Genomic DNA, 70,975 nt, shown 5'->3' with positions numbered 1-70,975 from the left:
AGCTAAATATGTTATTAAAAACATATATGCGTTGATATTAAAAACATTTTAGGTTTTAACACATAGAAGCCGTTGAATATTTAAGCTGCAAAGTTTTCAGAGAGGGAAGACAAACCATTCAAGGAACATTCACAAGAATTGCTCCATCGAGTTTGCAAAAGGTTAAAACAACCCCACAATGAGGAAGGAGACAAGACCATAGTATAAGCTTAGATTTTTCGGTGATGGAGTTCATTTTCTATGAATCAAAGAACTGCCTTAAAGAGTGTGAAAGCATTTGTGGACACTAAAATTTTGAATAGACCGAAGTGAGTAGTAGTATCAAACGACGGTTACTCTTGGGCCATTGGTTGGGCCTGGACCTAGATCGTGCTATAAATGGATATGTTTCTTCATTTTTTCCAACACTTTAGTTAGGGTTGGGAGATGGATTTTTTTTTTTTTTTTTAGTGTTAAATTTGAGTACAGTTTATTGATTGGTTTTAAGAATTTCTATGAATTTTCTAAATTTGTCAACGATTATTTTCAGATATTTTTGTAGATTATCACTGATTGTCATGGATTTGTATTAACCTTTTTTCATCTAAATTTTTCTCTATACAATATATATGTTTTTCTAGAAATTTTTTAAATATTATAGATTCCAACTTTAAAGTACGTTAATGTGATAAAAACGAAAAAAAAATAGCAGATAACTTTTTTTATAAGCAGCGATTTTTTTACGATGAAGACGTTTTACTACTAGTATCTTGCTATTTTGTTTTTATAGTTATTGCTTCAGGTTTTTTTTTGTAGAATTATGAATGTTATGAGAATAATTAGTTGAAACTTGAAAGATAACTTTTTTTGGGAATTTGTTTGCTTATAAAATTGGGTATGACATGATTTGTATTATGAATCTTATTGCACATTGTTTTTTGTTCAAAATAAAATAAGGTTATTGTGTGTGTTCGTTTGGTTTTTGTGTAAGTGGGATATATATATATATATATATATATATATATATATATATACACACTTTCGAGCTATAAAAAACTGATAATACTCGAGATGGCCGTCGCGAGAATGTGAAACATAGATGCTTTGAAGCCCACGGGAACAGTCGATATATTAACTTAGACCATGTGCTCACAGTTTTCTTTTGATATCTTGCGAGAGCAACATGCAGCTCGATATATCTTTACCAGCAGCTTGATTTCTTTAGGTTAAATTATCTATATAGTTTAACAAAAAATCAATTTCTTTTTATGTAAGTCCGATTCCTATGTATTTGTAGGCTGTGGGCATAAAAAATAAGGTGTCATGCCAACACGTTGCAACTATTAGGAAGAAGATACTATATGAACATATCCCTTTATGACGATAAAATAGTATTTGGTTCATTAGAAAAAAAAAATCGTGGTTTATATTATATAGGCTAAATAAGTGTGTCGGGCGTCATATTCGCTGGCACATATTAAAATTCACAACGAGGATGTCTTCAATCAAGTTCTTCGCTAATTCTCGAAATGATCACAATTGGCTGCAATCGTTAACGTATAAAATATGATATTCGGGTGGACGGCTATAACAGTTAAACCTTGAAAAACAAAACCAGAAGAATAAAACCCGTAATTTAACTAGATGATATACTTTTTCCAATCTCAACTCTTACCCAAATTAATATAATTTATATTCACAATATGGTTACTTATACATATGCTTCCTTGATCATGTTTACAGCTTTTTCTGAATTACAAGAATCTTAATTACGTACCAACGACCTCTCTACAACTTTCTTTTCTTGAAATCAAGTGAAAGAATGTTGCTATAAGCATATCAAACGGCACAAAATCAGGTTCTTGCAACTCAAAAAGACTTGTTTGTAAACAATATTTTTTCGATATGTAAATGTTATGAATTCGGATGAACAGAAACAGAATAAGAAAGACTTTGAAAAGAAAAACAGAGTGTTCTTGAGGCGAATACCCTTTGTCTAGGGTTTATATTATTAATCTGATATTCAACCTTACAAACCCCTAGTCTTTTTATATATGCCTCAAAAAACCCGATACAACAGGAAATAAAAGATCTTGTGAATCTTCTAGAATCTATTACACCGTACAGGCGATTGCACCGCCTACACCCCTAAAACCTAACCCTAAGTTGCCTTGAGTCGGTCTCTACAAAAGCCCAGTAAAAGCCCAGTAAAAGCCTTGTACGCCTTACACAGTCTTTTATATCTTTGTAGACATCTTCAGAGATTTCAAGTCACTTTAACAACAAACTCCACCTTGACGACAAAATCTCATTGACTTCAACTTCAACTCCTTGTTAGCTTTTGGGGGAACCTTTTGTCTTCATATAGCAATGAAAGAACTGGAGCAAATCCAAATAGTGCTTGAACTTCTCCATGGTGACTGGCTAGGTAAACATATCAACTACATTCTCAGACGTGTGTACTTTCTGCAGTAAAATCACACCAGAAACTGATAATTCTGTGATCTTGTGATATCTTACCTCAATGTGCTTTATCCTACCATGATACACTTGATTCTTTGCCAGATATAAAGCACTCTGACTATCACAGTGTAGCTGAACTCCACCTTGCTCAACACCCAATTCCATTACAAGTCCTCTAACCCATAATGCCTCCTTAGCTGCCTTTCCCATTGCCAAGTACTCGGCTTCAGTGGTTAACATTGCAACTACAGACTGCAACACAGACCCCCAACTTATAGGTGCTCCAGCAAGAGTAAATACATACCCGGTTGTAGACCTCCTGTTATCAAGATCACCTGCATAATCTGAATCAACGAAACCCACGACTTCTGCCTTGCCCTCATGTCCTCCAAACATGAGACCACGATTTGTATTACCCTTCAAATACCTGAGAATCCATTTCACTGCATTCCAGTGCTCTCTCCAGGTTCAGGCATGTACTTACTGATTTGACTAACAGCTTGAGCCAAATCTGGTCTTGTGCAAGCCATCGCATACATAAGACATCCAACTGCACTAGCATAAGGAAATTGTGCCATGTTTCTGATCTCCTTATCAGAAATAGGGCACTGACGTGCTGAGAGTTTGCAGTGATTCGCCAGAGGAGTAGACACAGTTTTTGCATTCATCATGTCAAACCTTTCAAGTATCTTATATATGTAGCTTCTTTGAGATAACCACAATCTCTTAGAACTCGTATCCTTGCGAATCTCCATCCCAAGAATCTTCTTTGCAACACCAAGATCCTTCATCTCAAACTCTTCTCCTAGTAACCCTTTCAACTCAACAATATCATCCATATTGCTTCCAGCAATGAGCATATCATCAACATACAACAACAGAAATATGGGAGAATTGTTACCAACGTTCTTCACATAAACACAACAGTCATACTCACATCTCTGGTACTCTATCTGCAACATGTAAGAATCAAAACGTTTGTACCACTGTCTAGGAGCCTGCTTCAGCCCGTATAAAGATCTTTTCAGTCTGCATACAAGCTTCTCCTCTCCAAACTTGACAAACCCTTCAGGTTGCTCCATATAGATCTCTTCCTCCAAATTCCCATGGAGAAACGCTGTCTTCACATCCATCTGCTCAAGATGCAAATCCAGCAAGCTACCAGTCCCAACACAACACGGATGGATGTGTGTCGAACTACAGGGGAGAAATCTCGTCATAATCAACCCTTGTCCTCTGTGAGTACCCTTTCGCTACTAGTCTCGCCTTGAAAGTTACAACTTCCTTCTCAAAGACTCATGTTTTCCTCTTGAAGACCCACTTGCAACCAATTGCTTTCTTCCCCTTTGGAAGTGTTGTAAGCTCCCATGTCTGATTCTTATTCAGACTAACTATCTCCTCTGTCATAGCAGCAATCCATTCTTCCTTTTCAGGACTGTTAATAGCTTCACGAAAACTTGATGGATCATATGTACCAATCATCAGAGCATAGCTAGCCATATATTCATACCCATATTTGACAGGTGCGTTCACCCTACACGCTTTTCCTTGGTTGCAGCCAAACTCTCCTTTGTACGTATTTGATTACCCTTCTTTCCCACCTTATGAGACTGCTCCACCTCAAGGGTTTGCTCATCTGCTTCCGCTGCTGGTCTAGCTTCACTAGACTCCTCTTCATCCTCCGCTATATCTGAACCAGTATCAGCCTCAATGGTTACAGGAACTCGTTCTGAACTCGCCTGCAGCAGCATGTACTGCTCATGAAACACCACATCTCGGCTGATCACTCTTTTCGTAGCCTCAGGATCCCATAACTTGAAACCTTTCTCGCCTTTCTCAAATCCCAGAAAAACGCACTTCTTGGACTTCGAATCCAGCTTTGACTTTCGTCGTTGGGAACTAACACATAAGCTGGACATCCAAAGATTCTCAAGTTTGATAGATCAATGTCTACCCCAGTCCATACCTCTTCAGCAACCTTTCCTTCTAAAGAATCCCTTGGCGATCTATTGATGAGGTAGACCTCCGTGTATACTGTTTCAGCCCAGAAAATCTTTGGGAGTCCTGCATTCAACCGCAAACACCTTGCTTTCTCTGCAATAAAACGATTCATCCTTTCTCTTACACCGTTCTGTAGTGGTTTTTTCCGCACTGTAAAGTGCCTCTAAATACCATGCTCCTCACACAGCTTCTGAAACTCTCCATTAGTATACTCTGTACCATTATCAGACCTCAGATACGTCATCTTTCTCCCTATTTGGTTTTCCACTTCAGCCTTCCAAATCTTAAATTTCTCAAAAACTTCAGATTTCTGTCTCATGAAGTACACCCAAACCTTCTTAGAAAAATCATCTATAAAGATGACATAGTATCTGCTTCCTCCTAATGAATGTTCTTGTGTAGGCCCCCACACATCAGAATGCACATAGTTTAAAACACTCTTTGTAGTGTATAGACCTGTCTTGAAAGATGCCTTGGACTGCTTCCCCATCACGCAGAACCTACAAAACTCCATCTTACAATTCTTCAAACCATCCAGAAGACCCCTCTTGTGAAGTTCAGACAAACCATGCTCTCCAATATACCCCAACCGCATATGCCATAGAGCTGTGTTATCTGATTCAGTTACCACGGCTGCAGCTCCACCTACAGCCACGTTTCCAAGTAAACGATACACACTCCCTACTGTGAGCTGACCCTTCATCAACACCATATCTCCTTTGCGCACATTCACACAGTTATCATCATCAGTTTCGAACCTGAATCCGTCCCTGTGAAGTGTACCATGAGATATCAGATTCTTCTTCACCGTTGGAAGATGCCTCACTTCAGTTAAAATTCTGAAAGTGCCATCATGCATCCGAAATTTGATCTGTCCAATACCAACAACGCTGCAGCTTTTATTGTCAGCCATTTGAACAGTTCCAAAATTTCCAGCCTGATACGTGTCAAACCAATGCTTGTTTGAAGTCATGTGGAATGAACAGCCTGTATCCAGTATTCAAGAATCTCTGTGATTGCTTGTAGTCACTGCAAGCAAATCGAACTCGACCTTCACTGTGTCTTCTGCCTGAACCACGTTCACAAAATTAGATGAACCTTCCCTCTTGTTCTGCTCCTTGTTCAGAGGACAATCTCTCTTATAGTGTCCTGGTTTCTGACACTTATAACAGATTATCTTCTTCATCTCGCCACCTTCTTGCTTTCCCTTGTTCTTATGTACTTCGCTACCCTGACTTATACTCACATATAGTCCATCACCTTGAGGGTTGTCACTGCTACCACCACCGTGTTGTTGGCGTCGGTTATGATGCACAAGCAGCGAGTCTGTAGCCGACTGCAGACTTATCGTCTCTTTCTCAGCCAATAGTGCAGTCACCAACGTCTCATATACATGAGTCAAAGAACACAACAGCAGCATGGCCTTATCCTCATCCTCAACTATAACACCCACACGCCCTAGATCTCCAGTGATCTGGTTGAATTGGTTAATATGTTGGACCAGATTTGCTCCTTCAGCCATCTTAAACCAATACAGCCTCTGTTTCAGGTACAACTTGCTAGCTGGGGAATTCGACATGTACATCTTTTCTAGCTTATCCCAGATCTCTTTTGAAGATATGAGCTCTAGAACTTGATGCACAACTTCATCTTCAAGACATGTTCGTATCATTGAACCCGCCTTCTCCCTCATCTCATCCCAGTCATCCTGCGAGATCGCTTCTGGCTTTGTGTCTAACAAAGCTTTCTTTATCCCTTGCTGATTCAGCATGTCCTTCACCCGGGTCTGCCAGAGACAAAAGTTTCTTGTTCCATTGAAACGTGGAATTTCAAACTTCACGGAACTCGTCATTGAACCTGGCGCTCTGATACCAGTTGTTGTGAATTCGGATGAACAGAAACAAAATAAGAAAGACTTTGAAAAGAGAAACAGAGTGTTCTTGAGGCGAATATCCTATTGTATCGGGTTTTTTGAAGCCTATATAAGGAGACAAGAGGTTTGTAAGATTGAGTATCGGATTAGTAATATAAACTCTAGAAAAAGGGTATTCGCCTCAAGAACACTCTGTTTCTCTTTTCAAAGTCTTTCTTATTTTGTTTCTGTTCATCCGAATTCACAACAGTAAAGTACTGGAACCTTTCAAAAAATTATTTTTTGTGTGATTGATATCTATCTTTATTAATAAAATTATCAAATTAAAATATAAAATTATATATTATATTTTTATTACGTATAGCTGTATATCGTTGTTAAGTTATGTAGTTGTAACAAATGATATATTAAAAAGTTAAATAAAAATCTACTGGCCTAACTGTGTGATATATATTATCTTGAAGTTTGATTCCATAAAACTTGGCTAAAGCATAAGGCTAAAGGTCAGATTAAACATCAAAAGAACGAGTATACTAAATAGTAAATAGTCTTTTTCAAGAAAAAAAAAAAGTATACTAAATAGTAAATACTACCTCTAAAGAAACCATGAAGGAGACAAAACCTAAGGATTGAACTCGAACCTAGACATGAGTAAGGCTAAATACATTTTATCCGACATGACGCCATCTTTTCAGAGATTCTAGGACCCACGTTTCACAACTTCATTGGTTCAGAATCTTATGGTAATAGCGGAAGTAAGTATACTATATAATAAATTGTTAAGTCAAACTCTATTTTATGTTGCCAATGCATAAGTTTTTTTCAAGTGTATGCAAGGTCTTACAAACAAAAAGTATATATTGTTGGTAAAAATTTCTATAATTTTAAAACTTTGTCAAATATGAATGTTTAAAGGAAGGAACTTGAGAAAACAAAAAATTGGAATGACGTAAAAATTGCATACATTCACATATTTTCTAATGAATCGCCTATTCTAACATATGTAGTATGATAATTGTTACTTCAAACTCTTTTTTATACATAAGTTAGTTTGGACTTGGAGTATCGTTTTGTTAGATATTTCTGTTATTTCAAATTATATTAAAAAAAATATCCTATAGATATAGTAAATCACCATAAATTAATGATGTGGGACTGAAAAAATTTATTAATTTATAAAACATACCTAATTTGATATTTTTCTAAAAGTATATTTATTTCAAAATAAGATATAAACTTTATAAACAATATGTTTTAGAATCAGTTACAAGGGAAACAATAATTCTCATCAAGAAGTTTTGTTACCATAACACAAGAATCATATTTCAGTAAATTCTTTTACATGTATATGTATATATAGATAAATTATATATAATCATTGTTTTATAGTATTGATGGGACAAAATATTTACACAGAACTTTTAAAAAATAATATTATTTTATTATATTATCGAATTGTGTTCAAAATTATACTCGTCCAACTAATGAATCGCCTATTCTAACATATGTAGTATGATAATTGTTACTTCAAACTATTTTTTATACATAAGTTAGTTTGGACTTGGAGTATCGTTTTGTTAGATATTTCTGTTATTTCAAATTATATTAAAAAAATTATCCCATAGATATAGTAAATCACCATAAATTAATGATGTGGGACTGAAAAAATTTATTAATTTATAAAACATACCTAATTTGATATTTTTCTAAAAGTATATTTATTTCAAAATAAGATATAAACTTTATAAACAATATGTTTTAGAATCAGTTACAAGGGAAACAATAATTCTCATCAAGAAGTTTTGTTACCATAACACAAGAATCATATTTCAGTAAATTCTTTTACATGTATATGTATATATAGATAAATTATATATAATCATTGTTTTATAGTATTGATGGGACAAAATATTTACACAGAACTTTTAAAAAATAATATTATTTTATTATATTATCGAATCGTGTTCAAAATTACACTCGTCCAACTTAAGACCAATTTTTTTTTATATATTAATTTATAGAAACTATTAATTTTTTATATTAATTTATAGAAACTATTAATTTTTTGAATATTAATTTATAAAAGTTTTACTGCAGAAACATATAAGGATATATATGTGATGTGAAAAATGCATACAATTTCTTCAATTATCAAAGAAACAATAAAATAAATAATTACATGATTTAGCAAAAATCATATCATTGAGAGATACATGATTGTACATTGTACAACTGCAAAATAACAAACTCTACTAAGAGAATATGATCAAAATATTAAACAACTAGATTATGTCAGAACATAGCATATATAATAATTTTGTTTTAGTTTAGAGCTAAAAAAGTATGTATATATTAAGAAATTGTATCTGATTTGATGTTAAATATATATATATATATAATTTAAATCATCATGGGTTTCCATTTATTTTGTTTGGAGTGACTATTGCTAATTGTTTCTTAAAACTGAAATATAGTCTACTAAAAACTACTAATTAAAATCAAGAGAAAACAATAAAATAGAAGTATATATTAGATATTTAACTCTTAAATATATCTGAAAGTCAGGATAAAATTAAAACACTATAAAAACTGTCAATTTAATTCCTTCTTACAACTAGCGTTCAAGCATCTCCTCCAGCAAAAAATAAACTTCATGTTTTAAAAAATCAAAAATCAAAAATGTCAAAATAACAGATTGATCATTTTTGGTTGTTTAGATATTTAGAAATTTTCAAATTAGCCTTGGAACTTTTCTAGTTTTCATTTTGGTGTGAGTGGTTGTTTAATTGCACATATAGAGATTTAAATTTCTGGAATAAAGAGATGAAAATTTAAGCAAAACATAAGGAAACAAAAATGTGATAAATATTTTAAAAAACTGTTTTTGTCAAATTATATTAGTAATGAGTTTTAACACTAATTATCATTTCATGTATTAACGATAAATTTTGTATATATTTTTAGGAAATACAGTACAATGTTATAGAATATATGAACAACACATCAAAAATATCTGAAACACAAGTTAAAATTAACATGTGACATCCAAAGATAAAATAAGTCGGCGAATTTAGCTTCCTCCAAGTTTGGCTTTCTCGGGACATGAACACTATAGAGGCCGGTTGGCAGGTTAGTTTCTATTAATTAAACAAGTACATTTTTTTTTTCAGCAATTAAACAAGTACTATTTACAAAATATTTCTAGTATTTGTTATGTAATTTTTATTTATACTAAACACTTAATGCGTGGAAGATGACTAAACCCATAAATATCCAATTATTAGTTAACTCTGTAAAACTGTAACAAGATTTCACTCAGGAGGACTCTTAATCATTCATAACCAGTTGACCACTAAAACTTATTTAGAACTCCTCTTATATTGTAAATTATATTTTAGAAAAAGAAGATTGGTAGATAGATTATGGACTTATAGGTTGTGAAACCAAATAATTTGTATTAAAAGTAATTTAAACTAAAATCAATAGTTTTTCTGATCCTATCCAAGTGATACAATCGTTTGTTCAAAAAAAAAAAACTAAGTGATACAATTACAATCTAACTCTTTTTCTTGTAGTGAATTATCTAAGAATAAAACTTGAAGAATATAAGAACACCTTTTTTATTAGATTTAGAAAACTTTCTTTCTCTCAAGTCTTATGGAACACCTCTTCATGGACTCTTATATTTATAGGTTTACACTTTTCCTAAACCTATTAGAATTACCATTACACAACTTAATGATAATAGGAACTTTTCCTTTTCCTAATCTATCTCTTTTGGCAACTTTCTAGGAGATAGCTTCTTCCTCAAGTTGGAATTATCCAACATTCTCCCCCTTAATTCCAACATGAACTCCGGGAAGCTTGATATCTTCAACTCCGAGTAAACTCCTCATTTCCTTGAATTTAACTCGTCCTAGTGGCTTCGTCAGTATGTCGACTTTCTGCTCCTCTCCTGGCACATGTTCGACCTCAATCTGCTCATTCTCTACACACTCTCGAATGAAGTGGTACTTAGCAAGCATATGCTTCATTCTCCCATGAAATATTGGATTCTTGGTTAGAGCTATAGCTGATTCATTATCGATTCTAAGCAGGATCTTCTCTCCTTTCACGCTTAGTATCTCGATCAACAACTCTTTGAGCCATATAGCCTGTTTGGCAGCTTCCGTAGCAGCCATGAACTCTGATTCGCATGATGATAATGCCACAGTCGCCTGTTTCTGTGTTGTCCACGTGATAGGCGATGAACCATAATATAAAACATGACTTGTGGTGCTTTTTCCATCGCCGATGTCAATGTTGTGGCTGCTGTCACTGTATCCGGTGATCCTTCTTGATCCATCCTTCTTGAAAAACAAACTGTAACCAGTAGTTCCTCTTAAGTACCTTAGTACATGTTTGATAGCTTGCCCATGAGACACCCTCGGACTCTGCGTATAGTGGCTAAGGACTCCAACTGCAAAAGACAAATCTGGTCTCGTGTGGAGAAGATATCTTAAGCAACCTATGGTTCTTCTATACCTTGTAGCATCGATTTCCTTTTCCTTTTCCGCTTTTGATAAACTCAGACCAGGCTCCATCGGTTCATGAGTTGGATTACAGGACCCCATTCCTGCATCAACAAGTATTCCTTGAGCATATGCTTTCTGTTTGATCTTGATTCCATCTGCTCCTTGAATAACTTCTATGCCAAGAAAATAAGTTAATTTCCCAAGATCCGACATCTCGAACCTCCTTGACATGTCCTCTTTAAAAACCTTGATGATCTTGAGTGATGTCCCTGTTACAAACAGATCATCAACATAGATAGCCACAATTAAGAACTCATTCTCCTCCTTCTTACAGTACATTGTCGGTTCCTTCACACACTTCTTGAAGTTCATTTCTTTTAGAACTTGATCCAGCTTTGTATTCCAAGCTCTAGGAGCTTGACGGAGACCATACAAGGCCTTATAAAGCCTATAAACTCGATCCTCTTCTCCTTTCTTCTCAAAGCCTTCAGGTTGAGTAACATAGACTAGTTCTTTTAGTTCGCCATTGAGAAAAGCTGTCTTCACGTCTAAGTGGTGGATCTCCCAACCTCTTGTTGCTGCGAGTGCTATTAGAAGCCGTATAGTTTCGATTCTAGCTACCGGAGCAAACACTTCATCGAAATCTATACCTTGTTGTTGCACATATCCTTTTGCAACTAACCTCGCCTTATACTTATTCACCGAATCATCAGCTTTTCTTTTAAGTTTGTAGACCCACCTAACTCCTATAGGTTTAACACCAACTGGTTTGTCTACAAGCTCCCAGGTGTTGTTCCTTGTGATCGAATCCAGTTCAGCCTTCATAGCATCGATCAACTCTTTTATCTTCCCAGCTTCGAAATAATTTTCTGGTTCCCCATCTAGTGTTAGAAACAACCTGCAACTTACTTCTTCTGCAAATAAGACGTAATCATTAAGATAACGTGGCTTTGTTATCACACGACCAGATCTAGTGACCAGAGGTTGAACTCCGACTTGTTGCTCCTCAATATGATTCCCATCACTCATATCATTCTCATTATCTTCTTCATCTTCGTGGTTATCATGATTTACATCTTCTGGGTCTGCATCTTGTTGATCGTTGCCTTGTTCATTACCGTGTCCACCACCATCTTCGATAAAGCCTTCTTGAAAGAGCCTAAACATACCAGGTTCACCATCTGATTTGTTTGTCATAGATGACCAGTCCCAAGCCTTACCTTTGTCAAATATGACGTCTCTGCTAACAACTACTTTCTCTACAACAGGGTCGTAGAGTCTATAAGCTTTAGAACCAGGTTCTGTTCCAAGATTGATCACTTTCTTTAATCTATCATCTAGCTTTTTCAACTGTGGTCCATTGATCTTTGCATAGGCAACACAACCGAACACTCTCAAGTGCTCAATGTTCGGTTTCTTGGACATAAAACACTCATACGGAGTCTGACCATACAGTGCTTTTGTGGGCACTCGATTGATGAGGTAAGTCGAGTGGCGTACAACTTCTCCCCACATATCATTCGGAACCGACATCGCTTTCATCAAGCTTCTTGTCATCTCCATCAAAGTACGGTTTCTTCTCTCTACCACACCGTTTTGTTGTGGTGTATACGGCACAGTTAGATGTCTAGTAACGCCGTTCTGCTCACAGAACCGATTGAACTCAGCTGAGGGAAACTCTCCTCCTCTATAGGTTCTAAACGTCTTCATGGAGAGCCCACTCTATTTTTCAACAAAGTCTTTAAACCGTTTAAAGCGATCAAACACTTCACTTTTTTCTCTTAGTAGCATTGTCCACATGTACCTAGAGAAATCATCAATTAGCACAAAAACATATCGGTTATTAGCTGGTGTCGGTGGTGAAATCGGACCACACAAGTCTCCATGTACCAATTCCAAGGCATGTGATGCACGAAAACTTGCTTTAACCGGGAATGAACCTCTTGTTTGCTTCCCAACTAAGCACACCTCACACATACCCCTATCATGGATCTTGTGTGGCATTCCTACAACCATATCCTTTCGAACCATGTTATTCATAACATAAAAGCTTACATGCCCCAGCCGAGCATGCCAACGCCATGTAGTATCATCACTCTCGAGCTGCAAACACATTGGAGGACTTGTTTCCATTGGTGTCTTGTAAAGTCTGTTTGAAGACCTAGTAACTCTCACAAGTAATCTTCCACACGGATCTAGAAGTGTCAAAAACTCTCCTTTCATGTTCGCCTCACAACCTCCCTCTGTTGTTTGGCCAAGGCTTAAAATGTTGTGTTTAAGGTCGGGTATAAAATAAATTTCTTTGAGTGCTCTTATTTCTCCAGTCTTGCACACAAAGTTAATGATCCCCTTTCCAACAATATCAACATAAGAGCCATCCCCAAACCTGACTTTACCTTTAATCCTTTCATCCAAACTGCAGAAAAACTCCTTATTTCCTGACATGTGATTGCTTGCTCCATTATCCAAATACCAAACACTTGCATTGCCTTTGTTGGTATCGGAGTTCTTCGGAATTACCTTGTCTTCGTTTAAAAACACTACTTCATGCATATATAGTGCATCGGCTTCATATGTCTCATTCAGGTTTGATTCTTGATTCTGATTGTGGTTTTGAATCGGTTTGTTTGTACACGTTGTGGCATAGTGCCCTTGCTTATCGCATCTCCAACATATCACTTTCGATAAGTCTTTCTTCGGTTCGTTTTGGTTGTCTTATGTGGCTTTTCCTCCTTGGTTTTGGCCATTGAATCTCCCTCGACCCCTGCCTCTACCGAAACCACCTATACCAAAACTACCTCTGTCGTAGCCGCTTCTACCGAAGCTGCCTCTACCTCTGGATCCTCCTCGGAAACCACCGTAACCTCCACGATTATTAGAGGTATTGGTAAACATCAACTTGCCTTGATCTTCGACTGAACTTACTTCTCCAATTCGTTCCTCATAAGCTTTTAACCTTCCTACTATGTGCATAAACGTTGTTGTGTTTAAGTCGAGGACTTGCTCTAGAGAAGCTACCATATGGATAAATTTTTCTCTAGGTAATCTTGTAAGAAACTTCTTTACCAACTTTGGTTCTTCAATGGTCGCTCCTAAAGAAGCCGATTGCGATGCAAGCCCTGAAATCTTGCCTGCAAAGTCATCTACCGAATCTGAATCATTCATCTTCAACCGCTCTATTTCTGCTAACAAAGTCTGAAGTCTAGCTTTCTTTACACGTTTTGCGCCTTGGTGACGTGATCGGATAGCATTCCACAGTGTTTTAGCTGAATCTTGCTCTCCTATTTGCAAGATAAGTGACTCGGGGACAGATTGGAACAGAAAAGCTGTCGCAATATCATTCTTCTTTTCATCTTTAGATCCCGGTTCGATTGTATCCCATACTTCGCTAACTCGGAGTATGATCTTCATCCTCATCGACCAAACTGTGTAGTTTGTTGATGTTAGTAATGGACACTGGATTGATGGTGCTCCAAGGTCCTTCGTTCGTGACGGTGAATTCTGTTCGTCCCCCATGCTTGGTTTCGAAAAGTTTTCTCCAGCGTTTTTTGATCGGAAACACAACCTTGCTCTGATACCAAATCTAAGGACAAAACTTGAAGAATATAAGAACACATTTCTTATTAGATTTAGAAAACTCTCTCAAAAACTAAATCTCTCTTTCTCTCAAGTCTTATGGAACACCTTTCTATGAACTCTTATATTTATAGGTTTACACTTTTCCTAAACCTATTAGAATTACCATTACACAACTTAATGATAATATGAACTTTTCATTTTCCTAATCTATCTCTTTGTGCAATTTCGTAGGAGATAGCTTTTTCCTCAAATTGGAATTATCCAACAAATTATCAAAATCTTATCTTTATTTCTTTCATTTTCTAATTAATAGTGACATGATGGTAGGCATTTTTTAATTTTTAGATATACTTCAGGACTTGTCACCGCGAATGCTACGAATTGGTAAAACAGAAAAAAATTCAATCTTTTTATTTTCGTCGAAATACTGATTTAAAATGAAGATCAGCTAGCTCTTAAATACAGTATAGTTTATATAGCTGTTTGTTAATACTAAATATACTTAGTTGAATGTGTTTTATGTTCCTAGAATACTAAATATACATAGTTGAATTTGTTTTATGTTCCTAGAATTGACACACAATGAACCTGGACGCAGTGAGAGAGAAACAAATCTATGAGCACCACTTGTGTTTTGTACATTTAATGGGATGACAGCAGTAGAAGACAAAACAGTTGTAATTGTACTACTCATGTTTGTCCAAAAAAGAAAGTACTACTCCTTTGACTTTCTATTTTTCATGTCCAAAGTTTTTTTTTTTTTTTTTCATGTCCAAAGTTCATCTAAATGATTCAGATTATTATTAACACTTAATGTGGGTGGGGGTAGATTTATCCTATATTCACAAAGTATGGTTATTTAACACGTTTTAACATTTAAAAAAATTATGTGGCCCCTTTAAAATAGTTAAGGTTTTAAAACAAGTAATCTATTGTTATAAACTTATAATGATGATGTAATATTAATTTACATGATTGCATGTTGTATTTTATATGATACTACTATGTATAATACTCCATTTGTTCCATTACATAAAAGTTTTTGACTAAAAGTAAAAAGGTTAGGAAATAATAAATATTGTATCATTTAATCAAATTCAACTAATAAAAAAATACTGCAGAATTTAAATAATCAAAAAATTATTAAATTTTTTTTTTTCAGCTTTATTATTAAATTAATTTAAAAAGTACATTAAAACTTGAAAAAAATTCTTATAAAATAGAACAAAGAAACAAACCTAAAACCATCATTAGTGGTCATCCTCCTTGAGATCTTTATTACTCTTTAAAATAAATCAATAATAAATGTTGAAGACATCATACACAAAAATTGACTATTCAAAGATACTCCCCTCTTTTTACTCAAATTTTATTAAATTTATATTTAAAGACACTCAATCATTTTAACCGATTGAGGTGCTCTAAGAGATCTTACATATTAGAACAGAGGGAGTATTTATTATTTACTGATCAAGTGTTATATTATCACATCATCACATACCACACTATTTTATTCCATTAACTTTCAGCCTTACAACAATTTTTGTATACATTATCATATATAATTTATATATTTTGGTTTATTTGTGACATCAAAAATTTGAAAATGGATCTTCGATAACATTTTTGTCCAATCAACTTTTTTTACCAAGTTATTTATTACAATAACTAGGACTCGTATCCCCTTTATTTAGCATATATTTAAATTTCTAAACATAAAATTATATATTATAAATTATTTGAAAGTAATAAATTTTTTTACAAATATATGCTAAAACTAAAATTAAAAATTATCTCAAAAGAATAAAAATAATAAGTAGCTCTAAAAACTAAATAAATATTGAATATATATATGCTGTGATTTAAAAAAAATACAACCATAAAAATGAAAATTTATAATAAAAAATATTCTGGCAAAAATACTCAACTCTAAGTTAAAAATTATTAAATGAAAAGACATAATAAATCGAGACAACATTGTATTTATTTGTATGTAACTATGTATTATAAGTATAAGATATTTTATAAAAAATTATAGTAAAATATTAACCAGCATTATAACATTTATTGATATTCATATTACTAATAAACAAATATTATGACGAAGTGATCTTAACTAGTAAGTGAGAATATCAAACGAAAGATTATAATAACTAAATGCAACTTTCTGATAAAATAATTTTAAAAATAACAAAAAAATATCATCTTGAGTGAAAATTTATCAACCAATAATTATAATAAAATACATAACTTCTAAAAGTAAAAGATTAATTAGTTAAATGTTTAAAATACATATTTTATGAAATGTTAAGATAAATAAACGCAATTGTAAGTTACATAACTAAAGTTGATTAAATTTCTCTATTACTCATTTCTAAAATCTTTAATGAGATTATAGAATAATGTTGGATATTGGATATTAAAGTTCATATTATTGAGGTTCAACATGAAATAGAAAATTTGTATCAGCCAACAATGATTTGTTAGTTATCTAAAGAAGAGTCAAATATATATATATATATATATATAGAGAGAGAGAGAGAGAGAGTTCAAAAGACAAAAATATATACATAAACATATTTATTGAAACGAAAAGTTGTGATTATCTTCAGCTAGATCATAGAATAATGTTGGATATTGGATATTAAAATTCATATTATTAGATTCAACATGAAACAGAAAATTTGTGTTAGCAAACAATGATTTTTTAGTTATCTAAGATGAGCAAACATATATATATATATTAAGTTCAAAAGATATAAACATTTAGTTAAACATAAGTATTGGAACGGAAAATTGTAAATAAGATATGCTGAAAAGACACAACTGTACAATAAACATAATTAATCGTTTGATTTTTTAAATGATAAAAGACAAAACTCTATAATGAACACATGCAACCGTATAATTTTAATAAAACAAATATATAAAAGAAATTAATGAAAAGGTACGATTAAAAATCGTAACAGTGTTGGCATTTATTCAAATTGTTATTATTATATAGATTTATAGATTTATACCATTGTCACCGATGTGTCACAATTTCTGGTTAAAAGGTATACGTCTAGTATTCGAGTGTTTGTGTTAGTAATATTTTTTCCTCAAAATGTTGGTTAAAAATCAATGTTTCTTAGCAGACGTTTCAGTATACATTTTTATGATATGTCTAGTGTGTATTACCGAGCGATGTGGAGTATTTTACCGTCCATTTAAGCAGTCTTCCGTATGTGCCAAATGTGTGAGTTAGGTTCATTGCGTATGAGTACTCCTCTAAACATGTTATTAAACATTTTAAAGTTTTTTTTTTAAAATGAATGTGAAAATATATTCAAAACAAAAAAATGTCCTCTTTACAATGAATGCGTCCTTGTTCCAAAAAAATTATAAACGCTGAAAAGAGTTTGAAAGGAGTTTAACAAAGATTAATTGCGAGTGGCCAACCATAGCTGCAAACCATCCCCCCACTTAGAAGTATGCGTCTGCAACGAGAGAAGCTTGTTACGAACCAGGCGATCAAGGAACCGGATGAGTTGTGTGGACCGAAGCCTGAAAAACAAGTCGCAGAAGAAAGCGAGGAGTACCGTTGATAGCTTGACCCGATAGCTGAACCAAGATTTGAGCAAAGGAAGCAGAGGAATTATTGGGCAACAGCTTCCGAGACAGCGCCTGCCACACCCGAAAAGAAAAGGGACAGCTGAAGAAAAGATGAGACAACGTTTTCAGAGGAGCTCGACAGAAAACACAGGCTGGGTCTACACCTCTGGTTCTTTACGCAATTATTCATAAATCTTCCGTTTTATTTTTGAAACTGATCAAAATTACGATTTTTTAAAGACAAAAAACTACAAACATCTACTGTATTGGATGATTTAAAACAAAAAACAAAAGAGAAAATCACATAAACAACAAATAAAAATATATTACCAAGTTTTTTTGAATATATATATATATATATATATAAATATATTGTTAATTGTTAAAAACTAATTATTTTCTAACTGTAATCTTCCAATATAAATAGTTATATGTGTTTTACTATTAACTGTTTTCTGTTTCATTTTTGAATAATTATTTAACTATTTAGTACTTCATATATAGTTTTTTCATTACTAAATATGTTTATTTTCATTTTATTTTTTCATAAATATAGCTTTGATTTTCAGTACTTTTTATATTATATATTATATTTATTTTAATATTTTTTTTATTTAACCGTTGTCATACCCGCTAATCAATCAGTTATAAATATCTCGCAGAAACACTTATTTCAACCACTGGAATAACATTTGAAATCGTAACCAGTCATTAGTATGTTTGGTGTAATTATTACATATATTTTAAAATTAAATGTCACATTTTAATTATGTTCTGTTTCAATGAAGGAAAAAATTATTTTAAATTTAAATTGAACTAGCATTTTCTTGAATTTAAAGTATAATTTTTTTTGGGGGTATTTTCTCTCTGATCTACACCGCATAAATTGCCAAAGTCAGCTTTTTGGTCTTTCACTCCAACCGATATCAAATCAATTAACACCTCAGATATTGTTCAATGTTATAATCATATTTTGATTTATTAATAAATTACAGTATGTTGGCTTTCGCTGAATTTATCAAAGTGTAACATGTTTTTTTCTTACACGAAATATGAAATCCAAATTGTGATCTTCAGAGTTGACTTTCAGATGTTTCGCAACTTATATAATCTACGAAGCAACATTCCAATCCCTCAATAAAAATCTACAGTACCCCAAATAATAATCTCTTCCGTAAGGTTTTAATTTTAAAACTAGTCCTCATTCACACCTTACAAATTAAGCTAGTCATTACTTCATTTCTTAATAATGTTTATTTGTAACAATTTCTGCAGGCAGCTAAATTTTCAACAATCATGGCGAGGACTAATCCACCGGACGGAGGAGGGTCCGGTTCAAGAAAAACATCAGATGATGAGACAACACACGTTCGCCAGAGAGTGCTAGCTCCTCCGAAAGTGGGTTTGCTCAAGGACTTCAAGTCAGTGGTTCAAGAAACTTTCTTCCATGATGCACCACTTAAGGATTTCAAGGGCCAGACCAAATCTAAGCAGGTGTTGCTCGGGATCCAGGCTGTCTTCCCGATCATTGGGTGGGCAAGAGATTACAATCTTCGCAAACTTAGAGGCGATGTCATTGCCGGTCTCACCATTGCTAGTCTTTGCATCCCTCAGGTTTACTATTTACGACTCCATTTTTTCTCAACTCCACGTACTACTTTTTGGTGCATTTCTTCCTTTCATATCCAAACCATATCTATATCTCATTTATATGTTTCATGGATAACAGGATATCGGATATGCAAAGCTCGCAAATTTGGATCCAAAATATGGACTTTGTGAGTCTCAATACATTTTACCTAAATTTTTTTGGGAGATTCTCAAAAATAGCACCAAATAAGTTTATTTTTCAAATTTAGCACAACATTTCTTTTTTTAAAAAAAAAAACAGCACAACATTTGTAAAATTTCAAAAATAGCACTATATTTTAAAATTATTTTTTTAAAATTAAATCCTAAATTCAAAATACTAAACCCTACCACTCAAAACTATATCCTAAATGTGAAATTGAGAACCCAAACCTAAAAAATAAAATTCTAAAAAATTAATTTTAAATAATATAATGTATTAAATAGTGCTATTTTTGGAAATTTATTGAATATGTGTTATAGTTGTCCATAAAACTTTTTTTAGTGCTATTTCTCAATTTTTTTTTTGTTTATCAGAAAAAATTACAAGTGTTGATAATAAATCGTTTATAGTACACTCTTGTGTGCAAATATGTGAATGCATGTTTTTTTTTTTTTTGGCAGACTCGAGCTTCGTGCCACCACTTGTGTATGCGGGGATGGGGAGTTCTAGAGATATTGCTATAGGACCAGTGGCTGTGGTATCTCTTCTTTTAGGAACGTTGTGCCAGGCCGTGATCGACCCAAATGATAACCCTGCTGATTACCTCCGCCTTGCCTTCACTGCCACTTTCTTCGCTGGTATTTTCGAAGCCGGCCTTGGTTTTCTGCGATTGGGATTCTTGATTGACTTTTTGTCACATGCCGCGGTGGTTGGATTCATGGGAGGAGCAGCCATTACCATCGCTCTCCAACAGCTTAAGGGCTTTCTTGGCATCAAGACATTTACCAAGAAAACTGATATTGTTTCTGTTATGCAATCCGTATTCGCGGCTGCTCGTCATGGGGTACCTTTTTGATTACTCAACTTTCTTTCATCATCTTCCACAATACATTTTCTTATGTTTTCTTTAATGGTAATCAAGAAGCTTCGAGCCTAGGCTCAATGTGCTTCATATAATATCTCATTCGTTTTCGTTTATTTATGATTCTTCCAGTGGAATTGGCAAACTATAGTCATTGGCGCCAGTTTCTTGACCTTTCTTCTCGTCGCCAAATTCATCGTAATCCTTTTACTTTTCATCTCCACTATATATGAGTGCATCTTTGTTATCTCCACTTCTAATATAAAAAAATTTGATTACAGGGGAAGAGAAACAAGAAACTCTTTTGGGTTCCAGCAATTGCTCCTCTTATTTCCGTCATTATCTCTACCTTCTTTGTCTTCATAACTCGTGCTGACAAACAAGGAGTCCAAATTGTAAGCTTACACATGCATGCATGTCTATATGTTTCTTTTTTTTTTTTTTTTTTTTAAAAATCGTCATTAATGAGTATTATTTGATACATTCCCTAGTTTAACCAACAATATTTTATCATTTAAACTATGAAGGTGAGACATATAGATCAAGGAATCAATCCCATTTCTGCTAATAAGATTTTCTTCTCCGGAAAATATTTTACGGAAGGAATCCGAATTGGAGCCATTGCCGGTATGGTCGCCTTAACGGTAAGTCATGCACATATTCATATAAGTAAGAGATCATTAATGTTTTGTATTCTAATTCGCCAAGTTATGTCGGAAAATAATATTTTCTAGGAAGCTGTAGCGATTGCAAGAACATTTGCGGCAATGAAAGACTATCAAATCGATGGGAACAAAGAGATGATCGCTTTGGGGACTATGAACGTCGTCGGTTCACTTACTTCTTGTTACATTGCCACCGGTAAGTTGGGAAAACATTGAATGTTATAGTATTAATTGTCAATATAGGTTTCAAAGGATACCCTACTTATTATTTACAATATTACAATCGCATTTTTGAGTATTTTAATAATGTGTTTTACTTTTTCCATTACACAAAGAGATAAAGATTTGTACTTATCTGCGAAAATATCTGATGATGGTTTTACATGTTATGTTTGTATACGTTTTCTTTCTGATAAAAGACGGTCATGAGTAACTCACATTTAAGAAAATTATAGGTTCGTTTTCGCGATCTGCCGTGAACTACATGGCTGGAGTCAACACAGCAGTTTCAAACATAGTGATGGCCATAGTGGTAGCTCTAACCTTAGAGTTCATCACACCTCTCTTCAAGTACACTCCAAATGCTATCCTCGCAGCCATCATTATATCGGCTGTCCTCGGTCTTATCGATATTGACGCAGCTGTTCTCATATGGAAGATTGATAAACTTGACTTCATGGCTTGCATGGGAGCTTTCTTTGGTGTCGTCTTCATCTCCGTTGAGATTGGCCTCTTGATCTCCGTAAGACATCTCACTTATATAATAGATTGTTATATTTAAAGCTTACTTATTTTTGGTTTGTTGGTGAAACTATTTTACATAGGTGGCGATATCTTTTGCCAAGATACTGCTGCAAGTGACAAGACCAAGAACTGCGATTCTAGGGAAGCTTCCAAATACAAATGTGTATCGGAACACTCTACAGTACCCGGACGCTGCCAAGATTCCCGGAATCTTGATCATCCGTGTTGACTCCGCCATCTACTTTTCCAACTCCAACTATGTCCGAGAAAGGTATATATATCTACACATCCTTCATTATGCTAATATCTTTCTTTTTTTCAACTCAATAAAAAAACGTTATTGACCAAAAAATATGATAAAAAACCAAAACTGGATGTAAATGATTTGCGTTTCCTTTCATATAAAAATTATAAAAAATTAATTAGTCGTGGGGGATAATTAGATGGACTGATTCACTTTGATGTATATATCTAAGAGTTAATTAGATGGACTAATTAATAATTGAAATTTGGTGACAGGGCATCAAGATGGTTGCGAGAAGAGCAAGAACACGCTAAAGCAGAGGGCATGCCCCCAATCAAATTTGTGATTATCGAGATGTCACGTAAGAATAATCTTTCTATAGTTATACTGATCATCTTCTCTAACAAAAAAAAAAAAAAAAATAATAATAATAATAATAATAATAATAATAATAATAATAATTTAACTAACTTGACGATCTTATATATAGTGAAACTATTAAAACAACATAAAGTAATGGTACAATTACAAATTTATTGATGGTATACATACATATATATTTGAGCAGCGGTTACTGATATCGATACTAGTGGTATCCACTCCATCGAAGAACTTCACAAGAGCCTCGAGAAGCAACATATTCAGGTATTTAATCTTCTTTCGATCAATGTAACAATCTACTGGTTGAAAGATCGATTATTTTAAATTGTTTATAGTTACTTAAGCAAAAATTATTTTGTATATTTATTTTAGAGCTTTATATTAAAATTAAATTAAATAACGCTCGGTCATAGCAATAAAACCTTAGATGTATTTAATAATTTTTTTTGTAAGAATACTCATTGAGATATCATTATTTTTACGGTCTACTATTTTTGATTTTACTAAAGTAAAAGGTTTCTTAATATACGATAACGGAAGTACAAAAAATACATCTTTAGTTGTGTTATGTACCTAAATTAGTGGTATTACTATTAGTAGTCGTCAATACGCGATCAATCTGACTGATTAATTGACTTGAAATTGAACAGTTAATTCTAGCAAATCCGGGACCAGTGGTAATTGAGAAACTTTTTGCTTCCAAGTTCGCCGAGGAGATTGGAGAGGAAAATATCTTCCTTAGTGTTGGCGATGCGGTCGCGGTTTGTTCTCCGAAATTGGCTGAGCAGCAAGCTTAATATCGTCTATTCATACATATATATATATATATATACATCCATATACGTATGTGTGTATATATATGAGAGGAACTGATTTAAGAACTATATATGGTTTTTTTCTTTTCTTGAGATGGTATGATAATATGTGTAATATATGCATGGTTGTTGGGTTTTTGTTTGAATCAAACAAAGGTGAAATGGGGAAAAAGTGGCTTTTATTTATTTATTTATTTTATGTTCAATCTTTGGAATGTTATTTCTCTCGTGATTTGTGTTTTATATGAGATGTTGAATAAATTGTACTTGCAACTTACTATGTTAACAATTGTGTTATGTAACCCAAATTGTCGGAAGTGTTTATTTGTCAGAATATTCATTTGATTTTTTCATCAATGTCCGCAATTTTTATTAGCTTATAAAACATTCAACTTAGTATTTAATTGAATTTTAGTTTGTTTCTTGATTTGATCTATGAGTTGGAATCTTTGTGTCCGAATATTCTAAATATAATACTAATTTTAAAGAGTTTATATGTAAGTATGGTTTTATCTGTTACGTACATTGAACTAAACGTATGAAATCAAGAGAAGGTCAGCATAACCATCCCATCTCAATCTATCGGATATGATCTGCATCAGTCTCGACCTAAATCATATTCTTAATTTTATTCCTAATTGGCATTTTTTTAAATAGATTGGGATATTTGTGTGACTAGCTGACAGCTAGCTACTGTTCATAAAGCCGGTAAGGAGGGTATATACATCCATCATTGTTCCATGGCATAAGATTGACATTTATAAGATTAACCAAATTAAACGTCAACTAAAGCAATGACCTACTATACCAATCATATCAAAATACAAGTAATAATATATATAGGTTAACAAAAAAAACCTATTAAAGATTAAAATTAAGTAAGTTATGTAATCTATTTACGACCCTCTCCATTTTTAAAGAAAATGAAATACGTAGTCTATCTCCTCACAGAAATATCCATTGGCAACGAAGGTATCTTTCTGCTGAGATACGCTTTTCAGCTCACAGTTCACTCCCTAACAATCGCCGTCACGGTGCATCACCGATTCCTCCTTTACAACTGGTTCGAGAGCTGGATAAGGTATTAAGGTAGTACGCAATCGCCTAACCTCTATCCGGGAACAAGGCAATACAGGTATTGGAGTATCTAGGAATTATTTTTACTAGGGTCAGAAAACATAACTAAATTTTTTGAAAAACATAAATATAAAACATCTTACAAAACCATTGTACGAGTTTTCATATCCTGAAATTAGATTCTATACAAAGAAAACAAAAAAGATTATTTAGACTAGTTCTAATGATATAATTACAAATCGATTGAAGTGATATTTTATAATCTATCAAATTTTGTATCCTCGACGAAATCTTACCTTTTTAAAAACTTTCTCATTGTTTCCTGCATTTTCCTGAAATTAAAATTTTTTTGCAAAGAATAAATTTCTAATAATTTAAAAGTGTAAATAAAAACTAGTCAACCTAATAAGCTATCAAAAGCAATGGCCTTCGTAAAAGTACTAGAATCTACATTTGCTTGCTTGCATTAGAACCAAAAAAAAGAAGTTGAAATCTACATATATAAACAATAATTAACAGCTCATGGCAAATATTAGATACTAATTTAGTAATTTTGATTGGGAAAATTAGTATTTTTATGAATTTTATCCAATTTTCAATATAGATATATATAACTATATAATTATATGAAATATATTCTTAGAACAAGATCAAAAAAACAAAAGTTGATATGAAAATTTGACTTACTTGAAGACAAAGACTCGATGAGGAAGAGGAACAGAGGAAGAGAAGTTGAAGCAAGGCAAAACAAGATATAAAATTTTCACGTAATCTTAGGGTTATTATATATGTTAGAGTTTTGTGTTATTTAGTTAGAATTGTTTAATTGTTTTGGTAAAGAAAATATTGGTGGGCCACTAAAAATAAAGTCTACCAAATATATATCTTTTTTTTTTCTTTATTACGTGGATTGAATAAGATGATTGAAACTAATATATGTTTTACTAATTTTTTTTTTTAAATTAATGAAGAGTCAATTGACTCCACACCCTTCAACGTGGATCCGCCCTTCGATACAGGATATATGATAAATGTATGTTAGATTGGTTTGCATCAAGATAATTTAGAAGTTTATGCTATGTATTAATCCTTAAACTTTTTAAAACCACGCTGCACTTAATGTAAAAACGTATTTTTTTGAATAAATTTTACATTTCATTTAAAAAAAAAAAATACGTAGCCTATTAAAAAAAAAACAAATTTTAGTGGTTACTCAAGCTAAGATGGTTTATATATGGACGATGGTCTTCGAACTTTCCATTAGCCTTTCCTGCACTGGCTATACAATTAGGTCAAACTTGCAATTGCAAAGATGTCATGTAGTTTATACGAAACCTTTTGTGTTTAATGTTGTTTAACGAAGATTTAGATTCATATTTTAATTTTAATTATAATTATTATTGCGTTTCTCATATTTTGTTCCATTTCTTATATTCGTCTTGGGCCTCAAGGTTTAGGTATGGGTCTGTGCAGACTTATTTTATAAGATCTAATCCTAATCGAATATAATTGAGCAGCCCAACACATTTTTTCACTTTGTTTTAAAGAAAACAAAATACACATCAAATAACGTTAGTCAAAAAAAAAAAAAAAAAACACATCAAATAACACCAAACATATATTACGACGGTTGCATGATTGAAGAAATCTAACCTGAATATCCAAAAACATCAAAGAATCATGTCTTCAAATGACGACCATAACAATGTTCAATTCATAGAAGAAAATACAAAGAAATAATAAAAGAAAAGCTGTAATTAAATGGAAAAAGCCGAAATGTAAGCAATAGAAGAAACTAATACGGCAACGATGGTGAGTGCAGGAACTGAGATGATGCTTGTGCCAGAAGTGGGTGAGGGTGCAGTCTTTGACGGTGTCTCATCCGAAGATGGCGAAGTTGCTGGTGACTTGGCTTCTGATGGTGACTTGGCTGCAGATGGGGAAGTCTTGGGTGTTCCAGCCGATGGGGAAACTGAATCCATAATAATATTCATAATTATATATCTTTTTAAGTAACATACGAAAGTATTTATTAGTAAAAATAGAAAGGAGTAACACAAATGCAATGCGAGTAACACAATAACAATTACGGTATATCGATATTCTTATTGAATAAGAATAAGAAACAGTAAAAGCTTTATAGAAAAGGGTGAGATTATGATTTTTTTTTTTTTTGTCAACGATATTTTATTAATTGATATGAAAACCAATTCAGAACCAAAAAAACAACAACAAAAGTAATGATTTATGGGTATGTGTACGTGTATAGAGGTTGTTTATATATAGGTTTGCCGAAAACGTCTGAAAACTATAAACTAACCAAATAAATCTTTATTAAAAACATTAAAATCACTCTAAATAAAACGTCTTAGCTTAGTTGGTAATGTTCGAGTTAAATTAGACGCCTTCTCATTCATCAAAGAGGAGAAAATGAAAGAACATAAACAGTTCAGTTTTAGTTACCAATGTAATGTGTTTTTTGATCGAGTGAAAGAGAAATTTCTACAATTAAAGAAAATCTAATAATAAAATTAGCTAATGCCAAAAAGAAAATGCATGTATACACATATATTTTAGATTTAATACTCCACTATTTCAATACCCTTTTGAATCAATCCCCAAGGGGAACAAACACAAAATACCTCAATATTAATTACTCACACAATCGGTTTATCTAATTGAGGCATAAAACAAAATAAAAATTAAGAAAACATGAAAATAATTAAGTCAACATGTACCAGGAGATGCACCTGGTGTCGTACCGCTTGGAGTCATCATACCTGCAAAAAAAAAAAAAAAACACGTCAAAAAAGAAAAAAAGAAAAAAAAAAAAAAAAAGAAGAAGCTAGCTTAGCATTTGAGACAAAATAAAATAAATTTTTTCTTATAAAAACTAACCGCAGTGGGGAGGAGAAATGGACAGTTTGCAAGTCTTAGGAGTGGCAAGAGCTCTTGTGTTATTCAATTCGATTCCCATATTGTTGGCACTCACCAAACCGGAACAAATGCACTGTGGGTTAAATTTCAAAACAGTCTCTATCCCATCACAACAAGATTTCTCTGGCATAGTCTCGTTTGATCCGATGCTAAGGTAAGTGAGACAATCCATCATGTTTAATATCAGCGAAGAACAATCATCAGTGCCTGATGGTCCTGGTGCTGGAGCTCCAACGGGGGACTTTGCCGGATGTTTGTTACGTGCATGGATCGGTGTAACGAGTGATGATGATGATAGTAATAGTAAAACGATGGAAAGAAGAAGAGATTGCTTCATTATTGCTAGTTTTTGTTTTCTTTCTTTGAAGAGCGTATTGAATTTATTTTGGTAGCTTTAAATTTTTTTTTGCTTGAGATAATATATGTAGAAGAACGGGGATTTTATATATGGAAGTGAAGCTCGGAAAAGAAAAGATAAGAATTGTGTTGTTTGTTTTTTGAATTTGAAGTCCGATTCTTGTTCCTTAAATCTTGGAGTCTTGACATTATTGTTGAATAGGTTATTATTAGTTTACTATCATCGATTTGATTGCTTTGTGTTAGTTAAGTTACTCCGTTTTTGACTATCCGTTTTTTTCTTGTAAAGCGTTAGTTATTTATCTGTTATTCTTAATTGATGATTTCTGTTAGGATAATACGATTAAGTAAAATACGTGAAACAATCATACTATCTTAAAATTAAAAAATTTGGCTTCTCATATTAATTTGAATATTTATATATCGGACAAGTACTAGTAGGATGCCTTTTTAAAAAGAAAAGATTAGTTACAATTGAAAATTTTCTTTTTCTGTTATAAATTCTACTTCATATATTCTTGAATTTTAATTTCTATAGTTTAAATCGAAACTGTTTTAAATAGATTGTGTATTTTAACAATTTTCCTTCTAACCAATTTTTTTTTTAATATATTGTTAAAACACAATAGTTGCAGTTTTTTTCTGAAAATAATACCCTAATGCATTAGACATTTAGACTGAAATCAAAATAGTTTTTAAATAGCTTTACAACAACCGAAAGTAGAAAAAACATACTTGAGAAAGAACTATATAAATGTTAGAGCTTTTCCAGGGGCTTCTCACTCCATTTCTCATAACAATAATAAATAGGAAAGGAATAATGAAAGAAGAGAGATGTTGCTTATTTAAGCAATTTAGGAAATAATGATTGCCATTTGTCATTATACAACTAGTTATTTTTTTATTTTTTTATTTTTTTATTATTTAAAATTTAAATAAATAAAGAATATAATTAAATTAATACATGGAAGAATCTCACACCCTCTCTCACGTTCGAGAAGCTATTATAGTTCCCTGCAAAAATGATCATGTATGTGCCTACACTCAGAATTTTAGGCCGTGAATGGAGAACATAAGTGCGATACGTGTTTTGTAACTTTATCAATAACGCAAAATTTTCACCATTCTCACATAATTGATGTTATTTGCGTTATTTAAAAAGTAAAAAAGAAAAGTTGAGTGAGTATTTCATGCAGTGTATTATCAAGTGGACCGCAGTTAGTTTTTAGAACTGTCTATTATGTAGCGGTTTTGCCAATATCGCACTCAACAAAATAATTTTTTATTTTTTAACAATAAAACAAAATAAATTTAATAGATTTTTGTTTTTCTTGTTGTGATCAATAAAAAAAAGTAATAACTAGATTTTAAGAAATGACTTTGTGCTAAGTACAAGTTAATAACCAACATAAAGTTCTTAACATATCTATTAACACAAAGCAGATAATAATTTATATTATATTAATTATTTGTATTTTTAATTTATTGATATAATTATTGGTCTAATAACCATATATATATAAAATAAAAAAATATTTATTTATTAATACAAATAAATTAACATAAATAATTATATTAATAAAACAATATGAAATCCGCACCGCAAAATATTTTTCACCAATCAAACTTTACTTTGCACCGCTTATTTTGTATTAACCGCACTTGTCCCGTAATTATATTTCTCCCACACGAACCGCAGTTGAACCGTATTGCACTGTTAAATCATTTGTTCGGCACAACCAAATCCGTTGTCACCATTCGGACCCTTAGTAACTTAAAAAATATGAAAAATTAAGATTACTAAGCAAAACTATTTCTAATGTGGCTCAGTTCCTAGAACTTTGGTTTTTTTTTGGTAAAAGGTTACGTTTTATACCAGTTTTGAATTTGTGACAGAAGTTACAAATAATACAAAAAGCAGAAAATACCAAAATCTACAATAAACAGACAACAACAAAACAGTTAAATATGAAACGTAAACCCAAAGCAAAAACAGAAGACGAAACACCGATTCCAAGATACCAAACTTGGAAATTTGCATGATTTCCACAACTCCGAAGAGTCGGAGTCCCATCCTAGTTGCCATATGCAAACCCTAACAGAGACCAGCCTTCAAAACCTCCTTATAAGGCCCCTACAGCTTCTCCGCAAACTCCAGTCACCTATAACTTCAGTTTATTGACCAAATTAACAAAACTAACAACGACTAAGTCTCAAACTAACAAATAAAAAGCTTGTTAGTTTTCATACGACTCCAACAAATCTCTCCCTTACACTAGACTACTAGACATGTTACGCTACCATCCAGTTTTCATTCCATGCATTCCAGAAAGGTAAAGATCCCAATTGAGTCTTTTAGTAATTTAATATTTATTATTTTAAAGTTATATATATTATTAATAATTAATAGATGAATAGGGGTAAACTTAAAAAAAAAAAAATCTTGTTAGTGAGAACGTGAATGTGTAAATAATATTGTTAAGTTTTTTTATATTGAATTATGCATTTTTATTAGTATGTATATAATTTGTCCAGCCGATGACTTTGAATATGAAACTTCTAAAAAATAAATAAAGATGCTTAACTATTATACAGAGTATATGTTTAATAGAATCTTTGAATAATGCCTATTTTTGGTATCACTTTTTTTAAAATATCTCTATTCTATCTATTTATAATTTTACCTTTTCTAACTTTATGCCAATTTTATCCTTATTTGATATAATTTTTTCCATAAAATTGATGATTTTGTTTCAAGCAAAAGAGGGATAAGTTGGAGCTCTTATCCAGTTCATTCCACCATTGAAGCGATTCTCACTATCCACATTCAAGACATTCACAAAGATAGTTGGAAAAATGTCTATTTCCTCTTTTATTCAAATAATATTTTTATCAGCTACTGGTGCTTGTTCTTTTTGTTGTTGGTAGAGATGAATTCAGATATAAATTGTTGGCGTAATAATATTTTGTTTTTATTAAACTCATGTTACTAATATTATAACACTGGTTATCAATAGATTTTATAGTCATTGAATGTTTTTTAATTATTACAGTGCCAAATTAGTTTAAATCTGTTTATTGAGAGTGATATTTAGTGGAGGTTATGGGTTTGAGTTTTGAATAGAGTTTTAAATACTTTAAATGTGATGTAGAATCTATTGTTATTAGGTCATAATTTTATTAAATTCTGTTAAAGTTTATTTTTATTAGTTTGTAATTTGTAAAAAAAAATTATTTAAACTCTTAACATATTTGGGTTATTGGATTCAATCTTTTATAAAGTCAATAAAAGTTTTGTGTTATTGATCAATTAAGACAAAGAAATTTAGGATTGTTAATGAATCTAATTATTATGTTATTTGTTCATGATTTTATACTCTTTCTTCATAAAATAATGTCATGGAAAGTATCACAAAAATACAGAGATTATTTAGAGTACTTTACAAGATTTTAGAAAAATAAACAACAAAACTATATAATACTCTCTAGCAATACTTAAAATCTTTCACTTATTTACTTTTGGTGATTTTGTTGAAGTCTTCAAAAAAAATTTGTAAATTAAAATCCAAATTGTTTGAGAGGTGAGACCAAAGAAAACAAAAAGAGAAGAAGAAACAAAAATAGAATTTGCGTTTTTGTAGCAAAGTGGGATAAATATTTTTTGCCACAATTATCGTCTTTTACTTCGTCGATAAAAGAAGACTGTATAAGAGGAAGTGAGATTACTTACCAAATTGGTATTTTTCTGTCTGTTTAGGGATGTATATGCGAATATCAGAAGCGATGATCTTCCAGGGAGATGATTCGTTTTTCTCAAGGGCTTTGGTCTAATGCAGACATGAAACCTCGATTCAATGACCATCTTCTTCGCCGGAGAAATCCCTAAAAGGAATTTCGAAATGAAATTCGATTCTTATCAAAGTTATTAAAAAGAAGATGAAGATGGAAAAAGAGAGAAACCAATCAGGAATTGATTATGAGAATGAGTATTTTATTGTGGTCATTTAAGAAATTGTATATTACTAATAAATAAAGATATAATGGAAAAATTAGAAGAAATATTTCTTTATTTATTGTTATATATAATAATAGCTAATATTGATGAATAAGGGTAAAATATTTTAAAAATTGTCATGATAACGTGGATATGTAAATTACAAATATTGTTTTTTGTATTAAGTTACATATTGGTCGTACTAAGTATAACTCCAAACAATTTTCGAATATTAAACGCCTAAAAGATAAATAAATATAGCTCCTTTTAAACGCATTTTGTTAAATAATGTAAGAGTTTATTCAATTATATTAGATAAGGACCCGCCTGATGTGCGAGTTTAAACTTTTGCAAAATAAAATAAAATTTAATAAAACTATATTAAATTTTGTTGTACGTTATTTATAAGTTTTATTTTTGTTATAATATACTGATTTATATCCATTTACAAATCTTTTATGTATATTACCATTAGCATTAAAAACATATTTTTTACGCCTAAATATACTGTATATTATAAATATATTTTTTACCACCACCTAGAAAATGTCTGTATGAACACATTAAGCTAACTATTTTATGTTTTCGTACTTTCACTTTTTGCATAGTTTTTTTAATTATTAAAATTATTGGCTCAAAAAGACATATATTACATAGTATACTAATCAATAATGTATCATCACAATAGTGTATGACCAACCATGGAGAGAACCTCGATTCCAACCACATCCCGTATGGAGAGAATCTTGCGTCCAACCTCCTATACCTTCCTCTCTTGGGTAGATAACCGTGCGTCCAACCTCTTCCACCATACAAAAAAAAACCTCGGCTCTGCCTTTCTCATGTGTGGAGACAACATGTTCACGTCTTTTAGCTATCTTAAAAGGCTTGTTCCGACAACCAATGAAACTAAAGACCATTTTCTAACGTCACAAAATATTTTGTAGTAACTAATGTTAATTTTTCTATTGTATTCGTGGAAGTATCTTTGACACACCATGATGTAGCCTTTGTCTCTAGAACACTCCGACTGCAACCTTTCTTAGTGAGCCCCATGTCCACTCCCAGTTCATGGGCCACCTTCCTTAGTGGGCCCTCGTCTACTCCTGGCCCACCCATATTTGGTGGTCGGTTTGTTACATCCGGAAGGCATTAAATACTTGTTTACCGATCCTACAAATCACAATATGATCCTTCCCTGTGTTTTGTTCTCACTCGCACAGTTCCGATAATCACTTCCCGAAAGGTCACCCATCCTGAAACTACTTCAGCTCAAGCACACTTAACTCTGGAGTTCTCTCAGAACCCTTGATCGAAAAGATAAGTGCACTTTGGTGACATAGGTTACCAAATCAATTCTTTTAAACCTATACGCAAACCATGGTGTCACGGTCTCCGAACTCCTATGGATCTATCAACAACAATTTATGTTTTTCCAATCTATCTATCTATGTTTGTTATAAGCTTGTGTTTGATTAGCCTATTTTATCTAACTATTAGGTTGATGAGCTTCTACTCCTCCCTTTTAGGATTGAATAGATGGTAAAAATTATGTTTGCACAAAAAAGAGTCTATGACCACCCAATCAAGGTTGAAAAATTAGAAGAAAAAAAATTGACATAAATAAAGAAATAATATAAGATTATAATCACGATAATATATGAATCCCAAATAATTCAAAGGTGAAAAGATAAATTAAATAAAAGAATGTAAAAATACTATATTAAATTTTAAAATACAGTATTAGAAAAGGAAGACGCATATATTTTTGTTAAAAATTTAGCTTTCAATTAAAAAAGTTTTACCAATAGAACAAAGTTGAAAGCAATATTTTTGAAAAAAATATTTTGTTAGATGAAAAATATGAGACAATCTATGTTTATATAGAAGTGAGTATTTACAAAATTTAGAATTAATAATTAACTGTATATTTTCTTTAATCCCATTTCTATTTTTTTGTAGAATTAATAACTTAAAATTAAAAATAAGTAAATAATGTTATAATTTCGAATTTATGAAATATCTATATATATGTATAATCTCTTTATAATTATTATTTTTTAAAATTTTGTAATTGTTTGATAATTATCTTTTTACATTATTAATATTATTTAAAACAGAATATTTTGTTTTTTTTTTGTAATCAAATCTCAGGTTGATATAAACTTGACACATGTCAAAGTTTTGTTAATGAAGAACTTTCAAAACCCAACTTTATATAATAAGATGCTCCTAAGCTTTATTCTATTGCATCTTAAATAAATATATGCTCCTAAGCTTTATTCTATTAAGTCTATTTGGTTAAATAATGTAAGAGTTTAAGATGCAAGTTGTAAGAACTTTGGAAAATGAATAGTTGTGGTTGAGCAACAAAAAAAAAAAAAAACCCAATTTGTAACTCTCACTAATATGTGACAAACAACTTTGCTTATTGGATACTCTTCGATCAAAACAAATTTGATCATCATATTCATAAGGTCTATAACTAATTATGGCATTTCACTTTTTAATAAAGCCACCGCTTTAATGACTGACGACTAATCTACTATTTTTAAGACCCAACCAAAACACTCACTCTTTTGCAAAACTACAGTTACACTAGTAACCGTTTCTTTAATTCGGCGCGTACGAGAGAGAAAACAAACCACTCCACGCGCTTCAATCATTTTGTTTGTTTCACGTTTAAACGACACTTAAGTGCTTACTCTGGCCACTTCTCATTCACACTCATTAACTCTCTTCTGTTCTGTGTCCCTCTCTCATTTAAAAAACCTAATCCTCTGTCAAACCTTTTCTGAGTTTCTCCAGTTAAAAATCTTTCTTTTGCAAAAATGTCTAAAGTGGTTTTACTGGTGGCTCTCTGCTTTTTACCGGTTCTAACCATCGTGGCTAGGCCGAATAAGAACCCGTTTGTCGTGCGAGGCCGTGTCTATTGCGACACTTGCCTCGCTGGTTTCGAAACATCAGCCTCTACTTACATTCCTGGTAACGTTTTACATTAACATCCAAGATCCAAGATCCAATCTCCTATGAATCAGATTTGCAGTTTCCTATGTTTACATTTTTTTCTTTCAGATCGTGTTTTGGACTATTGAATCAGTTTTGAACTTGCAGATCTGTGTTTTTGTAGAGTTTTGATTCAAAATTTTAGAATCTGTTAGATGATTAGGCTGATTTATATGATTATGAAATATGAATATATATATATATATATATAGGTGCGGTGGTTAGATTGGAATGTAAAGACAGGAGAACAATGGAGTTAACGTATAGCCACGAGGCGCGGACCGACTCAACAGGATCATACAAGATCTTGGTTAACGAAGACCATGATGATCAGTTCTGTGATGCAACGTTGGTTAGCAGCTCTCAGTTACGTTGTTCCACTCGCTCCCCTGGCCATGACCGTGCCCGTGTGACTCTCACCCGTTTTAACGGTATTGCTTCAGACGAGCGTTTTGCTAACACTATGGGATTTCTAAGGGATGCACCAATGCCGGGCTGTGCGGAGATCATGAAGCTATACCAAGAAACCGACGACTAGTTTCTGTATGTTGTATCAGGGTTTACTGCGACCTGTTGGTATTAAAAATGTAATTGCAGCTTGTGTTTTTCGTGCATTCTATTGCTTGCACATCTCTGTTATGGTTTTATTACTAATCGAAAAAGAAAAAAAATACATATGGAATCTCTTCGCGGTAGAGAACAGAATACATAAACATACAATGGTTGCAGCTAGAATCTTAGAAGGAAGTAGTTACAAACATTGGATAACTCGATCACGGGATTGGTCCCTTTGTCTGAGGTTGATGATACTCGTCTTCAGAGACATCCTGAGAGCTAGGGTGAGCACTGTCAGAGGCAACACCATCAGAGACTGATAAAATGCTGAGCGAGTCTAGAGAAACAGAAGCAATACCCTCCAAGGCAGCAAGTCTTTTTTTATCATCCTCCTTCATCCTTTCTGAATGTATATTTATGTTGAAACCAGAGTCATCGTTTCCACCAAAAGCTGACTCCATCTTGTCCATATCGAAATTCTCATCCATGATCTGCTTAGTATTTGGATCATCCGAGTAAACAAACTTCACTTTGTTCCGTGTCTTTGGCTCTAAGAAAGGCCTCGCCACCTATATAATAAAACCCAACAGTCACACACACACACACTCATTAACGTTATAAACCAACACAACCTTTTAATGAAAAGCAAATTCTAACCTTCCAGAAGGGTTCAAAGAACTTGGGAGGATTGTAAAGAACAGCGAAAGCTAAACGCTCAGGGTAATGTTCTTGTAACACATGAGCTGTTTCTTTTGTAGTTCTTAATGATACATTCGCTAGACTATAGCCGTGGAAGTCTATCATCCACACCATCTGTTCTTCCCCTGGTGGCAAATTTTGGACTGCGTTCTCCATACAATACACAAGGTATCTAATTTGGCCTTTCACTGACTTAGAATTCTGAACAAATCAGATCAAAAACTAAATATGAGATCATAAAGTATAAGCATAAAGCAACTCTGTGCATTGGAATTGATGATGTGGAACAAACCTCAACACTCGGTCTCATGATAAGAACAGGTCGTCCAAGTTTGTCGACACAAGTCGATCTATATATCTTCCCTGTCTCAGCTTCACCAGCTACTTCCTCCTACGTAACACACAACAAACTCATCAGTCATACTCAACAAGATCACAACAATGTAACTTCCATAAAAAAAAAAAAAAATTACCCAACAAATCTCCTCAGGTTTGTATTGAACTCTCCATTTCAATGTTTCTTTAAGCATCTTAGTAGCTTTCTTGACATGCCAATTCCTCGCTCTTAAATACCTCAAAACCGCATCATCCGAACAAAAACTCGAAAGTTTCTCAGGTAATGTGCCTAGCAGCTTCCTCACTTCCTCTATCTAAATAAAACCCAAATTAATAACAAAAACACAAATCTGATTAAAAACCAAACTCTGAAACAGTGAACCAGTTTAATATTGTATACCTTTGCTTGTTCTTCTTCAGTTGGAACAGGTTTCACAAACCCATTAGTACTCATCACTGGATTAGGATTCGTAACTTCGTAATTAACTTCTTTTTTAAACTCTAAAAAATGTTTCGAAAAAGAAAGAAACACATCAGTTTCCAAAACCCAAGTCAAAATTATTACATTAAGAATCTTATTATTGAGCTAAGAAAAAAAAATTAGTGGTCAGGAAATGTCGATCTTAAATCTTACAGGCTATTTTGACCAAAAAAAAAAAAAAAAAATCTTACAGACAACAATCGTTTATCACGGAATCATAAGATCATGTGATAGAAAATGTCGTGTCGGGAGGATCTTTGTCTATTATTACCTCATTAGTACAAAGATCAAATCTCATATCTGGAACATTGAAGAAAGATTTTGAAGGTTTTAAGAACTTACCTTTGCAAAATATTATTGTCTTTGGGAAATCGAAGCAGAGAGAAGAAGGGTACGAGTTTGAAGTCAAACAAACAAAAAAAACGAGGAAACTGTATTGGACTATTTTTTATGATGAAAAAGATATAATATATTTTGTGATTGAGATCTGATCATCTAACGGGTAGGTGAGTATTTTGCTCTTTTGTTACCATTTTTTTTGGGCAAGATTTAGTGGTAATTGTAATGACAAGAGGTCGCTTAATGATATTCCTAAGATAATAAAATTTGAAGACTTATATGTCCAAAAACCCCAATTTCAAAACGCCACGTATGGTGGCAATTACTTTCAGCCTAGAGCTCTTTTTGCAACGACGACAACAAAGCTCCATACAGGACAAGCCAAAGTGCATATCTATTAAGAAGGCAAGCTCGAGAGATGTTGATGCAACAGCTCCTTGTTTCATATCAAAAGCTATCTCAAGAAATCAATGGGAAATTTGAAGGCTTTAATTACAACCCATGTCAAGGAGCTAGAGATGCAAGTCGCTCAAACTGCATAAGCCGTAACCAGACAAGTCAAGTTGTTAGAAGACAAGCCGGCGTTATATTAGGACATGCTGAAGGTAAACCTAATTAAAGGGTATTGCAATTTTTGTTACTATATATCTTTGTGATTCCGGTTCTAACGTTAACGTAATGCAGAGATATTATTATTGAAAAAAAAGAGGAGATATTACCGAAAAACATAGATGACGAGATATAATGTTGATCCAACGTTAACTTAGTCATTAAGGATTACTCACAAAAGTTAATAACGGAAGATAAATCGCGTCTACAATTAGTTGTGGGAAACTACTGTATCGTTCATATGGACTTCCACGTCCTAGAAATGGACAAAAAACTTGGTAAACCTTTGATTCTTGGAAGAACATTCCTAGCTATCGCTAATTCAATCATCGCCCACACCAACAACAAAGTTATCTTCTCCAAAATCGAAAAGAAGAGGTTCTATTAATCAATCCATTATACAAATACCGATTCAAAGAAACAAGATGGATACGAGGAGTCACGAGATTGATAAGATGGACATCAAGGATGTCTCTTAAAAAAACCAAGAAAACTATGGAAAATTTCTATGTGACTGCATGTGAAAGATAGAAGAGAACTTTGGTCTGTTTGTGAACAAACTCTTATTTTCAACAACTTACAATTGGGTTTTACACAGCCATTCCACTGATTGTTTGTTGCAACGTAAAAACATCCTAATCCTGTTGGGTTACACAGCTTGTGTAGCTCTTCTGGTTTGCACAACTTCATGTACATTTCGCAACAGTATTTGTTATACATTAGTTATAAGCTCAATAGGTCTATCGCCAATGACAAATACACAGATGTTGCTTTGCTTTAGTAATTTCATGTTTTACTGAAATGTCAATATACTGCTCAGGTTTAGGAAATCATTCCTACTCTGTTTAAGCCAAACCCACTGATTCACAGTAACACTTTGATGAAGCTACTAATCGAAAGAGATCGTAGAATGACTAACCTCTCTACAGGAAACGCTTCTGTATCTGTGGTTCTCTGGTTTCTGTGGCACAAAGCCTCTTTATTATTTGAGGCAAGTTGTGTATCTATAGAAGACACCCTCCAAAATGCCATCTTCGAGGTTGTGGTCTTGGTAAGAGGTTATTTGGGATCTGTTATATATCATGAATAATCCAAACACTAGTAGCTTGTTATATATATATATATATATATATATATATATATATATATATATATCATGAATAACAATATTTATGTAATACCATGTTGTATACAACTATACATATCTGAATAAGTTTCTTCCCTTCGGCAATAAATTAATCATACAAACCAATACAACAATAGTAGCTTGTTGTTCTAATAGAGATTACTAAAACACTGAACTAATAATAGAACACCTTAAAAGAATCAATCAACCTGAGCTTCTCGTGCTCTTTGTACTTCCAAGTCATTAAGGTAAATCTGGTAGATATATAAAGCGAATCCCATGAAGGCGGTAACCATAGCGACCGTCTTAAGCTCAGTCAGCTTGTCGTGGAACACGGCAATGGCTGCAAGAGGTGTAACAATGAGAGAGAGCGTACCAATAAGGTTTGAAAACAGCGAAGTCACCAAAAATATCAGTGACACGGCTCCAACAGAACCCAATTGCCACGAAACCGCGATTCCAACCAAAGTCAAGACGTATACCACTCGACCTTCCTGAAACTCATCCATCTCCACACTCAACAGCATCCATTCCCCGCTCGCAAACAGCCCGATAACCGCAACACAAGAAGCCACGAGGGACGTGTAGATTTGCATCTCGAGAACCATAGAGAAAGTCTCACTCTTGATAACCTTCTCGAATGACAACTGCATAAGAGAGAGCTGAAGAGAATACATAAGAGAACCAAGAACAGTACAGAAACACCCAACTAAGTAACTCCACTTAGAATCTCCTGATGGGCTATTACTCGAATCATCATCATCATCCAAAGAAACCAACACAGCAGAAACAGAGAGCAACAAAACAGAGGAGAAAATCAAAACAGTGATTTTCTGAGAGTTGATGAAATAAGAGAAGACACCATTGAAAGCTAACTGTGAAGCACATAGAATAGAGAAAGTTGAAGCAGAGAGATACGAAAGACCAAAAGAATAGAAAAGATTGTCAAAAACCAATAGCAAGACCAAGAGAAAGATAAATCCAAAGCAGAGTAGTGAAAGAAGAAGAAGAAGAAGAAGAAGAAGAAGAAGAAGAAGAGTGTGATGAAGAAGAAGGAGGAAGGAGACAAAGAGGGAGATAAAGAATGGGAAAGCCACAGGTTTGGACAAGAGTAGAGATCCATTTACTGTTTCCACCTTCATTGTAATAAAACCGACCAAGGAGAACAGCAACAGCTTGAGCGGAGATGAGGAAGAAGATACTGATGAAGACAAGAATCCACCATTGGGTTCGTTTAAGCATTAAGAGTTGAGTAGGAACACTAGTTCTTCTGTTGTTTCCTTCATCTTCTTCCTTTAGCAGCAGCAACACTTGTTCATCTGTAACAACCAAAAACAACACATAAAGTGGTTCACAGCTCTTTGGTTTCAATCACAGAGGAGGAAAACAGAGAGACCCTAAGAAGAATACTGGGTATTAGGGGGGTTTTTTGATGGAAATTGGAATTGAATTGAGGAAAATTAGAGAAATTTTACCCATGATGAAGGGAAGGGAGAGTAGTTGAGTGATGGATGAATGAGACGATTGAGAAGAGTCTGATAATTTCTGAAAAGATCTGGACCTCTGGTGGACGAGAGATAATTTAAAGTTTATAAACATGTATAAATCGAATATTTTAATTATTTATATAAAGTTCATCATACTTGTTATTTGTGTTGGTTTTGTCTTTCATAACCTATGACGTGGCATCCTGTGGTTGGGTAAAAGTTTCGGATATGTTGTTTTCGGTCATGTATATTTGCTTCTTGGAAGGGAGTCAGAGTGTTCTCTCAGCTCTTCCGCTTCTTGGAAGCTTCTCCACTGCTCGTTTCTCTCTCGGATAGCTTCACCATTTTCTGGTAACTCTCTTGAGATTGGTTCTAATTATTGTTTCTGGTTTAGCTGCTACTGTTGTTTGTAATGTTGTATTAAGTTTTTGATTTTGGTTCTCGTGTTTCTTTGGGTTCGCGTATGGGTTTGTCTCTAGCTTTACTTTTGGAACTTATTTATTAGATATTGTTTATTTTGTGAATTGTGTAACATAGTTGTTGTCATGGTGAATTCGATTAGGGATTGAGGGAAGCCATTTGTTTTTTTTAAGCTCATGTAGTTGTAGCCGCTAGTGAATGTTGTTTGTTTTTCAGTACAAAAATGTTGCCATTTAGCTTATTATACACTAGTAGATCTATCTTACTCTAAAGTTATTGGCGTGTTTTCATTCTCTGTTGAACTCTTTGAGATCCAACCTAGTTCTATTGACTTTCTTTGTACTCATCTAGTCCATGGCGATTATTTAGGTTCAATAGTTATAGGTTTTCCGCACAAATTGCTTCAAAGCGTCACATGCACTTGTCCTCCTCCCTTGATCATAACTTTGTTGTAATGTTTATTGTAACTAGCCTCTAAGAGTTGAGCAGTGAATTATAAGCTTTGCCAGTTTAGCAGCAACAGACCTTAGCTCAAGGGTCATTTTGGATTTGTCTAGGTCTAGGTTCTGGACAGTGTGTCAAGGGTTTAGGGTATAATCTAATTGATCAAGTCTCTAGTATTGTATGGTGTGGAATGAATGGTCAGAGACGCAGAGGCCTTGTGGTGAGAGCTGGAAAAGCTGCTCTTTGTCAAACAAAGAGACGCAGATCAAGAAAATCTCTGGCTAGGACTCATGGTTTCCGTAGGAGGATGAGGACCACTAGTGGTAGAGCGTGTCAAGGGACGCTGGAACCTCTGTCCCAAGTCCAACCCTAGCAGTGGCAAACAGGCTTGAGTTTTCTTTCTCTTCTCACTCTATATTCCAAATCCACACAAACGTTAAACATCATGTCCTGTTTACACAAGTTTCTGATACAATCATGGGACCATGTGTGAGACACGCCAGTGACACCAATTAGTCTTGTGTGTGAGACGAGTGAAAATGAATCGCTCTGTTCATTGTTTCATTACATACGGAAACTAAAAATACTACCAAACATACTACATTGTTACTTGAGTGAACAAACAGGAAGAGCTGCATGCTCTCATCCTAAAGGCGGGCCTTCTGCTTCGACTATGCGATGTTGTGGGCGAAGGAGAAGACAAAGAGTTTATATATTTATGGGTTTGTTACTTTGTTGAATTGCAAGAAATTACTGCGGAATAATTGGCTATGATTGTTAAAGCATGTTTTGATTTATAATAGAGTAGAGGTTATGGGGTCAAGACTCCAAGTCAAATTATTTTGTTTTTCATTCAAATGTCAAAACGCGTAGTTTTGGTATTTTATATAAGGATAACCCATCCGAGGGTTATATTCCGGTCTAAAAGATAATAATTTAACTATGAATTTATTAATTTATAGGCTTTCAACAAAACTACAAACATAATGAAATTTTCATAGTCCAAAATCCAAAATATCGGAGAAAGCCATGCCAGTGTTACACATTCTTTCATACCACATATTGCGTTCTGAAACAATAGCTGGTGTTGCCAATCCTTCTAGCAGAGATTCACACGTATTTATACTATCAAAGGCCTCAAAAGCTGCCTTAGATGCTGACACGTACGCATTAGACCTTGCAAGTTGTTTAGCTTTTTTCAGTGCTGTATTTGAGGATTCATAACCTGACATGCAAGACCCATATGGGATCTTAAGCGTCGGATCATTCGTTGTTCTATGCAAGCCTTCAATCATCGCCAGGTTCTTATAGCCAGTGCCGTGCCTACCCTTGGGCAAAAAGGCCAAATGCCCAAGGCCACCAAAAAAAAAACTAAAATTTTAGGCCACATTTTATGTAAAAAGTAAGCTTATATATTTAGTTAACTTAATATAACATATTTTAATAATGGAAACTTTTCATTAGAATTATATTTTTAAAAAATACTATAAGTTTTATTGAGATTTTCTTATCTTGAAAATAAATTCTTTACTAATAACAGTATAAGTAAAAAAAAAATATTTAAACAAAGAATAACTCAAAGTAGTACATGTGGAAAATTACAATAGAACATTGTGAGTTAACAAAAATGATTTTAATTTTTATATTATTGGTTTTGTTATTAACATTTTATTTTCATTTAATATTAAAATAGTTTTAAATATTACAATAGTCAAAAATTTTTTTTTTTGCCCTCCATCGGTGTGAGCACGGCACTGCTTATAGCCCAACATTTCCGCCTTCTGGAAGACCATAGGGACAAGACCTTTCAGGTCGAGGGTGAACGTTGTAGGGTCAGAGGTTAGCCAAGGAATACAGAAGTGCTTGTAAATTGTTGGTTGTGAACAGAGTTTGTCAAGTAATGCTTTTGTGACTTTGTCACTCGGTGAAAAAGATGAAGACGAAGACAAAGGGGTGATTGATAAAATAAGGAGAAGAGGAAGAAATGAAAATACATTACTTCTCACACCAGAAACGGCCATCTTCGTGACTCGTGAGTGTTGAAGAATAGTTATGTTTTATTTTATTTTTAGATGTAGCTCTTATATAGGATATTTTCTATCTTTATATAGGATGTCTACATTATTAAGAAACAAACCACCTTAATTTTTTTTTTGGACAAAAAAATCACCTTACGTAACAAATTCTACATTTAATAAGAAATTTAGATAAAATAGTAAAAATATCTCATTATATAAAATGAGTTTTCAAAGCTAGCCATTACCATGATTTTGACACATGTCAAATAATTAATCTGAAATTTTGACATGTGTAAAAGTTAATATTTAGTAGAGAATTTAAGATTACTATAAAAAAACAAAAAAATTTGTTTTAAACAATATTAATAATGTTAAAAGATAATTATTATCAAAAATTTACAAAAATTAAGCAGTTTTTAAAAATAAATATGAGATAATATATATATATATATATATATCTTATTATATAAAGTATATTTTCCAAAGTAGTAACTCATAAGATCTAAAACGAATTAGATAAGGGCTAACAAAAAAACCATACAGTAAATATACAAAAAAATAATAGAAAAGAGATCAAGGAATGGGCTACATGCTTGATATCATGTGTTGGGATCATCTAGGTTCTACGCTCATGGTTTTTGCCCTACCACAACATGCCTAGCTAGTTATGGCGACTGATTCAAGAGTAATCTAAAGTTGGAGACGATAATTTTATGGGTTGGGTCGTATTGATAACGGGGTCTAAAGTTGGAAGAAAGGTTTTGGGAAGATGAAACATATAGAAAGATCAAAGACGTATAGTTTCAAACTCAAAAGGTTAAATAACTTTTTTCTCACAAGAAAAAATACTTTGAAAAATTAGTCGTCAAAGGTCGACAAAGAAGAACAACATTAGCTGTCGTTGGCCTTTATGTCGATGAAGGTGATAGTCTGCTTAATTTGCCTGGACAAAAAAAGCGTCAACAGCGTCTACACATGCCATAACCTCCACAGCGACCACCGCCAAATCGGCCGCCTGAACCAAGATTACTACCAGAATGGCCAGTGTAGGAATCTCTCATAAGTAGAACCTTCTTAACGACAAGTTCCTTTCCAATCATAACACTACCATTAAGTTCCAACGCCTTCTTTGTGTCTTCTTTTAGATCAATGTAAGCAAATCTGTAAAATAAAAATACAACATAGCTTATATATCATATAGTTAAAAAGCTTTTAACTTATAAGTTGTCATAAACTTGAGGAGGAAGTAACAAACCCTTTGACAGCACCGGTTACAATGCTTGTTGGAACAAAAACCCTTGTGATCTCTCCACATGTACTAAAATGTTCACTTAATGCGGTCTTGATATCATCCTCCGGAAGGGCAGAGCCAAATCCTTCAACGTAAATCGTTTGAACACTGCCACACCACAAGTATCAGTACTTTCAAGAGACAACAATTATCAACACAAGAACATCTTACGTACGTAAAACAAATCTCGCAAACATCGAAAAATCAATTCACCTGCTTTGTGGAGGAGTAAGTGCAGCTATATTTCCATTCTCAGCAGCCTCTTCATCAGATTCTTTAACTGCTAAATCTGAACTGCTTGCAACCTTGCTAGTAGGCGGCGCTGCCTTCTGTCGTAGCAAGTTTACATTTGATGCCTAGTAAACAAAGTACATATGCAAAATTAGGGATTAAAAAAAAATAATAAGACATAACAAGAATGAGATATAAAGTATCACCTTGTCATCCTGAGAATCATCTGAGGATGAATCAGAAGATGAAGAGCAGGATCCTTTGAAGGCTCCTATTTTTTTTTCCATTAGCAAACACAATAAAGTTTATACATGTCGCTCTTAGATGTTTGTAAACAAAAAATCCTTATTGAGTGTGTACCTCATCAGAAGTATAAAGTATCACCTTGTCATCCTGAGAATCATCTTCTGATTCATCCTCAGACGAACTGCTCTCTGCTTTCGTCGTCAAAGAGCCATTGGTTTCAGCAACTTCCTGAAATGAATGTTAGGAAAGTATGCATAACTACTAATTGAACATGAACAATACTACAATATAAACAACATATAGAACTTATATAAAGTTAAATTCACATAAGTAAAAAACCTTCAGTGAGGTCAAAATCTCCTGTAGATCTGCATTGGTCGCCAACAAATCCACCTTTGAGGTTAACAAATCCACTTTTGTAATTAACAAATCCATCTTTGCTTCCATCGGCTGAAGAAAGTCCATTGTCTCCTGTTACATAACTAGCCATTAAAACACTATGGAAGAGAATAAATAACTGAGAAAAAACTGAATTTAGTCAGTACTCTCTCAAGAACATTAGGATTCCTCCGAATATTTAACCTTGTTCTCAGATTTTTTCTTTTGATTTTTCTTTTGCTTCTTCAGTTTTACTTTGGTCTCCAAATCATCTTCTTCCGATCCTCTCTCTTACCTTAAAAGAACACCAGCAAACAAAAAAAAAACAATATTGACAAATCATTATTATTCTTTTTCCCCTATAACCACATATACCCAAAATCACAAGAACACATATCATATATGTAAGTAATTAAATAACTTATTCCCTCAGCCATTGGAGCACAACTTCACAAGTCATATATTCATTCTCTCATAAAGTAGTATAGAGAGAGCAACATAAAAGAAACCTAATTTTCTTACCTTTCTTCAACGGCTTCGTGGTCTTGATTATAGCAGGATCTGCTTCAACCTGAAAACTTGAATAAATTAATTAAACCAAAACAAATTCCAGTTTAGCTTTGCGAATAAACCACAGCTTAAAAACTGAGTAGGAAGAACAACAAAGAAGAAAGTCATATCGTGGGTAACAAATTAATTACTTTGGTGGTATATTTCTTGCTAGACTTGCCCATGGAGAATGATAAGTAAGGAGAAAAGCTAAAAGAAACCTTTACGTTTTCGAGAGAGAGAAGCAAAAACCCAGCAGCTTAATTAAGATATTTTTTCACTTTTAAAATTGAGTTTTATTTTATTATAATTTTTGAAACTTCACGAAGAGTTACATAATTGTACTTTAGGTCTTAACATACATTTTAGGTCTAAACTTGTATTTTATTTTAAGTGTTGATTGGTTCTCTCGCTACCTCCCGCAAACGCTGCGTTTGTGGGTGGTAGCTGTTGTTAGCGATTGGTATCAATTACACAAATTGCTCCAATCATTCCAAATTGTACCTAACCACTTCAAACCACTGAATTCCAAAAGTTGTTTCTCGCAAGCGTTTGCGGTTGCGGGCGATTGCGTTTGAGATTTTTTTTTTAACTTGAAACAAATCAATGATAGTGAATTTTTTTTATATATATCTTTTACCTAACTATTTTATTCATTAAGGATGAAAAAAAAATAGTGTGAATACAATTGAGAATATTAAAAAATAAACAATTGGAAAAAAATAAGATTTCAATTAACAATAACCCGGAAACTTGACGGAAATTTAATGGCACATCGCACGTAAGTTCAAAAAAATCTAAATAAATATAACATTTCATCAGAAATTTAAGAACATAAGATTATTTGTGAAAAATATAAAAAAAATCACAAGTGACTCTTCTCAACTCTCGTTTGATCATTACTACCGATGCAAATACTGCCCCATGGAACTTATTGAGTGTGTGAAATTTTAAAAAGAAGATCTACGATCTAAAACATATGTTTTTCATTTATCAAATTACTTTATTAAAATGCATAAAGTAATATGTATTTCAATATGAAATTTATTTGTTTTTTAAATAATTATTTAAGTATTTTTTTTAATGAATTTTAATTATAAATCATGTTAAATAATTTTTTTGGTATTTTAAACATTTCTATAATTATATTTTATATTTATTATGTTTTTACCGCTATTGCATCCGCTGGTCAACCAGTTGTAAACTCCCGCAAATGCACCCATTTTAAAACGCTAAAATCAGTCATTCAAAATGCTTAATAACGCTTGAAACCGCAACCACCCATTTTCGCAATCTCCCGTAATCGCAACCGTAAACGCTGCGGTTGAAACAGTTAGAGCCCACACTCGTACCAAAAAAAAAGAACAATAATTGAGTTACATAAACCGAAACTTAATTATGGCTCGATCCTACGACATTGGAAATTTGTATAGAAAATCAATAAAAAAAACGAAATCGCGTTATTCATTGATAATTTATACATATATTGTAGCCCGTGCTTTAATGAATAGTTTTTGTCATTCATATTGTTTGTCATATGTAGATTAAAAAATCATAAGAGAAATGGATATATCAAAATAGTGGAAGTAAATAGAGAAATGAAAACTGTTCAAATTTGTTTATGAAAACAAAACCTCGGAGCATTGGAAACAGGAAAACGTTTTTCGTTAAGCATTTTGACAAATCGAAAATGTCGAAAGTAATAATAAATACTTTTATGTGAATACGCAACAGAAAATGTGTTGTAATAGAAATCGAATCTGTCATACGATTCTAGTGGTTATTATGTGAAAACTCAATCTGACTTTGCCAAAACGTGATTAAAAAAACATCATTCTTTGCTATTTAAACTAAGTTTAATTTCCTCCGTCTCCAAATACTCAACAGGCCCTACACCGGCGAAGACCTCCACAGCGACCACTGCTAAATCGGCCGCCTATGTAAAGTCTGCCAAGCCTGCCGAAACGTCCGCTGAAACGATCGCCAAGATCTAGATCACTACCAGAATAGTCAGGGGAGGATGTAAGAATTACAAAAGAGTATGAGAAGAATAGAGAATGAGATAGAATGATCAAGAGAGAATGAAAGAGAGAAAGAGAGAAAGAGAGAGCGGCTAGGTTAGAATAGAGGAGAAGGAGAGATTCTCATTCCTTGAATAATAATGACCTAGTTACAAACTATTTATAGGGATACAATGAATTCTATATAAGGAAACTACTAGAATGTACATTGATAATCGTAGGAAGAACGGGTTCTTATATCCTAAGAAGAACACGTTCTTATATCATAAGGAGAACATGTTCTTAGTGTGTTCATGTTCACACTCCCCCTCAAACTTAATCATTTGGAACAGAGGTTAAGCTTGAAACTATGAACAGCCGCCTCATTAAAAACCTTAGTATGTAAAACCCATTTGGGACAAAAACATACTAAAGGAAAAAGAGTATGGAGTGAATAGCTTAGGGTCTTCATCGGTGGTCTGGTTAGGTCCATAAGTCCAAGTTTGGAGTGTATATACTCGCAAACCTTGGGACTCGTTGCTTTGGTGAAAATGTCTGCCAGTTGTTCAGAACTCTTGGTGTGACATGGCAAGATAACTCCTAACTGAACTTGTTCTCTAACTTTATGGCAGTCCACTTCTATGTGTTTCGTCCTTTCATGGAATACTGAGTTTGATGCAATGTGAATAGCGGCTTCATTGTCACAGTGCATTGTGATCGACTTTGGAGTCTCGATGCCTAGATCCTTCAAGAGAGCTTTGAGCCACATGAGTTCGGTTGTGAGCTTCCTCATTGCCCTGTATTCAGACTCTGCACTTGAGAGAGATACCACCTTTTGTTTCTTACTCTTCCAAGTGACAAGATTTCCTCCAACAAACGTGCAATAACCAGATGTTGAGCGTCTATCTTCATGATCCCCAGCATAATCTGCATCACAGCATCCTACCAGCTCTGCATTTCCATTACATCCCATCCATATGCCTTGTCCTGGTGATCCTTTGAGATACTTAAGTATTCGGCTCACCATTTTCCAATGATGTAATGTTGGCTTCTGCATATGTTGACTCACCTGGTTCACAACAAATCATATATCAGGTCGTGTTATGGTGAGATAAATAAGCTTACCTACCAACCATCGATACTGTTTTACATCTTCGAAAGGAGCATCATTCAGCTCCCCCTTACGACCAGCCTTGTAGTCTTCTTCAAGTGGAGTTTCAACTGGTTTTGATCCAAGTTTACCTGCCTCATTCAAAAGATCAAGTGTGTGCTTTCTTTGCGACAAGAAGAGTCCTTCTTCAGAACGACAAACTTCTATCCCAAGAAAGTACTTTAGTTCTCCAAGATCTTTGATATCAAAAACTGATTTAAGATAGAGTTTGGTATCTTGAATACCTACCTTGTCATTCCCGGAGATGATAATATCATCAACATATATAAGAATGACTATAATACCTCTTTGGCTTGGGTAAGTGAAAAGAGTGTAATCAGCTTCTGATCTTCTAAATCCTTTTTCCATCAGTGTTGAACTGAGTTTATGATACCAAGCTCTTGGTGATTGTTTCAACCCATATATTGCTTTCTTTAATTTAAACACCTTTCCGGAACCAATAGTGTCTTCAAGTCCTGGTGGTGATCTCATATAGACTTCATCTTCTAGTTCTCCTTGTAAGAACGCGTTCTTCACATCCATCTGCCACAATTCCCAAGATAGATTAGTAGCTAATGAGAGCACTACTCTTACCGTGTGAAGTTTGGCTACTAGAGCGAATGCATCACAATAGTCTTCTCCATAAGTTTGAGTGAACCCTCTTGCTACAAGCCTGGCTTTATATCGTTCTATCTCCCCATTACTTTTATACTTTATAGTGAATATCCATCGAGATGTCACAGCTGTCTTCCCTTTTGGTAGATCAGCTTCGTCCCATGTGTGATTTTTCAGCATTGCATTAGTCTCATCTCCGACCGCATCACGCCAAACTTTATGTTCTTTAGCTTTCTCATAACTTTGTGGAATCCAATGCTGATCAATTTGAGTGAGAAACACTTGATGCTCAACAGGAAAATGTGCCAGAGTGCATACAACTTGTATAGGGTGAGCAACCGTCTGACTATTGTAGAAGATGCGAGGATTTTTTCCAGTTCTTAGGAGCAGACTTGAGTCTTTCACTTCGTCGGAGGGGAATAAATTCAATAGCCTCATCCTCTGTAGCCTCAACCTCTGTAGCCTCAACCTGAGTCGGATGTTCTTCCACATGATCTTCTTCCTCTAATTTAGGTTCTTCTCCCTCGAAAGCAAGATCATCCTCCTCGGATACACATTCTTCACCTAGATTGTTCAGTTCATCTTCAGCTTTATCATAATCATCTGCTTCTTGACTATGAGGACTATCAGTTTCATCTAGAGAAGAACAAGGTTGATGTTGATTATTCGCAACTCCAAGACTTTCAAGAAGAATGCGGAGATTGTCTGCTCTATCTGAGGAAGAGTAGGGAAGATCTTTCAAGTCCTCCCAATTACTTGTATCATAGAATCCCTTAGATTCTAAGAACTTGACATCCCTTGAGACCAAAACCCTCCTAGCTTCAGGTTCATAACACTTATATCCCTTTTGAGTAGTTTAGTAGCCAATAAACATGCTCTTGACACTCTTAGCGTCAAGCTTGTCATGGTGCTCACCTGGTTTTAAAACATAACACACACATCCAAATACACTTAAGTGATTGATAGACGGTTTAATCTTGTTAAGTACTTCAAATGGAGAGATATCACTCAGTATTTTTGTTGGAGTTCGATTGATCAAGTAGCATGCTGTTACAACAGCATCTCCCCATAACTTCTTTGGTACATTTGTGTGGAACATCATAGATCGAGCAACCTCCATAAGATGTCTATTCTTCCTTTCAGCTACGCCATTTTGTTGGGGTGTATAAGGACAACTTGTTTGGTGAACAATCTCATGTTTGGCCAAATGTTGTTTGAACGCATGACTTGTATACTCCCCACCATTATCTGATCTCAAAATTTTAATCTTGGCATTATAATGGTTAGTCACATAGTTTTGAAAGTTTGTAAAAGCATCAAGAACTCTATCCTTAGAAGGAAGCAAGGTTAGCCAAGTATATTTTGATTTTTCATCAATAAAAGTAACAAAATATTTTTGATTTTCACGAGATAAGCAAGGTGAAGTCCAAACATCATAATGAATTAAGTCAAAACAATGCTCATATATGGTTGAGGACTTAGGAAAAACAGTTTTGCAATGTTTACCAAGGATGCAAGCTTCACAATCATTATTCTTAAACGAAATACTAGGCAACAAAAGTTCCAAAGCACGAAAATGGGGATGGCCAAGTCTAGCATGCCACACTGAACTATTAGCCTTATCAATTATCGATTTAAAACATGACGAAAGGGAAGTAGATAGGTTTGAATCCTCAAGCACATAAAGATCATCTTTAGTGGTTCCTTTGCCAAGCACTCTACTTGTTTTAATATCCTGAAAATAAACATCATTAGGGCCAAATATTGCATAACAATTAAGATCATTTGTCGCCCTTTTAACTGATAATATATTGGAGGTGAAGCTAGGCATATAAAAAGCTTTAGATGTTTTCTCAAACAAGTTTAAGTTTCCTATTCCTTCAATAGGTACTTTATCTCCATTGGCTATGATCACATTTCCTAAAGCCGGTTTTATATCTCTAATTAGCTTAGAATCATTAATCATATGGTGAGAGGCTCCAAAATCAACAATAAGAGGTTTCATAGCATTGAGAGTAAGATAGGCGTTACCAGAAGACTCTTTTAGAGCCTTGATGAGTGCATCGAGGTCAGATTTTCTCACCAACTCCGAGGAGGCTGCTAACGCTGATCCATTTCCTTCAGTGATTTGAGGAACCATCAGAGCTTGTGTTTCACCATATCCACTCGCTTGATTCGCTCTTGGATTAGTTCCTCTCGGGCGAAGATGTGGATGAAGAGCCCAACATTTCTACTTAAGATGTCCATGCTTCTTGCAATGATCACATATGAGCCGGTTCTTTCCATCATTTCTATAGTAGACCTTGTTTGCAACAACTACCTCTACTTTGTTGGCTGTGATAAGATCACCTTTTGCTCCAAACAAACCAATGGAACCATGCTCCTTTTGAATTTGATTGCACACATCATCAAGACTTGGAAGCTTGTCCGAACGAAGAATATGTTTGATGAGATCATTGTATGACGGATTCAACGTCAAGAGCAAGCCAAACACCTTGTCTTGTTCACGGCGTTCATTTAGAACCATTGGATCCACCGAGTTAGGCCTTAACATTTCCAACTCTGCCCAAAGAGATCTGAACTTCCCAAAGTGTTTAGTAAACTCCATGTCTTCCTGGTTGAGATTGTTAATTGCTTTCTTTACCTCAAACACACGACTCAGATTGGAGACATTACCAAACACATTCTGTAGGGTATCCCAAAGATCCTTAGCTGTCTCACAATATGAGTAAGACTCAAGAATCAGAGCATCCAAGGAATTTTGGATGAAGGCTAAAACACTTTGGTTCTCTTGGAACCACTTGTCGTTGTCACACACAACGATCTCCTTTCCTTCTTGTTTGGTCGTCGTCTCCTTCACAGCTTCATTGCTCTCAATGTGCTTCCAGAGCCCGCGACCGCACAGTGCTGTCTTTGTGATTCTTGCCCATAGCAAGTAGTTCCCACCTTTGAGTGTAACAGGGATGATTAGGGTTTTGCTGAGATCCATGATGAGATCTTAGATCTGAATCTGGTTGCGGAATAAAAACAAACTGAGATTTTGTAGAATATGAGCGTTACTGCTCTCATACTATGTAAGAATTACAAAATAGTATGAGAAGAATAGAGAATGGAATAGAATGATCAAGAGAGAATGAAAGAGAGAAAGAGAGAGCGGCAAGGTTAGAATAGAGGAGAAGGAGAGATTCTCATTTCTTGAATAATAATGACCTAGTTACAAACTATTTATAGGGATACAGTGAATTCTATATAAGGAAACTACTAGAATGTACATTTATAATCATAGGAAGAACGGGTTCTTATATTCTAAGAAGAACACGTTCTTATATTCTAAGAAGAACACGTTCTTATATCATAAGGAGAACATGTTCTTAGTGTGTTCATGTTTACAGAGGAATCTCTCATAAGTAGAGCCTTCTTAACTACAAGTTCCTTTCCAAATATAACACTACCATTAAGTTCCAACGCCTTTTTTGCGTCTTCTTTTAGATCAATGTAAGCAAATCTGTCAAAAAGAAAAAAATACAACATAGCTTATATATATAGTCAAAAGCTTTTAACTTATAAGTTGTCATAAACTTGAGGAGGAAGTAACAAACCCTTTGACAACACCGGTTACAATGCTTGTTGCAACAAAAACTCTTCTGATCTCTCCACAGTCACTGAAATGTTTACTTAATGCAGACTTGATATCATCCTCCGGAAGCGAAGAGCCGAATCCTTCAACGTAAATCGTTTGAACACTGCCACACCACAAATGTCAGTGGCGATACTTCCAAGAGAGAACATTATCAGCACAAGAACTTTTTTACGTAAAACAAATCTCGCAAACATCGAAAAATCAGTTCACCTGCTTTGTGGAGGAGTGGATGCATCTATATTGCCACTACTAGCAGCCACTTCTTCAGAATCTTTATCTGCTGAATCTGAACTGCTTACATCCTTGCTAGTAAGTGGAGCTTCCTTGATCTGTCGTATAGAAGGTTTACATTTTTATAAACGAGAGAAATATATAGATACAAAATAAATATACAACAAAAGACTAAGTAAAAATAACTGAAAACTGATTAATAACACTAAAAAAGACGCCTAAATTTAACCATACTCTCTCAAGAACAATAGCATTCCTTATTTAGAATCGGACCTTGTTCTCAGATTCTTTCTTTTGCTTCTTCAGTTTAATTACTTTGATTTCCGAATCATCTTCTTTCTCTCTCTTACCTAAAAGAACACAAGCGGAAAAAAAAACTAAAAATCAAGATTCACAAATCAATAATATACTGTACTTCAGAGGGAGTAGCCAGACATGATTACAGCCCCGTCTACATAATTTCTTGGTCCCTAGGCATATATAATTTTTTCCGTAAAATACCCAAGAACATATATCATATATGTAAGTGGGTTTAATACAATAAAATTACTTATTCCCCCAGCCAAAGCAGCACAAGTAAATAAGGAGTAGCTAAGAGAGAGCAACACAAAAAGAAACCTGATTTTCTTACCTTATGTTCAACGGCTTCATGGCCTTAACCATAGCAGGATCAGCTTCAACCTAAAGACATGAAAAAGCAGAACAAATTCCCATTAGCTTTGTGAATAAACCAGAGCTATATATCAAGACTGATCGTAAGAAGAAGAACAAAAAGGACAAACTCTTATCGTTACAAAATTAATTACTTTGGTGGCAGATTTCGTGCTAGACTTGCCCATGGAGAATGATGATTAAGGAGAAAAGCTCAAAGCTTAATTAGGTTTTCGAGAGAGAGAGAGAAGCAAAAACCCAAATTGTATTTTTCTCTTTTAGGGCTTTTGGTCTTAAATTGTATTTTATACTTGAAACTTGACCAAGAGTTACATAATTGTATTTTAGGTCTTTTTTTTTGGCTGACAATTGTACATATTTTAGGTCTTAAATTGTATATTATTTTATTTATTCTTTAGCGTCGAAGTTTAATAATTGGGCTACATAATCGAAATTAACTTGATTTTCACGAGAAACTCAACCATAATCGAATTGAACATCCCAGAAAATTTATTAGATTATCCTAGTTTTTTTTTAAAAAAACTAGGTTAAACCCGCGCTACGAGGATTTATTTTTCTCAAATAAAAACAAAAAAAAAATTTCAAAAAAGTTATTTTATATTTTTTTCGGCGAAAGTTTATATATTTGAGACTCAATCACTAAAATTCACAAAAATCTTTTTAGACCTCTCTTTTTAGTCGAGTTTAGAGTCGTGTTCATTTAAATCAAGAGGATTCTTTGGACCCCAACTGTCTTTATACTTCACAATGTCAACTGGGTCCAAAAAATCCTTCAGAAATTTCCGGCGAAATTTCATATCAGTGATGAAGATGGTAAATCGTGTGAGCTACAACTCAGCCATCAAGGGGGAGATTGTTGGTATTTATGTGATGGTGCTGAGTTGTGTAGATGTTGACAGATGTTGTGATGCAACTGTAGTGACAAAAGAAACAAAGACTTTATGTTAGAATCATCACATATGCGGTGACAACTTAGAGAGAGAGTATAAAGAAGTATTAAAGCTTGAAGATCATCAAAGTGCAAAGTTACAAGGTGAGCTCGAGTTCTAAAACTCAGTAACAAAGGGGGAGATTGAAAGTGTAGTTGTAACTGGTTGTTAGACTAGAGCTATGTTGCTGCAGACGGCAACAGAGGAAGTGTGTGACTCAAGATTTGATACATAATATAACAGACGAGTATGTGTAAGACAAACGTCTGTTGTGACACAAAAAACTAGTGTTGAAGAGTGGTTGCAGAGACAAACAGACATGAACTGAAAGAAGAATATAAAGTGACGATCATTAAGTAGAAAAAGGCCATGTGGGCTTCGACTTAATAAGAGAAGTGACATGGGCCTTGTTATCAAAGGGAAGCCCAAGCGTGAGAAGCTTAGGGTTCTTGAAGAATATAAATAGAATACAACTGCGAAAAGAAAAGGTTACACGTCTAGGTTTTATTGACAGAGACACACAGGCGTGTGTGTGACGTCGCCCCACCAGAAAAGATTGAAGATCTGCTGTTGGTGGTATCTCTGGGGAATCTATAGTCGTTGAAGAAGTGTTCATTGATGTTCTGATGTTGTAAGACATCACATGATTCACAGCATTGGTTTGTTGAAGCTACACTAGTCGGAAAAGACAATGGGTGGTAGTTTTCTTTCATTGTAAATCTTGAAAAGAGTGGTGAATGCCATATAGCAATTGTAGGTTGCAGTCTTTTTCTAGTGAATGGTTTCTGGACTTAGTTCCGGGGATGTAGGTTAACTGAATCCGTTAACAAACTCTCTGCGTCACCTTTACTTGATGCTCTTTACACTCGTTATACTCACACATCATACAAACACGTAGTTCTAGCACACACATAGTTTTTTTCTCTGTTTTTTTTAATTTATCTATGAGTTTCTTTGAGCAGAATTGAGATAAAGAAAAATTCTCTCTTTGTTGGGTTGTGCTTGATTGGTGATATGCACGATGAGAGACCAAAGGCCTTTAATCTTAGATCTCTGATTGGAATTGGTTTATAACATCGACGATAGAAGATTTGAAGTGCCAATTAAGAGATTTGAAACAAGACGAAGTCGATGATTGAATCTCTCATAGTCGAAGAAGTTACAGAGACGGAGATGCAATTAAATAAAGAGATCGTTTATCTCAGACGGGATAGATCAGAAGCTGCAATTGAGAATTGGACTTATGAGGTCATTTTAAACATAAACTTTTTGTTGATTTATTATTTAAAGGTCAGATTTTGTTGACCTAGCCAAAACGAACATTACGTTAAATCGTTTATAAGAGTAAGTAACAGACGTTTATATCTCGTTAATCACCTTCTGTTAGTGAGAAACGAATTCGTTTCTAGCAAAAAAATAAAACCCCAAATCGAAATCAAATCCCTAAATTAAATTCCTAATTTCTAAATCGATACTTTTATCTTCTCTTCAATATGTTTACCTCAACTCTCGAATGTGAGCAAGAATAACTTTGGGGTAGACAAATAAATTGAAGAGAAGATAAAAGCATCGATTTGGAAATTAGGGATTTGGGAATTTAGGAATTTGATTTCTATTTGGGGGTTTTATTTTTTGGTAGAAACGACATCATTTCTCACTAACAGAAGGTGATTAACGAGATATAAACGTCTGTTACTTACTCTATTAAACGAGTTAATGTCGTCTTCGTTTTGGCTCGGTCAACCAAACCTGACCAAAAACAAATGGAAGACTTGCAAAATTAGACTACAAACTTGAGTCAATTGCAATATTAGACCCCTCTTTTTTCTCTCCAACATTTGCCACTTTCTTCCTATTAAATCCTTGTCCATTCATTGTATTCACAAAATTGCCATTATTTCTGATTTATTTGAATTTCTTGCGAAAATGTTTATGACATTCATATCCTCATCTTCTTCTTATATTTACGGTTGTACCACCGCCATCAATTTTCCAACAACCATGAACAACCAAATTTGAAGCTCTTAAAGCTTCAACAACCTGAATTTGTAAGCTTAAATAATACTCAATGCTAAGAGAACTTAATTTTCTTCCATCTCCTCTCCATTTTAATCCAAGAAAATTCTCAAGTCCATTTATTTTGTTATATATCATGATTCTTGGATAGTGATTAAGTTGGCGTTGGGTTTCTTCTGTGGTGACTTAAGACGACGTCCTTGGTGTTTGACATTGCGAACAACCACCGTAAGGTTATTTTTCGGTAGATTTCGTGATTTTCCTTGTGTTTTTGTCGAAATTAGACTTCATTTGTTAGTCGAACCATCGTAATATAATGTAAAGTCTACTATTTGGTCAGTTTTGCAATTTAAGGTTTATCGAGTTTCGAGCCCGTAGACTAAAATGTCACTCTCCTTAATTTCATTTGAAAACAAGAAAATATGGTTTAGACAGCATTATAATATTTCTAACGGATACTTCGTTTACAGTCTACTAAAGTGTATTTTTGCAATTGACCAAATTATTGACTTTTTAGTCCAGACTGTCAGACGAAGTCTTCGCATGAAAAAAGGTAGTAGACTTCTATAGTGGTTATTTTTGAAGTTGACCAAAATATAAAAGTATTGACTGTAATATTATTTATATAAAATTACCTAGTTGACTGCAAAAGAAGGTCTACTAGTTAACAAATTAAAATATTGGTCAACCCCAAAAATGACCAGGGCTGATTGCAAACGAAGTCAACATTTCTGGAGACTTCGTAAGTAGTTTAATTGGCGGAAGCCAAACTTGGTCAATTGCAAAACTAACCACAACGAAGTTTAACTTTTATAGTTGACGGATTTACGAAGTCTACTTGTTAGTTAGAAGTCTACTAAAAAGTCAATGGTGTGGTCAATTGCAAAAATAACCGGTGTAGACTGTAGTCGAAGTTAACTTTTTGAAACTTTCAAAGAAGTCTACTCTTTTTTATGTTTTGAATTGCAAAACTGACCCAAAAATTAACAAAGGAAGACAACAAAAGAAGTCAACAATCATAGTAGACTTCAAACGGTGTCTACTTTATTAAATTGTAATTGCAAAAATATACCACAAGTAATAGACTTCAAAGGTAGTCTCTGTATAGAGGCTTGTTTATGTATACAATGTTGACATCAACATGAAGTCCTCAAAATTAGAAAACCAATTTACAACAAGTTGGTGAATAATTTTAAAGATTTTTTTGATGTATTTTTGGATATATGGTATGTACTTGCTTCTGTATGTTTTTGACATGATTATGTATTATACATATGGAGAAATCAAGTTTTTGGTTTTTATAGGCAGTTAGATTATTAAATTAGACTTATTTAGGAAGTCAAACTGTTGGATTTATCTCTAAAGTCTGTACAATTGAAATAGTCTTTAATTGGAAATTTATAAAGATTTTTTTTTGATATTTTAGTTCTTACGTGTTATATCGGTTATGTAATTGCCTATGTATATTTTTACGATGATAAAATATTTTACTTTTCGATCAATCATGTCTTTGCTTTTCTTAGGTTATTAGGGTTGAGGGCTTAGGGTTTAGGGTTTAGGGTTTATGGTATTTTAACTTGCTGCTTACTCTTTCAGGTAAATGGCAAAATACCTGTTGTTTTCGGAGTATGGCTGACGAGAAATGCGTCTTGGCATTTTGACATGGATGGACGCAAAGGTGGGAGAATGTTTTTTTTGTGGTACGGTTGTACATACGCTGAGCTTGTTGAAATGGCTGTAGAAGATTATATGATTGACAAAGAAACAGAGATGGTTCAGTTATCGTATCCCTTAACAGAGATGATGCTTCAGCAATTTCCCCAAGATACCCCTCCTGTCCATGTCACAAATGATAGATCAGTTCAGAACTTGATAGATTTTAGTAGTAGGAATGTTGTTCACCTTTGCGTCTCTACGCAGTTCATGGATGGACATCCGGTTATGTTAAACAACTCTCGTTATGTTGACGATGGAGAGCAAACAGATGAATTTGGTAACGATGTAGATCCAGGTGCCGATGAGTGTGGATGAATGTGCAGAAGAATGTCATGAAACTGATCATACAGATGAGAAGCCGAAAGATGTTGATGACATGGATTTCGATTAGAGAGTACGAGAAATTTAAAGATGAAATGACGAAAGAGATAGAGATGACCTAAGACTAGATGCTGAAGAAGGGAAACCGTTTTTTGGTGGTATTCATGGACAGTTAAATATTCCGTGGATAGACCAACTGAAAGTAGGTCAATGCTTTGCATGCAAAACTGACGTCATAACTGAGGTGCGTTTGACCGCGATTATGTTAAAATTCTCTTTCAAAATTAAGAAGTCCACAAAGTCTCTGTTGGTGGCGATATGCTCTGTTCCAGGATGCACATGGAGGGTCGTAGCCACTGTGAAGAATGATCCAAGCACTTTTTGGGTCACCAAATATCTGAACGTGCATATATGTTCTATTGTGGACCGCATAGCTAACCGTAAACGTTGCACCTCAAAATATATTGGGAGGCTTTTCATCGACCGGGTAGGAATAGTGGATGGTGTTGTCCCACAACATATCGAAGAATCAATGAGGACAATGTTCGGCATGACGTTGGATTACACCACTTTGTACAGGGCTTTACAATATGCACAAGAATATGTGAGAGGAAGTGCCGAAGACGAATATGCGAAGTTGCCTTACTGTCTTCAGAAAATAGAGCAGTCAAACCGGGGAAGTGTTGTTGACCTTGTTGTTGATGACGAGCATATGTTTAAGTATCTTTTCATATCTTTCGATGCTTCAATCCGTGGTTTCAATTACGTTAGGCGAGTTATTGTGGTTGATGGGACCCATCTCACTAGCAAGTATGAAGGTGTACTGTTAATCGCTTGCGTACAGGATGGTAACTTCCAGATATTTCCGTTGGCTTTTGGAATTGTCGACTCGGAGTGTGATGCTTCATGGGATTGGTTTTTCACCAAATTAAGTGAGTATATCTCTGATGAATATCCTTTGGTAGTAGTTTCGGATAGGCACTGTTCAATAGCTAAGGCATGTCGCAATGTTATCCCATGGGCAACACAACGGATATGTTATTACCATCTTCAACAAAACATAATTTCTAATTTCAATGGGAAGCAACTGATGTACTTGGTGAAAGGGGCAGCATATGCGCATACGCATGATGATTACAACCGCTACATGGCTTCGCTCACTAACGTAAATCCGGCTCTTGCAGCGTACTTGAATGAGGCAGATCCAGCTTTATGGTCTCGAGTTTACTGTCCAGGAGATAGATACAACATCAAGACTAGCAACATTGCGGAATCTATCAAATCCATGCTAAAGAAAGCCAAAGGTTATCCCATCACATATCTCATTGAGTTTATTACGGAAAAGTTAGGTAGTTGGTATTGGAAAAGACGAGAGGATGCACTAAGTCTGACAACCACTTTTAGTCGGGGTGTTGAATAATTATTGGCCGTAAGGGATCATTACGCAGATATGATGACAGTCAAACGCATTGATGGTTGGCGTTTCCACGTTCGTGGTGGGCAAAGTGACTATTTGGTTGACTTAGAAGAAAAATCTTGTTCATGCGGGGTGTTTGGTGTTGAGAAAATACCATGTTCACATGCAATTAAGGCTGTCAAGTCCGCTGGATGGCATATGTATACCGTGGTGGAAGCTTACTATAGAAAAGATTATGTCTATGCGTCGTACGCGGCTAACATTATGCCCAATGTCGAGCACACTCCGATTGGGCCAGATATCCGATGTATACCTCCAATACCGAAGCGGAAACCTAATTGGCAAAAGAAGTCTCGTTGTCTTACTCATTGCGTGAGTAACATTCAATCAGATTATTTATAATGTTTTGTGGCTGTTTTTGGTGGTTATACTAATAGATCTTGTTCAGGTTGCTGAAGACGGAGAGTAAAAGTTACCTTCATCGTGAAGTCAACTGGAATGATTGGACCATTAATTTGTTCTTTGTAATATTTTCGGATATATTCCACATGTTCAAGTCGACATTAGCTATTACAGACAATCATTTCTCTTAAGGGAATTCCACTTTTTTCTCTTCTTCATCAAATAGCATCAGATAGAGAATAATGAGTCAAATTTCGGGGTCAGATTCTGATACAAATTCGCAAATACAAATTCCTGGTCCAATCTGCAACCATTGTGGTAGATCTACGGTACTTGTGAAATCATGGACATATGCAAATCCAGGAAGAAATTTCTTCAGGTGCACTGTTCATGGCTTTTCTCGTTGGTCAGACGAAGAACCATGACGTGGATGGAAAAAGCGGAGATTATTGGAGTCGAGGGACGAGATTCGTCGACAGAAAGAAGAAATCAAGGTACTTAAAGAATCTATAAGAGCAATGAATAAACAAGTTGTTAATGGTTTGGTGAACTCTCATTTGGTTAACAAATATGAGGAAGATAAGAAACAGTTTGAGTGTGAGGTTATGACAGCCAAAGATAGGGAAAAAATGCTTCGACAGTTCATGGTTCTCTCTTGGATAGGTTTCATTGTTGTCATCGCAATGTGTCTTGGGATGTGTACAACATCTCTAAGTTAACTTCAATCAGATGTCTATTAAGCTTTCGATATATGCTATTGTTTCAAGTCTACATTCATTTTACCCTTTGGATATCTCTACATTCGTTGTACCCTTTCGCTATCTCTATATGCGTTGTACCCTTTCGATTTATCTACATTCACTGTATCGTTGCTGTCTATTCATCTTCTTCTTCGATAATTGCACCTATAAATATCCTCTCAATTTCCACTCATCTATTGCATCTCCTTCTTCGATAACAAGAGAATAAGTTGGTTAAGAGCTATGGCTGGAGAGAATTCCAGTAAGCGTAAGCGAAGCAGTTCCGATTTCGAGTGGGAAGAGGAAGTAATAGATGCCATGAAAGACGCGTTTCAGAGGACGAGAGTCGTGGTTGAAGAAGAGACGAAGGATCGCTTCAAAGCAATTCTTCGTATGATGAGAGATCACATGAAGAAGAAGGAAGAGGCTACCGCCCTTGTGCATCAAGTGGACCTGATCGACGCTCAACTATCCCAACTGAATCAAATATTGGGTCAACAACTTGTCGAATTCGAGGCAGAGCACAAGAGGTTAGAGGAGATGAGAGAGGTTGCGGAAGCTGATGTCAAACAGTGTGTGGTTCCTCCTCCTATTGATTAGGGCAAACTTCATGTCCGTCTCGACGATTAGTTGCATCACCCAAACTCCTATTTGTATTTTATTTTTTAACTTAATGTATGCATACTGACTACCTGTTTCTATTTTCTATTTGTCAACTCTACATGAATAATGAATACCTATTTCTATTTCTATTGGTCAACTCTACATGTCCATTACTTACCAATTTCCATTAGAAGTCTATAAGTTAACTTCAGAAATATGTCTACTAGGCTTTCGTTGTACACTATGACTTAGAGAAGAATACAAGTAATTAATATTTTAATAACTAACTAAAGAGGAACAGACAAGTGTAATAAAAAGAACTCACAATATGGATAGCAGCCTATCATCAGAGTTAAACAAAAAATTAAACTACGAGAACAAAAGTTCTACATGTCTATTGAACAACAATATTCATTCGAAATCTCGAAGTTAACTTCAGAAAGATGTCTAGTAGGCTTTCGCGGTACGCTATTGTTTAGAGGAGACTACAAGTAATTAATATTTTAATAAATAACTAATGAGGAACAAACAAGTGTACAAATAAACAGACAATCTGTATTATTTTATCAATTTTTTAATAAAAATTGATTTTTGTTAAATGTAACACATTCCCCGAGAAAGTTTCTAAATCTGTAGATGCCTTGGCATTAATTGTGGACAAAAGGATGAACCACTGTTTTAGTATTGAGATGTTAGGTGAGAGACAAAGTGAAAATAGATAATTACGAATACAAGAACAGTAATTCATTTACATTAGAGTTAATAAGGAGGATCCGACAAAAAATATATGGATACCGCCCATCATCAGAGTTAATAAATAATATATCCAACCCTCAAAATAACAAGATTCCCCAACAGAAACAAAACATCATCCTAATAAGTCATACAAATTAAAAAAGAAACAAGTTCTTAGTTAGTTTCGAATTGGGGGAGGATCATATAGCCCAAAATCTTCGGTGTAATTTGACTCATTTGGTCCACGAAACTCAATCTCGTGAAATAAGTCACAAGCCAGCTTCTCCCTTATCCATGGGATGTTTGCGTCGCACAATGTAGAAGGAAATGGTAGTCCGAGTGCATGACATTCTATGTACTTTAATGTAAAAACACCACAGTCACATGGCCTCTTATTCAGAGGCATTGTCGTTGTGACTCGCTCGTGGGTGAACTTCTCGTATGGGTACATCGGTTTGTGTTCATGACTGGCTAACTCCCGCAGCACCAACGGAACCATCACAACTATCGTGTGAACTGCAGTCGCAAGCTCATCATCGGGAGAACAACTAGGAATCCTGTCGTAGACAACGATGTGTCTCATTGGAATCAATATCCACATAGCAACCCAATGCTGAGATTTAATGTTTAACGGCGCATACAACTCGTCCACTTCCAGACCCCACTGTTTGTTAGACTGGGCATACGGTGGATACTCACCTTTGTGGTAACTGAAGGCACCGGCCGGCAGAAGTTTTCCAGACCCATCAGGATTCGGCTCAGATTTTTCAAAGTCAAAATACTTCGTCGTCCACATATGAGTGAACATAGCGTCTAGGCAGGCAACTCTATCCGATCTAAACCTCTCAGGATGTTGTGTGTATCGATGTCTCAGTAGATTCAAATCCGCATCCATGTGTTGGATAATCACATGGATATTAAAACACAGTTAAAAAGTATTGAAGACTGTCAACATAAACGAATACAAGAAGTTTACTAGTAGACCTACCGAATCTCTAAGCCACACTGTTCTTATTTGCAGTTCGTACCACCAAAGACAACATCGGGATTTGTCTGGAACCTTGTTCTTGTACATCCTGTGGATGAAGAAAGGTTTGGAAACATATAAGTTACAAGATTTTCGAAACGTAGAATTTTGAAACATAACATAAAATGTAGTAGACTTACGAATCTTCCTTTAAGAAGTCAAGCAAAACCTTCTTCTTCTCCTTGTCTGTTTTATCAAAAGGATTGTATGCTGACGTATTTGACTTACCACCCATGATAGTCTTGGCTGTGTTATCACCAATGAATGGAGAACGCTGACTTGATGCCAATCTCTTAACCCTTTCAGCCCTACCCTGTGCCGCAAGCATAACAGCTTCAACCCGTGGTTGTTGGTTCTTAGCCCTGGCAATGTAGTCAGTTGCTGTTGGGATTTCTGTGTGAAGGAACACAGGTGGGTCTGAATCAGTGTCAGATGAATCAGAGCTGCTCTCCTTTGGCACCTTCTTATCTGTACGGGTAACAGATGGAGAAGGGTTCAGTGTCTGCAAATTCTGATTTAAAAGTTACATGATCATTGATGTAAACAAATAAAATTAAATCTGACATATCTGACATATGTTTAAGAGTCTCAAATTTGACAAACAAAGACAACATAAAGTTGAAGTCGACTTCACATAATGAAGTCTAACAAGTACACTTGATTAGAAGTCTTCGAAGTTGACAACCTCTATAAGTCTAATTTTTCTTCGCCTTGTACCTGGTATTGTGTTTGTGAGGAATCGTAGTAGGAATTAAGTGTTCAGAACTAACCATATCTGTGGTTTTTTTAGTGTTAGGCTCTTCCTCTTCAGCAGTAGCTTCAGGAGCATTCTGTTCCTTTGGGTTGGTATCGACATCTGACGCACCAGTTACATTTCCCTTTATTTTGGAAAGATCTGAAGCCAGGCTTTCCACCTTTTTATTCATCATGTCAAACTTCAAATCGTAACTTCTGAATCCGTTCTTCATCTCTTGAAGCAGAGCTGCTCCCCACATGCCGAGCTCATCTTTAATGGAATCCAAGATATTTATATCCAAGGCAGTTGAAGTACCTGGACAGTGCCTATTCCCACTTGGTTCATCAAATGTATCGGCTCTCTTCTTCTCACCCTTATCCTCCACCTTCATCTTCGCATTGTTGGACGCATGAATCCGTCTCCCACAAGCCTCTCCCCCACTTCCATCTACCAAAATCCCCAGTCAATGCTTTCATAATGTTAGCAATTTTGTCATCTGCTTCATCCTCTTCCCAAACAGGGCTACTCATGCCACCGTACCAATGGTCTTGAAACAGATATCAAACTCAAATACTCAATACTTAGAAAGTTATAGAACCAACAAGTATCAAAGATTTCTTAGTTTTACTAGGTGGCTAGAGAATCTAAGGAAAAGAAAGTGCAAAAGTAAAACAATTCCCAAAAGGGTAAATACTAGGTCTAGAATATTGTACTCTAAAAATCTCTCCTCTTTTGGTGGCTGCAGGGTACAAGGCTTATATAGCAAAAGGAAGGGAAGCCCTAAAAATGCTAAAAGACAAAATAGGAGGGCGGCTCGGTCAACTCGACCCCGTGCTCAGTCGAGTGCTGGTCGAGTGGCCATCTTCTTCTGCTTCTTCCATCCGGTCGAGTCTTTCTCCGCACACGGTCGAGTAGGCGGTCGAGTGGACTTCCGGACCTTGATTCTTCAGCTCTAAATCCCTTGTTTCCTTCACTTGACAGCTTCAATCTTCTTCCGCATTCCTTCCATGCTCCTTAGGATCCAAAATCACCTGTTCATGCAAGAAACTATGCAAATGCAATGCAAACCTACTCTAATGCATAAACAGTTCTAAAGCTATACATTAATGGACAAATGTGATGGAAATCATGCAAAAGATGTGAATATGTTAAGCGAAAACAGGGTAAAATATATGAACATCAACATATGTAAGCATAATCATACAAGCTTCTGCATTGCATCTAAGGCATAGAAAAACCATAAAATTTGAAATTTTTTCAATAAAGTCTTTACAAAAACAGAGTGTTCATGTAGTTGCATTGCATTCTAGCATTGTGTTTAGTGTATTGCATATAGGATTGTACATATGCATTGGGGAACAATGATTAAATCTACCATGTTAGAAGGAGATTCTTAGGATTTAACCCACAGCCCTCATTTATAGTTCTTTGTTGCTAGTTCAGTCTTTGGAAAAAAATGAAGAATCTATGTTTAAAGAATTGTGTCATTTGAAAGCATCTCCTTCTTGTGTGAAACTTGCTTGATCATTTTTTGCATCTCTATAATATTGGACTTTAATCTGATCATCAAATATCTTGCTTATGGACTATGAATGCTAGCTCATGGAACTTTGAATTGGGTTAACACTCTCTTTTTACCACTCTATTCATTTAACCCAATCTCTTGCCATACCTTGAAACCCCAGTCTTTTCTTTCAAGCCTTGTATTGATTTTTTTTTAGTGAGGCATCTTTGTTGATAATGCTATAGGTTGTAGAATCTTGAGAGTATTGAGAACGACAAAGAACTGGCTCTTACTTTAGCTAGATTTGGAATCATTAGAACTAGCTAATAAGACTGGTTTTGAAAGAAATAGGTGGTTAGAATGTTGATTTGGGTTCAGGTTTTGGAAAAAGAGAGAATAAGAAGGGAAAGAAAGGTTTACTTGGTCAAAAGAAAAGAAAAGAAAGGTCTCTAAGGTTAAGCTTGGTTATAAGCTCTAAGTCTCAAAGGAAAGGGATAGAAAGTATTGTTATAGTCTCCTAGAACCAAAAAGAAAAGAGTAAAGAAAAGTCAAATAAGATTGGGAGTATAGCAAAAAAAAAATAAGAAAGAGAAGGAGCTAGTGTTTAAAATAAACAGTAGCCTTAGAGATATACAAAAAGAATAAGACCAGAAGTTACAAAAAGGGGTTCAAGAGATCAAAGTTTGAGTCTTTGGGTTGAAAATAAAGAAAAGAAGGATGGGAAAAGGGTAGAAAAGCTTCTAGGTGGGTAGAACATCAAGAGTTAAGCTTTGTATGCCTAAATTGTTCTCAGTCTTAGATTGGTTTCATAACTGTCTAGTATTCCTTCTTGTTTGAGAGTTAACAACCCTAAAAACACCATTATCAGGCTACCTTCAAAAGCTTTACCCTTAAACCAATTGAGCTTGATTCATGTTCCATCTGCAAGGTTACACCAAACAATTTAATGAATGTGAAAGAGATGTTCAATGGGATTGCAAGTTTTTACTAATAGATAGGAGCTGAACTAGAATGGTGCATTGTGATAAGCTTAGGAAAATATTTGTAAAAACTTTGACAGATTCTTTGCACCATTGAAGTGCATTTAAGGACTGTGGTTTAAATCCTTTGTTATTGCTCTTTGTTTATGAGTTCCCATCTTCAAACTTCTCTTCCTTCTTATGTCATGATTGTTTGCTTGAGGCAAACAAGACTAAGTTTGGAGGAGTTGATAACTCTATATTTTACTATCTTTTAGCATGCATTTATCTCCTGTTTTGCATTGTTTAGAGATAGTTTTAGCACATTTATGTCTTTTATTCTCAGTTTATGCATTAGGATAGAATTTGCATTGCATTTGCATATATGTGTGCATAAACAGGTAAATTAGGTACTTTGGAAGCACAAAGGAGAAGTTGTGATCACAAGGGGACATCTAGTAAGGGAATAAGGCTCAAAAGAGGAGGAAATCAATCACTCGACAATGGAGTCGAGCACACACTCGACCGTTTGTCAAAGAACACTCGGTCGGATTCAAAATAAGTCCCTCAAAGATCGACCCGAATAAAGATCTTCCGTTGGCATTCAGCTTCCATGTTCTTCACGAAATTTGTAGAAAACCGAGTTAGATTGCCAATACCGGTGGTCTCAGGCCGATCGGAGTTAAGGTGCAAAAGTTATCCCCATTTTACTGAACAGATATCATCCCAGATCGAGGACTCGACCGTATGAAGAAGCAGAAGAAGAGGTCACTTGACCATGGACTCGACCGAGCACATGGTCGAGTTGTGAGCCGCCTCTCTATTTTGTCTCCTAGCTAACTAGGGCTTCCCTTATTTTCTATAAATAGGTCTCTTACCTCTGGCCACAGACAAGCTCGTTTTTTTAGGTCTAGCCACCAAAAATTGTAATCTTCATAACTTTTGATCTTTTAAGTATTTTCATTTGATTTCTTCTACAAAGTTGCTTATTTTATCATCATCATTATGATTATGTCTGTTTCATCATTTTCTGGGTTTGTGTTCTTACATCTCATTTATTAGATTCTGAGTAGAGATAGATTCGTAGGGATGGGTTAGGTTGGTAGAGAACATAGTTTGTTTAGGATTGTTGAAGTTTGAATTCTATAGAGTCCTTTCTAGATTGGGTGAGCTCTAAGCTGTTCTTATACTGAGAGGGTAAGAACAGATCTTAAGCTTCTTAGCATCACACTAATGTTTAAGTTGCTAGATTAGACTAATGCTAGAGATTATCATGAAGCATGCTAAGAGATGAGATGTTTAAAGTGATTTTTGACAAGTAATGATCTGATTCTGAAAGCCTGTTTAGTATGGTTTCACCAATGAGAGTTGGGTTAGGATGTTACTAAACTTGATTACCTTTGTCTTGAGAGTGGATTGGTAAGCCCTTAAGATCATTGTTTAAGGATTAGCTCTTTGTTGATTGAGTTTTGTTAAGCAACCTAGATAGATTAAGTTTAATACCAACCAATAATTCCCATCCTTAGGATCTATTTGCTACTTGTTTGCTTCTGTTTCTTGCATTTAATTACTTGTCATTTTATGCTTTATTGTTTCTACTTTTAGTTTGAAAGTTAATCTTCTGTTTTGCATCACTCGTCCATGCACTCGACCTTGGTTCATACCATGCTCGATCGAGTGCTAGGTCGAGCTCCAGTTTATTTTCTTATTTATGCTCTGCTCTTTGCTAGTTTTCTCTTGTTTACTTCTGCTTATTAGTTAATTCTGCTTAGTCTTGTTTATTGTACTTGTTTAGTAGCTTAATTTCTGCATAGTATTTCTTTATGTTTTTTTGTTGCTGCATTTTCATTTATGCTTCATTAGGTTGAAAGATACCACCCCCATATCTGAATTGGCTTAACTTGTAATATCTTGATTGTATCTTTTATGATTAGCATAATCCCATTTGGATTGACACCTTAAGTACTACAATGCATAAGGTTAATTGAACCTGCTAGGATTAGGACATACAAAAATCCTAGTATCAATTTGGCCTCGTTGTCGGGGTAACATATTAAATTAATACATCGTAAACTTCTCAAGACTTCTTCCTGGGAAACTGAAATATACTTTAAACTGCAAATCTATCTAATCAACCAAATTAATACATCGTAGGCGTCGATGAACCCTTTTCTATGATATATGTTTACTTAACTTCGATGAACCCGTTTCTATGCAAATCTATCTAATCAACCAAATTAATACATCGTTACCTTCGATGAAGTTCAATAGAAATTTTCTAATAATTACCCAACCGTGAATGTTAGAATTCTACACTTATAAGTTAAATAAAACGAAGTGATATAGAGAAAGTTTCTATTATTACCCAATCTGTGAACAGTCTCCAATATGTGATGATTTATATTGACCGTTACAATGAAACTGAAAGACTTTCAATCACCAATTCTCTGTCGTGAGGATGAAGTATTATTTTTTAAGAGAAAAGAGATGATTTACTGGATACTTATTTGGTTGCAGTTTTAAAATAATCGCAAGGACCAGTATTTGGGTTATATATACGAGGCGAAGCGGTTGCATGAACAGTTACATATAATTAATTAGTAAGGCAAACCGTCGCGTCGAAGAAAACCAACATGCAGACTTCAAAGCCTGACTTCTTTACACAGATTAAGGAGTAGACTTCATAATCTTAATTTTCCGACAATATGTAAACAGTTATCAGTCTACTATATACGTCAACTGAATTAAAATCAACGAAGTCATCCAACTATTACAGAAACTGAAGCAAGTTCATAGATTACAGACATAAATACGCCATTCAAACAAACAGACACGATGAAGAAAGGTTCACAGATTTTAGAACTTAATTGAAAGATCTACGAAACCAAAGAGATTAATACCACAATGAGTATAATACCGGCGATTAAGACATTCTCGACCACCTCCCTTACACGACGAACTGACAGACGTAATTCTTTCATCTGGTCTTTCACCTTGTCTAGCTCCTGCTGAACCCATAGCATTTCCTCAAATTCCAGGATGGCTGTAATAGAATCCCTTTGGTCAGCAAGTACACCTCTCATTGCTTGAAGTTCTTGCATAATAGCCTCATCCCACCATTTCATAATATGGTACTCTCCATCCTATACAATAGAAATAAATATACCATAAGAATATTATATATACTCAAATAATAACAACAAATAAACCACCAGACAATCTAACAACCTCATGGTTATTTCATCCAATGAAAATTCTTCCAGGATTGTCGGCTGTGTGGAACATTTCATAACGGTTTCCCTTCCGCAGAAACATTTGTCAGGAATTCCAACTGTCAGGCCAAGAAAGTTTACTTCGGGTGGACCTTCACTCCATACTTGCAAAGAACTAGAAGATGGCTGAGTGTAGCTGTGTAACCCCATATCTGTGTGCAAAATGAACAAAAAACAATGAGAACATATATATTTACGAACAAA

General features: G+C 34.4%; 5 protein-coding genes, 3 long non-coding RNA genes and 3 pseudogenes across 17 annotated transcripts; 4 read left to right on the top strand and 7 right to left on the bottom strand.

Annotated features, from left to right (window-relative positions):
- Positions 1–19,055: 19,055 nt before the first annotated feature.
- On the top strand, positions 19,056–23,781 carry LOC104736895 (sulfate transporter 1.1). Of its 2 annotated transcripts, none has more exons than XM_010456979.3 (13): positions 19,056–19,177; positions 19,279–19,617; positions 19,733–19,781; positions 20,257–20,639; positions 20,790–20,855; positions 20,939–21,052; positions 21,185–21,301; positions 21,392–21,518; positions 21,778–22,064; positions 22,147–22,337; positions 22,586–22,671; positions 22,879–22,955; positions 23,342–23,781. In XM_010456979.3, the coding sequence occupies exons 2-13, from the start codon at positions 19,300–19,302 to the stop codon at positions 23,486–23,488; spliced, it is 1,962 nt and encodes a 653-aa protein (XP_010455281.2). In that variant the 5' UTR covers positions 19,056–19,177; positions 19,279–19,299; the 3' UTR covers positions 23,489–23,781. The 2 variants fall into 2 exon arrangements, with proteins under 2 accessions (XP_010455281.2, XP_010455280.2); XM_010456978.3 differs by having other exon boundaries at positions 19,056–19,182.
- Positions 23,782–24,239: 458 nt separating this feature from the next.
- On the bottom strand, positions 24,240–25,369 carry LOC104736896 (uncharacterized). The gene is made up of 3 exons (XR_759659.2): positions 25,271–25,369; positions 24,880–24,915; positions 24,240–24,653 (listed from the first exon to the last, which is right to left on the bottom strand). It is a non-coding gene; the product is annotated as an uncharacterized LOC104736896 (long non-coding RNA).
- LOC147929609 (uncharacterized) lies at positions 24,269–26,677 on the top strand. Its single transcript, XR_015578914.1, has 2 exons — positions 24,269–24,641; positions 26,406–26,677. It is a non-coding gene; the product is annotated as an uncharacterized LOC147929609 (long non-coding RNA).
- Positions 26,189–27,947, bottom strand: LOC147929608 (non-specific lipid transfer protein GPI-anchored 4-like). Of its 3 annotated transcripts, none has more exons than XM_087482817.1 (3): positions 27,482–27,947; positions 27,346–27,363; positions 26,189–26,555 (listed from the first exon to the last, which is right to left on the bottom strand). In XM_087482817.1, exons 1-3 carry the CDS (start codon positions 27,855–27,857, stop codon positions 26,341–26,343), a joined length of 609 nt encoding a protein of 202 aa, XP_087338943.1. In that variant the 5' UTR covers positions 27,858–27,947; the 3' UTR covers positions 26,189–26,340. The 3 variants fall into 3 exon arrangements, with proteins under 3 accessions (XP_087338943.1, XP_087338941.1, XP_087338942.1); XM_087482815.1 differs by having other exon boundaries at positions 27,322–27,363; positions 27,482–27,946; XM_087482816.1 differs by having other exon boundaries at positions 27,334–27,363; positions 27,482–27,946.
- A 6,258-nt stretch (positions 27,948–34,205) lies between these two features.
- Positions 34,206–35,559, top strand: LOC104736899 (protein DOWNSTREAM OF FLC). Its single transcript, XM_010456986.3, has 2 exons — positions 34,206–34,856; positions 35,090–35,559. The coding sequence occupies exons 1-2, from the start codon at positions 34,703–34,705 to the stop codon at positions 35,413–35,415; spliced, it is 480 nt and encodes a 159-aa protein (XP_010455288.1). The 5' UTR covers positions 34,206–34,702; the 3' UTR covers positions 35,416–35,559.
- Positions 35,481–37,656, bottom strand: LOC104736898 (uncharacterized). 6 transcript variants are annotated; one of them, XM_010456985.2, is made up of 7 exons: positions 37,291–37,525; positions 36,868–36,968; positions 36,605–36,781; positions 36,424–36,522; positions 36,090–36,332; positions 35,791–36,001; positions 35,481–35,723 (listed from the first exon to the last, which is right to left on the bottom strand). In XM_010456985.2, exons 2-7 carry the CDS (start codon positions 36,919–36,921, stop codon positions 35,629–35,631), a joined length of 879 nt encoding a protein of 292 aa, XP_010455287.1. In that variant the 5' UTR covers positions 36,922–36,968; positions 37,291–37,525; the 3' UTR covers positions 35,481–35,628. The 6 variants fall into 6 exon arrangements, with proteins under 6 accessions (XP_010455287.1, XP_087338183.1, XP_087338181.1 ...); XM_087482057.1 differs by having other exon boundaries at positions 36,605–36,777; positions 37,291–37,430; XM_087482055.1 differs by having other exon boundaries at positions 37,220–37,308.
- Positions 37,657–39,048: 1,392 nt separating this feature from the next.
- On the bottom strand, positions 39,049–40,600 carry LOC104736900 (putative purine permease 13; annotated as a pseudogene). Its single transcript, XR_015577335.1, has 2 exons — positions 40,498–40,600; positions 39,049–40,341 (listed from the first exon to the last, which is right to left on the bottom strand). The product of XR_015577335.1 is annotated as a putative purine permease 13 (transcript).
- Positions 40,601–44,099: 3,499 nt separating this feature from the next.
- Positions 44,100–45,200, bottom strand: LOC109128360 (nucleolin 1-like). Its single transcript, XM_087480671.1, has 4 exons — positions 45,120–45,200; positions 44,896–45,038; positions 44,647–44,790; positions 44,100–44,552 (listed from the first exon to the last, which is right to left on the bottom strand). The coding sequence occupies exons 1-4, from the start codon at positions 45,198–45,200 to the stop codon at positions 44,351–44,353; spliced, it is 570 nt and encodes a 189-aa protein (XP_087336797.1). The 3' UTR covers positions 44,100–44,350.
- A 72-nt stretch (positions 45,201–45,272) lies between these two features.
- On the bottom strand, positions 45,273–46,244 carry LOC147929607 (uncharacterized). Its single transcript, XR_015577452.1, has 4 exons — positions 46,060–46,244; positions 45,742–45,832; positions 45,499–45,630; positions 45,273–45,387 (listed from the first exon to the last, which is right to left on the bottom strand). It is a non-coding gene; the product is annotated as an uncharacterized LOC147929607 (long non-coding RNA).
- Positions 46,245–48,426: 2,182 nt separating this feature from the next.
- On the bottom strand, positions 48,427–52,840 carry LOC147929606 (uncharacterized; annotated as a pseudogene).
- A 6,161-nt stretch (positions 52,841–59,001) lies between these two features.
- Positions 59,002–61,708, top strand: LOC104738290 (uncharacterized; annotated as a pseudogene).
- Positions 61,709–70,975: the final 9,267 nt, after the last annotated feature.

The sequence above is a fragment of the Camelina sativa genome, chromosome 13 (assembly GCF_030686135.1).
Source record: "Camelina sativa cultivar CO46 ecotype springtype chromosome 13, ASM3068613v1".
Classification (NCBI taxonomy): Eukaryota; Viridiplantae; Streptophyta; class Magnoliopsida; order Brassicales; family Brassicaceae; genus Camelina; species Camelina sativa.
Note: the sequence above shows the minus strand (reverse complement) of the source record. Positions and strands in the feature narration are given on the sequence as shown.

What these genes read in the sequence shown, in the direction of transcription:
- LOC104736895 (XM_010456979.3), top strand. Translation starts at nt 19,300, where the DNA reads ATGGCGAGGACTAATCCACCGGACGGAGGAGGGTCCGGTTCAAGAAAA. An exon ending in ACAAACAAGGAGTCCAAATT is followed by an intron (nt 21,053 to 21,184) that starts GTAAGCTTACAC and finishes TAAACTATGAAG; the next exon opens with GTGAGACATATAGATCAAGG. An exon ending in TCCAACTATGTCCGAGAAAG is followed by an intron (nt 22,338 to 22,585) that starts GTATATATATCT and finishes ATTTGGTGACAG; the next exon opens with GGCATCAAGATGGTTGCGAG.
- LOC147929608 (XM_087482815.1), bottom strand. Translation starts at nt 27,857, where the DNA reads ATGAAGCAATCTCTTCTTCTTTCCATCGTTTTACTATTACTATCATCA. An exon ending in CATTTCTCCTCCCCACTGCG is followed by an intron (nt 27,364 to 27,481) that starts GTTAGTTTTTAT and finishes TTTTTTTTGCAG; the next exon opens with GTATGATGACTCCAAGCGGT. An exon ending in GACACCAGGTGCATCTCCTG is followed by an intron (nt 26,556 to 27,321) that starts GTACATGTTGAC and finishes TTATGGATTCAG; the next exon opens with TTTCCCCATCGGCTGGAACA.
- LOC104736899 (XM_010456986.3), top strand. Translation starts at nt 34,703, where the DNA reads ATGTCTAAAGTGGTTTTACTGGTGGCTCTCTGCTTTTTACCGGTTCTA. An exon ending in AGCCTCTACTTACATTCCTG is followed by an intron (nt 34,857 to 35,089) that starts GTAACGTTTTAC and finishes ATATATATATAG; the next exon opens with GTGCGGTGGTTAGATTGGAA.
- LOC104736898 (XM_010456983.2), bottom strand. Translation starts at nt 36,921, where the DNA reads ATGAGTACTAATGGGTTTGTGAAACCTGTTCCAACTGAAGAAGAACAA. An exon ending in AACCTGAGGAGATTTGTTGG is followed by an intron (nt 36,523 to 36,604) that starts GTAATTTTTTTT and finishes TGTGTTACGTAG; the next exon opens with GAGGAAGTAGCTGGTGAAGC. An exon ending in TCTTTGAACCCTTCTGGAAG is followed by an intron (nt 36,002 to 36,089) that starts GTTAGAATTTGC and finishes TTTATTATATAG; the next exon opens with GTGGCGAGGCCTTTCTTAGA.
- LOC109128360 (XM_087480671.1), bottom strand. Translation starts at nt 45,200, where the DNA reads ATGGAAAAAAAAATAGGAGCCTTCAAAGGATCCTGCTCTTCATCTTCT. An exon ending in CTTACTCCTCCACAAAGCAG is followed by an intron (nt 44,791 to 44,895) that starts GTGAATTGATTT and finishes GTGGTGTGGCAG; the next exon opens with TGTTCAAACGATTTACGTTG. An exon ending in GTAACCGGTGCTGTCAAAGG is followed by an intron (nt 44,553 to 44,646) that starts GTTTGTTACTTC and finishes TTTATTTTACAG; the next exon opens with ATTTGCTTACATTGATCTAA.